Source organism: Arachis hypogaea, chromosome 11, assembly GCF_003086295.3.
Source record: "Arachis hypogaea cultivar Tifrunner chromosome 11, arahy.Tifrunner.gnm2.J5K5, whole genome shotgun sequence".
Classification (NCBI taxonomy): Eukaryota; Viridiplantae; Streptophyta; class Magnoliopsida; order Fabales; family Fabaceae; genus Arachis; species Arachis hypogaea.
This window is the reverse complement of record NC_092046.1, coordinates 60337057-60409145: the sequence shown is the minus strand read 5'-3', so window position 1 is coordinate 60409145 and position 72089 is coordinate 60337057. Positions and strand designations below refer to the sequence as shown.

At 38.4% G+C, this 72089-nt stretch overlaps 2 protein-coding genes and 2 non-coding genes across 4 annotated transcripts; 2 read left to right on the top strand and 2 right to left on the bottom strand.

Moving 5' to 3' along the window:
• Positions 1–20865: 20865 nt before the first annotated feature.
• LOC140176127 (uncharacterized) lies at positions 20866–21279 on the top strand. The gene has a single exon (XM_072206011.1). The coding sequence runs from the start codon at positions 20866–20868 to the stop codon at positions 21277–21279; it is 414 nt and encodes a 137-aa protein (XP_072062112.1).
• A 371-nt stretch (positions 21280–21650) lies between these two features.
• LOC140176126 (uncharacterized) lies at positions 21651–33055 on the top strand. Its single transcript, XM_072206010.1, has 2 exons — positions 21651–22704; positions 32301–33055. The coding sequence occupies exons 1-2, from the start codon at positions 21651–21653 to the stop codon at positions 33053–33055; spliced, it is 1809 nt and encodes a 602-aa protein (XP_072062111.1).
• An 11531-nt stretch (positions 33056–44586) lies between these two features.
• Positions 44587–44694, bottom strand: LOC112724380 (small nucleolar RNA R71). The gene has a single exon (XR_003163545.1). It is a non-coding gene; the product is annotated as a small nucleolar RNA R71 (small nucleolar RNA).
• Positions 44695–66881: 22187 nt separating this feature from the next.
• Positions 66882–66989, bottom strand: LOC112724915 (small nucleolar RNA R71). The gene has a single exon (XR_003164054.1). It is a non-coding gene; the product is annotated as a small nucleolar RNA R71 (small nucleolar RNA).
• Positions 66990–72089: the final 5100 nt, after the last annotated feature.

The following is a 72089-nucleotide window of genomic DNA, read 5'->3' as shown; positions in this document are numbered from 1 at the left end:
TGCTTAAAATTCAAAACTACTTGAAGTTTAAAATTATATTAATTAACTTAGAACTTTTTCTTTATAAATAAAATTAGTTTCAATAAGATACGGAAGCTTTTATTCATTCACACACTCACCAACTTTAAAAATTTTTAGTCATACTAATGTATAAAAATATGAATTATGAGTCCATGAAAATATTGAAAAACTCCATTTTTTCTTTCAGTCATTTTATTTCTATCTTTTTTTTTTAATTTAAATTTTTGTCAATTTTTGCACATTTTAATATAACTTTGATAATTCTTTAATTTTTACACTTGTTCTTTTTTACTTCTTCCTTTCTAACTAGCGCCAAAGTGAGTACTCGCAGATACGGTCAGATTGGATTGTCATTCCTATTAAAAATGTTTTATTCTCCAATAATAAATAGAAGAATAAATATTTAAATTGATTTTTAACAAAATTGTAGAAGTATTCAAAAATTATTTCTTTCAATTAAATTAATTTTAATATATATTAAACAAATAAATTTTAATAAATTTTGTTATAAAACAGTCTTCTAAAAATTATAAAACAAATTAATCGCTCTTACCAAAAATCAATCCATTTTAAAAATATATGAAACAATAAAAATTTATTAAAAACAAAATATTTAATATAAAAATTTTTTAGGAATCCAATTTAAGTATTATTTGTAGAACTTTTTCCGTTAAATTTTTAGTTAAAATAAAATAATGAGATATCACCTGGCCTAGTGGGTCGTTTTCTTGTAGAATTTTTTGGGTTAAATTTTCCTGTCTGCCAATATTGCAATATCCGGAAGACCAATATAGTTGGCAGTTGTTATCTTGGTCTTGACTTGTGCCTCACGAAAAAATGAAGAAAAGTATATGCTTTCATTTCTATATAACAGCAACGCGCACTGTGACGTTTGCATTGGAATACATTTTCTAAGAATTTAATGAAGCGATATGATGCATTACCTATGGACACCTTGGATCAGTCACTTACTCACTTGTCTTATCACTTTCTTGGTAAACTACAACAAAAAAATACCCAAATAATTTTATCCACGATAAAAACGCATCTTAATTTTATTATCGATAAAAATATTATTAAAGAATTTAAAAATATGATAAAAATATCAAAAAAAAATTTAAACAATAAACAGTTTTTGTATTTAACAAATCGTTTATACATTTAGTCTAAAATTATATAGAAATATTTAGATAATTATTTAAAAAATACACACAAAAAATAATAAAAATTTTTATCTTTATATTTTTTATTTTTTAAAAATATTATTGATTATTGACAAAAAATTATAAAAATATACTTAACAAAAAATTATTAAATTTTAAAGATAAAAATATTTTATTTTTTAATTATACTTATAAAAAATTATATCAAAATTTAATTATAAAATATTTTTAAGAATATATATTTAATATTTGATATTTTTATGATATTTTTAAATTATTTAAAAGATATTTTTGTTAATAATAAAATTTGTTTGTATTTTTATCGAAGATAAAATTATTCTAGTATAATTTTTTGTAGTTTATTAAAAAAAAAAAAAAAAGGCATGTATGTTGTTTGCGTTAGCGTGTGTAACTGTATATGTGAGTAGACAATTTTGCATACAATACATTAATTTCTTACTAATAATAATGGCGCGCTGACTCTAAAGTTGAATTTTTTTTGTTTTTTTTTGTTTTTTTTTTATATTAGATTAGAAGTGGTGTATATCAGTAAAATTAGTCAATAATAGTGTTTAACAGCGTTGTGGTAGTAGTTACTAGTACAACGAAAACATCATTACCGTTTAATAGAAAACATCATTGACGTTTTGCGGGAAAACGTCCCCATCAGAAAAATAATTTAAAAATGTTCCTTTAAATAAAATATCACTGTCATTTTGTTTGTCAATTAAAAAAAATAAAATATACAAAACGTACTATCGTTTTATATAAAAAAATTAAAAATATATTTTTTAATACAAAATGTTGATGCTATTTTGTTATTATTTGATTAAAAATTGTTATTCATCAACAAAATGTCATCTACATTTTGTTCTTTTCAAAAAAAAAAAAAAAACCAAACCCATAACAAAGTAAAACACAGTGTTACAAAAATATCAACGTATATCATACGTTTATTTATAATATAGAAAAAAATGAGTCCTCTAAAGTTAGTGGATTTTAATTATATATTTATCCGAATTTTCAGGCTATTTTTTCGGACATATTTTTGGAGATTGATGGCATTAGACCTTAATGTAATATAGCAGCTTTTTTTAAAACATAGAAAAAAAATTGGACCGTTCAATTTTTTATTAAAAAAAATAGGTATACAAATCGGACTGTCCAATTTGTGTGGAAGAAAAAATTTGAATTTTAGTCTATATAATCAGATCGTCCAATTTAAATATAGTTTTTATTTTTTTTAATTTCAGAGCACAGCAAATTGGACTGTCCGATTTGATTATTATATATATTTTTTGAATATGTCAAATCAATATATAAAATAAATCGGTTGGTCCGATTTGATTATTATATATATTTTTTGAATATGTCAATACAAATCGGACCAACCGATTTATTTTATATATTGATATGGTCGTCAACGATACAAATAATAACTCGGTATTATAACCATCATTAATACGAGCTATAACTCAGTTCTACCCGTTATAGCCCGATCTTTACAAGCTATAACTCAGTTTCGCCCGTTATAGCTCGGCCTTTATGAGATATAACTCGGTCCTTTCCGTTTTCTTATCATAACCGTTTCCCAAACGGCACAATGATGAGAATACGTTATCAATCTCCTCCAAGCCGATGTAAATGCTCGAATCATAACTGACGAAAAGCTCATCATATAAATACAAGGTAAAAGTATCTTCTTTAGCACGAGAATTACACAACAATATACTGACTTAAGTTTCGGAGTGCCTTTGCAGGTACACTCCCCCCCTCTCCCCCCCCCTTTTGCCGACGATCATATTCTCACGTCACAACAGAAGGAAAAAGCTCGGATCTAGGGTTGGACGATCCTCCGAGACCGACCTATTCTACAGGCAAGAACAATTGGCGCCCACCGTGGGGCCGAAGAAACAAATCTTTTCTATTGGTCCCATTGTTTCGTGTCGTATCCATGGCTGACGTGCCACCCCCTTCCCCATCCGAGCTCTTGCGGATGGTAACCGAGCTACAACAAGCCAATCAGCGTATGGCTGAGGAAAACCAAAGATTGGCTGCTCAAGTCGCCGAGCTTAATAATGCACGGATCGGAAACAACGACGATAACCAACATCACCAAGACGATGAAGAGCATCACTCTGATCCCACTCACATCTCGGAAACCATCCGAGTTGAGGGAGCCCAGCCTGAAGACGAAAGCGAAGAGATGAAGAAGCGAAGAAAAAATAAAAAAGAGAGAAATGTCATGCATACCTCTTTTACTCATTCTGATTTTCCAAATAGCATAAACCAAGGGTCAGTCAAAAACAAGCTTGGTAGCCACACAATTAACTTAACCACAAACCCCAAGTAACTGCTACACTATCAAATCAAGATGTAAATTCGCTTTGGAAACATAACAAGCCTTAAATGCACCAATAAAACTTTCTCTCTCCCACTAAAAGCAGACACGACCTCCCACATTCAATATAAAACAAAATCTTTTTTCCTTTCTTTTAATGAAGTAAGTTGAACTGGGGGCTGACCAAAGTTACTCATTTAAACCGAGTTATACCTCATTAAGAAGCTCAACCTGCTTCATTAAAAAATTCTCCTCAGGCTAAGCTTAGGGGCTATGATATGGTCGTCAACGATACAAATAATAACTCGGTATTATAACCATCATTAATACGAGCTATAACTCAGTTCTACCCGTTATAGCCCGATCTTTACAAGCTATAACTCAGTTTCGCCCGTTATAGCTCGGCCTTTATGAGCTATAACTCGGTCCTTTCTGTTTTCTTATCATAACCGTTTCCCAAACGACACAATGATGAGAATACGTTATCAATCTCCTCCAAGCCGATGTAAATGCTCGAATCATAACTGACGAAAAAGCTCATCATATAAATACAAGGTAAAAGTATCTTCTTCAGCACGAGAATTACACAACAATATACTGACTTAAGTTTCGGAGTGCCTTTGCAGGTACACTCCCCCCCCCCTTTTGCCGACGATCATATTCTCACGTCACAACAGAAGGAAAAAGCTCGGATCTAGGGTTGGACGATCCTCGGAGACCGACCTATTCTACAGGCAAGAACATATATATATATGTCTGTGTGCAACTCGTACCCGAGTTGGTAGATCTCTTCTTCTTCTTCTTCTTTCCTCAGCTCTTTCAGATCTTTTGTTTTGTTTGTGCTTGAAAAAAATTACAGTGAAATTCATGTTCATGTGAGAAAAAAATAGATGATAGAGTCATATTAAAAGTATATTATTTTGGTCAGATTTTGTTACAAACATCTGAAGGAGTGAAATTTGTTTGTGAAAATATGTTAGATATTGTTATTTCATTCACAATCTCATTTGAATAACTAAAATGTGTGATTTGTAAGAAGATATATTTTGAAATGTCAAAAAAAATCTCATGTATTTTATATAGGTATCCTATACCGGTATTTGGTGGATTCGTTCAATTTCAAACCAAATATGTAACTGATGAAGCGAGCATGTAAGAGATATTTTCAATGTATATTGAAAGTCACTCTCAGATGTCGTTCAATGAGTTGTATATTGAGTTCGAACAATCTGAAGCCGACCAACATATTGAACGGAAAAATTACAATAGTGACAGTGAGGAAGAGTTTGAAAACAATTATGAGGTCGTTGGTCCAGATGGAGATGAAGATCAAGGTGATGACACTATGGAGGTAAATGTGACAGACGTGGCAAATGCACTGGCAAACCAATATCCGTTTGAGGAGCTTTCTTTCATGCGAGCTTTGAATTTGAAGGCCATACATGCTTCAGAATTTCTTGAATATATGAATGCAGGTACGTAATTGACTATATTTATACGAAGCTTTAGAATTTTGTTATAATTTATAGTGATTGATGTATTAATTAGTTACGTGACATGTGAAAATATAATTAATTAGCATTTGTTTATGTCTTTATTTAATTAAATTTAAGATAATAATCATTTTTAGTTACTTATTGATTTAGTTAAATATTAATTAGTATTTATTTATATGTTTATGTTTTTATTTGGTTAAAATTTAGATAATTACTTTATGTGAATTTTATTTATATTAATATTGATGCAGTGAGTATTGATTTTTTATATGAATATTCATTTATATTTGTATTAATTTTTTGATATGATTGATTTATAAGTTATAGATAGATTTTACTTTTAATTTTACTTATTAAATATTTGTTTATTAAATATTTATGGTATGATTGTCGTCATAGTAGAAATTTCTATTGTGGCAGATGGTGAATTTGCCGTGGGAATAGAATTCAATTCCAGAAAAATTGTTATTATAGTGATGAAAGATTATACCATTCGCAGAGGTGTTGACTACCGAGTGTATTTGTTGGAACCGTTGACATTTTATGTCAAGTGTATACAGTATGGATCAGGTTGTGATTGGCTGATCAGGGTTAGCATGATCCGTAGAAAGTACTGTTGGGTTATAAGGAGGTATAATTGTAATCACACTTGTACCAGAGCCACCATTTATCAGGATCATTCGAAAATGGATTCGAACACAATTGCAGAAGTAATAAAGTTATTAGTAGAGGTTGACCCCTCTATAAAGGTGAAATCAGTTATTGCGAAAGTGCGGTCGAAATTCAACTACACCATCAGCTATCGCAAAGCATGGTTGGCTAAGCAAAAGTCAATGGAAAAATATTCGGAGGTTGGGAAGTATTGTACAAAACTTTTCCCATATGGTTTGACGCCATGTATCATAAGGAGCCATCAGCAGTCGTCCATTTTAAAACTAAGCCTGCATATCAAGGCAATGACTTGGTAACTGATATCCGAGTATTACATCGAGTCTTTTGGAGTTATTACCCTTGCATTAGAGCATTTAGACATTGTAAACTAGTTATTACTCAAAATGAATGAGTCGCCGTTGTGGACTAGTCAAAATTCTTAAGACCAGTAAGGACTTTTTCGTATGCCTTGTCTAGACTCCGTTCCTGATGAGAAACTCCCTAGACGAAACCAAATTGTCGCCTAAACCTATCGGTTGCATGCCACTCAATGCATTTAAATAATATCAATAGCATCGTAGCGCTCCACACAACTGAGTGCATGTAGATGTCTGCAAGAATTACATTTGGCTCAATGCGATCAACACCATAGGTCTCCCACACAAACTGCATACAATAAAAGAAACAGATGATTACAAGCCAAATAATAATAAGACTAAACCCGAAACAAATACTTCTTTAATGAAAATATACATGGCCTTCCTGAAGATCATCCAATGACTTTCTAAAGAGAGCAATACTAAGAAATCTATAGCGTCGGTCTGCACGCTCCCAATTACGCCACCTAATATGATTTATTTCGTTAACACAATTTCATCCTAAATATGAAAATATGATGTTACTCGATAATTTTACCTGTTTGCAACCGGAAAATTGCAGGGTTCCCTTGAAATCGGCACAAGAAATGGTAGATGGATCCAAACCCAAGCTTGCAGAAGTATTAGTGGACCATCAATTTTTTTTACAGTCAAAACCAGATACCCTACATAACGCTCTGTACAGATGTGCTAGGCATGTCGATTCCCAACTATACTTTCCGATACTGCCAAAATCACAAAGCAAAGGCAGAAACTTTCAGTGTACAACTGCTCCAAACTTGTCTCCAAACAAGATTTTATACCAAATAATAACATAATGTGGCAATTCACATACCTCTAAATGCTGTTTTCGTCAATCAACTGTAAACAATCTTTTAAATTTCGAAGCCACATCAATTTTATGAAACTTCCTCTATAGTTTGACTTTTTCGGTGCAACCAGTGACGGATCCAGAAAATTTTGGTAGTGGGGGCAAAATTTATATAATATGATAATAATTTTTATAATAAAAATAATATGTGTATATAAAAAAATAAATATTAAATTATTTATTAACCACTATATATCTATATATAATACATGTATTGTTTAACTTATTTTCAATGTGTATTTTATATTTTAATATGTATTTTATACAGATAATTATTTTTTATGTACATATAGCATTATTATTGTTATGATTATATTTGTTATTGTAAAATATCATTAGCCTTCAAAATATCTAATATACAAATTAAAACATTAAAATAGTAATTTAATAATAATATATAATTTAAAATTCTACTCTTTTAGGTTTTATATTTTTAAAAAATTAAGTAATTTTTCTCTTAATACTACCATCAAAATTTTTCTCTTTCCATATATATTACTAAACAATTATTTAAAAATTCACTTCCCAACACAATTAGAAGCCGACTCTTATTGATATTCATAGTTAAAAAAGTACTTTCAATTAATATAGTTGCTACGCAAAAATTAAAGCTAATTTGAAAAGAAGATAAATAATATTCTTTTGAGTTGATTTAAAAAAAAAACACTAATTTCGTTTAAATATGAGAATTGATCATTCTAACGAATATCTAATATAAAATTTTTAAATTGACAATTAAGTACCAAAAGTTGAATAAAAAATTATTATGGAGTCAAATTTAATAATCTAATGGGGGAAAATAAATATTATTATCATATACTACTCAAAAGAATTTCAAATTGTAGTGGGGCCGCTTGCCCCCACACCACTGCACTTGGATCCGTCCGTGGGTGCAACCTTAAATCGGTGCAAACAATCAGCCTCTAAGACTTCGTGACTACTCATAGTCACTCCTGTCACTGAAAGACCGTTTATCAGAAGATCAAGAATAATAGCCACATCTTCAAGTGTTACAGCAACTCACCAACTGAAAAGTGAAATGCGTGTGTATCTGGGTGCCATCTCTCGATTAGTGCATTTATTGCTGATTGACATTGAACTATTCCAATATGAAAAACGTGATAAAAATCAGTAAACCGTAAATGCTCCTCCACATTCAAATTGTACAGATCCAAAAGTAGTAGGTAGTTACATGTCACCATCCGTAAATTCTACAAAAAATAGCAAAATACTAGTTAAATAATTAATAATTACTAATTTACTACTAACAATTAATAATTTTCTAATAATAGTAACTAATTTATTAAACTAATACTAAATTTACTATTAATTAGATAATTTAGTAACTAACATGTATGCATAAATACAACTAACTTATCAATTATTTAACTATTATTATTAAAAAATTTGAAAATTTAACTACACAAAATATATTAATTAAATATCTAAAAATAATCATTAATTATTAAAAGTACAAAAAATAAATTAATTTTACTAAATCTATTTTACTAAACTCCACAGTAATAATAATTTAACTTCTAAATTTAATTAATAAAACTAAAAATTATTTCGAATAGTTTTTAATTTTCAAAAATTATGATATTATTATTCATATTAAATATTTTAGTAAACCGTTTCCTAAATTTTCTCCTTACATAATTATTTATTTATTTATAAATAATTTACTGAGTAATAATTTCTATTTCACTAATAATATATAAATACTAACTTATTAATAATAATAATTAATTAATTAACCCTTAACCGTATGACAAACCTAATTTAACTAACAATGTTAAAAACTTTAATACTTCAACTACAATATATTTATGTTAATTAGATATCTAACAATAAATAATTATTACGGGAGCAAAAATATCATATTGTATAAAATCTACTTTATAAAAGTTATACAATAATAACGTAACTCTAATAATAATTAATTATAATTTTTATAATTATTACAAAAAATTCTAAACATATATTTTTTATTAATCTACTATATTAATCTAGTCTAAATATTATTATTAATTAAAATATTTACTAACTAAATTTAAATACAAACAACAACAACAACAAAGCTTTGTCCCACTAAGTGGGGTCGACTACATGAATCAAATGACGATATTGTGCTCTGTCATGTATCATGTCTACAGAGAGACCATTTACATGTAGATCTCGTTTGACCACCTCATGGATGGTCTTCATAGGTCTTCCTCTGCCTTTTGCCCCTTGTCCATCTTCCATCTCATCCACCCTTCTGACTGGATGTTCTATCGGTTTTCTTCTCACATGTCCAAACCATCTGAGACGCGATTCAACCATCTTTTCCACAATGGGTGCTACTCCAACTCTCTCCCTTATATCTTCGTTCCTTATTTTATCCAATCGTGTATGACCACTCATCTATCTCAACATCTTTATCTCTGCCACACTCAGCTTATGTTCGTGCTCCTCTTTAGCCGCCTAACACTCTGTACCATAAAGCATAGCCGGTCTTATAGCGGTGTGATAGAATTTACCTTTAAGTTTTAAAGGCACTTTTTGTCGCATATAAAACCAGATGCACTCCGCCATTTTGACCAACCTGCTTGGATCCTATGATTTACATCCTGTTCAATCTCTCCATTATCTTGTATGATGCACCCAAGATACTTAAAACTTTTAACTTTTCGTAGGTTGTTTTCTCCAATCTTCACCTCTATATTAGGGTTTTTCCTTCTCAGACTGAACTTACATTCCATATATTCCGTCTTGCTACGGCTTATGCGTAGACCATACACTTCTAGAGCTTCTCTCCATAACTCCAAATTCTTATTTAGGTCTTCCCTTGACTCTCCCATAAGGACGATATCATCGGCAAAAAGTATGTACCATGGCACAGGCTCTTGGATGTGCTCTGTGAGTACTTTCAAGACTAATGTGAAAAGGTATGGACTTAAGGAGGATCCCTGGTGTAATCCTATACCAATAGGAAATTCCTTTGTCACACCACCTTGAGTCTTCACACTAGTTGTGGCCCCATCATATATGTCTTTAATTGCACGAATATATGCGATCCTTACTCTCCTTTTTTCAAAAACCTTCCATAAGACCTCTCTTGGTACTCTATCATACGCTTTTTCCAAATCAATAAACATCATATGTAGATCCCTTTTATTACTATGATAGCTCTCAATCATCCTTCTTAAAAGATATATCGCTTCAGTGGTAGATCTGCCTGGTATAAATCCAAATTGGTTCTCTGTTACTTGTGTCTTTTTTCTCAACCTCTGTTCTATCACCCTTTCCCATAACTTCATGCTATGACTCATAAGCTTGATCCCTCTATAGTTTTTGCAACTTTGTATATCCCCCTTATTCTTGTAGATAGGTACCAAGGTGCTCTTTCTCCACTCATCAGGCATCTTCTTTGACCTTAAAATATCATTAAAAAGCTTGGTTAACCAGTTGACGCCTTTTTTCCAAGACCCTTCCAAACCTCAATCGGGATATTATCAGGTCCTACTGCCCTGCCATTTTTCATCTGCTTTAGAGCCTCTTTTACCTCGAAGTCTCGAATCCTCCGATAGTAGTCAAAGTTTTGATCTTCTTCCCTTGTGCATAACCAACCAAGGCTCGGAAGAGTCTTCTGTCCCTCATTAAATAAATCATAGAAGTAGCTCTTCTACCTTTCATTAATCCTCTCCTCTTGAGCCAACACCTCTCCATCCTTATCCTTGATACACTTAACCTGATCCAAATCTCTCGTTCTTCTTTCACGGCTCTTTGCGATTCTATATATACCTTTTTCTCCTTCTTTCGTGCCCAAAGACAGGTAGTGACCCTCATATGCTCTTGTTCTTGCTTCACTTACAGCCACTTTTGTCTCTTTCTTAGCCGCCTTATATTTTTCCCAGTTATTTGCATTGCGGCATAGAGACCACTCTTTAAAGTACTCCCTTTTTATCTTTATCTTATCTTGTACACTCGCATTCCACCACCAGGACTCCTTGTCTCTTGGTTCTATTCCTTTAGATTCACCAAAGCTTTATTTTGCTGTTCTTCTAATAACTTCTGCCATCTCCCTCCACATCTCTCTTCCGCGCTTCCATTCCCATCCCACTTTGCCTCTTCTCTTACCCGTCTTAGGAAGCTTTTTTATTCCTCACCTTTCATCTGCCACCACCTCGTCCTTGGGTTCTTCGTATGATGTCTTTTCCTCAACTTTTGCTCAACGCGGAAATCCATGACGAGCACCCTATGTTTTGTTGTCAAACTCTCTCCCGGGATAATTTTACAATTAATGCAAAATTTTCGGTCGACTCTCCTCAACAAGAAAATTCAATTTGAGAGCTTGTCATGCCACTCTTATAGGTTATAAGATGTTCGTCTCTCTTTTTAAAACATGTATTTGCGATGAGAAGATCAAAGGTTGAGGAAAAGTCCAAAATAGTTTTACCCTCGGCATTGATCACCCCGAAACCATGGCCTCCGTGAATATTCCCATATCCAGTCACTTCTCTCCCAACATGGCCATCTAAATCTCCTCCTAAGAAAATCTTATCTCCCAAAGGTATGTCTTGAACCAAACTCTCTAGATCCTCCCAAAACCTTATCTTGTGTTGTTCGTCCGAACCTACTTGTGGTGCATAGGCGCTAATCACATGGAAAGCACCTCCCTTCACCACAAGTTTGATAGAGATGATCCGATCTCCCACCCTTTTAACATCCAGTACGTCCTTCTTCCACTGCTTATCCACAATTATTCCAACCCTATTCCTATTCTTCACATTTCCTGTATACCAAAGTTTGAAACCAGAAGTATCCAACTCCCTAGCCTTGGCATCAACCCATTTTGTTTCTTGTAGGTACATAATGTTAATATTCCTCCTTGTCATGGTGTCCACCACCTTTATGGACTTTCCTGTTAGAGTGCCTATGTTCCATGTCCCAAATTTCAACCTTCTGTCGCTCCGATCTTTACCTTTTACTTTTTGAACTTGCTTATTTACTCTCGTCCGTTCACGAAAACGCGAGAACCCTTGCTCATTTAACACTACATGCGGGCACCGATGCAGCGGCTCTTGCTCATTTGACACCGTACTCGAGCCATACAGCGCGTTGCTTCCGGGCAACGACCTAGTTTTAGCGCAATAATGTCTTTGATTCATGTCATGGGGTTCGACTATATTTTTATGTTGATTGTCGAAGACCTAACACAACCCTCCTCCTTTATCCGGACTTGGGACCGGCTATGTACCGCAAGTGTAACATAGGCGGAATTCACTACCTAAATTTAAATATATATATTTAACTATTACATTTACTATCATTAATAATCTTAATTTTTAACATTATTTATAATATTTCTGTTAAATAAAAAAATTTAAAATACAATCTTATATAATCATAATAGAAGAGATAATTGATAATATAAAGTTCAGGACGATTAACATTTTTACATTTTTTATTCCTTAGCATTGTAATTATTTTTTATTAAAGATTTGAAGAAGGATTATGCTGGTGAAGAAAAGAGGAAATGGTGATTGGGGTTAAAGAAAGGGATTTCAGAGGGAGAGAGTGAGGCTTTAGGAAAGGGGTGCTTTGTATGAGGGGATCACCGTGCCAGGAATCAACGCATGCGTGACATATGACCAGAAAAACACAAATCGAACGGTTCGATTTGTGTACTTTAAATCGAATCGTCCAATTACTTCACCTAAATTTTGACCATCTAATTACTTTGATCCTGACACCAAAATTGCGTAAAGCATTTTGAACCTCTATAACTACGTCTTACATCATTTTCACTTCTATATTTAAATTAAAAAGTGGATTTTTCAAGCTCTAAATCATGTGAATGCCGTGAAATAGCCCATGGTTTCGTTTGCAAATTGCTAGCACATGACATGAATTACTTGAAATTTTACACTTCCTTTTTATAGAGACATTTGACATGTACGAAACTTTTTTCTTCTAAATCGTGAAAGCTTAATAGCCACTTGGGTAGCCTTATAACTTCACTTTGTCTCTTGTCATTGTCTCTCCACTTATCAACCAATATAATTCAAAAAAATAATATAAAGTTATTTTATTTAGTTTTATATATATATATATATATATATATATATATATATATTCTAATAATAATTTATAAATACAAAATAAAATAATTATAAACTAATTTGAGTTGATTTTTATTATTTTTTAAATATTTTTATTTCACGTATAAATGTTTGTATAATTAAGTTTGAATGATTGGATCAATTTGTCTTAATTACATAATATTTAGTTTTCACTTTTTTAACAACTAATACTAAATTTGATAAGAATTACTAATTAATTAATCTATTTTAAATATTTTTAGGATCGATTCAGATTGGCTTTTTTTTTTTGGTGACTGAAATAAATTAAACAAAGAAAAACAAAACAAATAAAACAAGGAACTACCTAAATAGAGGGATAGTCCCGTTTAAGACTACTCTTAAACTCCTCCCAAGATGAAAGAAGCTCCACATGCGAAAGTTGTAACTTCATCGCCATCTTTGCCATAGTATCTGCCACCGTGTTTGCATCTCTCATAATCAAACGAAAGTCAACCCACCAATTCCAATGCATGATATCTCTTATTTTGAGCACCAGTGGATCAATAAACCCAAAACCATCTTGAGTAACAAGATTAAATGCTTCCACACAATCCGTCTCACAAATAACATCTCGTTGACCCACATCCCAAGCTAAGATATATCCTCTCCAAATAGCAAACAATTCTCCTTGAAGAATACTATTACTCTCAATCATTCCCAAACACCCCCTTTGCCAGCTCCCATTACAATCTCTAATAACACAAGCAAAACCAACACTATCACCCGAACCAAAATAACTAGCATCACAATTAATCTTAAAAGTACCAATGGATGGGGGATTCCAAAAACCATTTAGAGTAGAGGGAAAGGACATACGTTGTAATTCAAAGATATTCCTAAGCTCCTTTTCTGAAGTTAATGCCAGACAAATCACTTTTTCCGGAGGCCAAGATTCATCAGGATTAAAGATGTCATTATTCCTTGCTCGCCATATCCACCAAAGTCCCGAAAAGAACTTGAACGGATGCTCTCTGCTATGATACAAGAACCAGTTCTTCAAATCCAAAGGATGACAAGAAATATCCAACCTATGCCAGACAAGCTGAGCTTTGGGACAATCCCGAATACAATGTAAAACCGATTCCTGGCTAGAAAGACATCTTGGACACTTATCCGATGACGACATCCCTCTTCTAAAGCGAAAACTTGCAGTAGGAAGAGCTTCCTTAAGACACAACCAAGCCAAAAATTTATGCTTTTCCGGAACAAGCTGGCGCCAAAGCCAAAGCCAATTCTCCCGCTCCTCCCAACCAAATAGCTGCTTACACAACCACAAGTAACCATTGTGAGAGTTATAGACTTTGGCAGCAGACCCACTCCAATACCAACCCACTTCCGGACCTGCTTGTTCATCTGGATTGTAAGAAAGAATATTATCTTTCAGATTTTGAGATAAAGGAGAATAAAGAGTATCCAAATGCCACCTACCAACCGACCAAATATCCTGTATCCGGAGATTCGAATCAGAAATGTGAACATAATCGATCTCATTAGATAACCGTCCTTCTTTCCTCCAGTTAGAAAACCAAAAATTCTGGTTCAAATCTCCAATACACCAAGCAAACCCATCCTTCAACACTTCCCAAGCCTTGCAAAGACACCTCCAAATGGGAGAGTCCTTGTTCTTAGGATAACTAAAACAGTCATATAGAGATGATCGATATTTGGCATCCAACAATTGGACCCATAGCTTGTTTGGCTGCTGGAAGAAAGTCCAAACTAGCTTCCCAAGAAGAGCAATATTTACACAATAAGGATCTCTAATCCCTAAACCTCCATATTTTTTTGGAGTAACCAGTACCTTCCAACTAACAAGATTCAATCCTCTTCCATCAACTTGTCCTTTCCAAAGAAAATTCCTCATCATAGACTCCAATTTACTAATGATTCCTTTGGGAAAAATAGAGACCTGCATCTGGTACGTGGGAATAGCAGCGACAATAGAATTAACCAAGCAAAGTCTACCAGCCCGATTGAGTAAACTTCCTTTCCAGCTTGCTAGCCTACTCCGAATCTTATCCAGGACACCATTGAAAGCTGAACGAGTCACCCTAGAATGGCTAAGGGTAACTCCAAGATACTTGCCCAAGTCCTGGACAAATCTGATAGAGGATACCCCAGTGAAAACCTCTTTCCTTGTTGCAGAGACATTCTTGGAGCAAAGCGCTTTAGACTTCTCCACATTAATCTTCATCCCAGATGCTTTGCAAAAAGTCTCTAAAACCAACATCACATTTTGCACTTGTCTCTTTGTAGCTTTACAGAATAGAAGCAAGTCATCCGCAAATATTAAGTGGGATATTCTTGGTCCTCCTCTAGAAATAGCAACCGGTTCCCACAATCCCAAATCAACCTGATGACTAATAAAGCATGCCAATCGCTCCATACACAACACAAAAAGATAGGGTGACATAGGGTCTCCTTGTCTAAGACCTCGGCTAGGAGTAAAGTCATTCAGGCGACTCCCATTCCAAAGAATAGATAAGGAAGAAGCAGTGACACAATTCATAATCAAATTAAGTGTAGGAATAGGAAAACCAAAACTTTTAAGGGTATGAGCTAAAAACCTCCAGTCAACTCTGTCATAAGCTTTCTCCAGATCAATCTTAAATGCCAGTGTGCCTTTCTTTGATTTAGTCTTCTTCATAAAGTGGAGGACTTCTTGGGCAATAATGATGTTGTCAGGAGTTCCTCGTCCCGGAATAAATCCTCCTTGAAGCGGGCCAACAATCTCCGCAAGATGAGGACGAAGCCTATTAACAAGGACCTTCGTGATGATCTTGTAAACTACATTGCAGAGACTAATCGGCCTGAAATATTTCATAGATACCAGTGATTCAACCTTTGGAATGAGAACTAGTAAAGTCTCCAACATTCTTGGATCAAGAGGAACACTGGAGAATGCCTACTTAACCATCTTCCAAACATCAAGACCAATGATCTCCCAATATTCTTTGAAGAAGAAAGCTTGAAACCCATCAGGACCCGGAGCTTTAAAAGAGTTCATGTGAAAAACCGCTGCTTTGACTTCCTCCATAGTAACTGGTGCCGTAAGGTTATTGCAAGCTTCCTCATTTAGAGAAGGAAGAGGCACATCACCAAGGCAACCCAAATCAACATCATCCAAATGACAGAATAAGCTTTTATAGAAAGACTCTGCTTCTTGACTCAGAACCTCTGGATCAGTTTCCCACACTCCATCCTTGAGATAAAGGCCATGAATCTTATTATGCTTCCTTCGCGCAAGAGTTTGAATATGAAAGAATCTTGTATTCCTATCCCCGAACCTTACCCACTGCTCTCTGGACTTTTGGAACCATAGGAGCTCTTCTTGCACTAGAGTATTATTATAATCATCAAGCAACTGTTGCTCTTTCTGACGCAAATAAATACTATCCACCACTTCCAAACGCTTTTGTAAATAATTAATCTGCTGCTCTAATTCACATTTCTTAACAAAAATGTTACCAAATACCTTCGAGTTAAACTCTAGTGAATTCTTCTGTACTTCTGAAAGCTTGCCATGAATTCCTCTATTACCAGACCACCATGACTGGTTCACAATATCCCTATACACAGGATGAGTAGCCCAAGCAACAACAAATCGGAAAGGTCGATTCCCTTTAGGCTGAGGACGACCTTTACAACGCACCAGAATAGGGCAATGATCAGACTGAAGCCTATTTAAAACTTCTGCATAAGCCTCTGGAAAGATAGATAACCAACTATTATTTATACAGACTCGATCAAGCTTTTTTGCCACGTCAACATAATTTTTCACCCTCCTGTACCAAGAAAACTGCCTCCCAATAGTCTTCAGATCAAACAAACCACTATCCCCTAATGAAGTAGCAAACATGTCTGCTCTTTGATGAGAAAACTGACAGCCCTTAGATTCATGAGAAAATTTGACTTCATTAAAATCACCAAGAACAATCCAAGGTCCTTGAAAAACCATGGATTGTGCAACAAGATAATCCCAAAGGAGAACCCTTTTATTAAATTGAGGACTGCCATAAATACCACTACACCTCCAAATTAAATTATCAAAGTGAACCTCAACAGTAACACCCTGATCAAAAGCATCAATGAACTTACAACAAACACCCTTCATAGAGGATAGAAACCAAATACCTCCCTTATGCCCCTCTGCTTCTACTATACCAACAGAGTGATACCCCAATCTTTCCCAGAATAATTTTAAATGCTGAAAAGGGGAGTGAGTTTCAACCACAATAAAGAAAACAGGTCTAAATTTCCTAACAAGTTCCTTGCAATGCACACTGACTAACTTATTAGAAGCACCCCTAATATTCCAAACAATCATATTTAAACTATCCATAAATAATAGGGACAGAATAAATAAGAACATAAAACTCTAAACAGAATCACCAACCTCAATAGGTGGTTTGTCCTGCGGTACTGGCACACTCTGATCCTCAATAATTGCCACCTTCGGACCTCCTAACACTGCACCTGCCATGCTTCCATCTACTAAGGTTTCCTCCATTGTGCCACCATTTTTATCAACTGGCGAGTTCTGCAAGGAGGAAGGCCGAGGACGCTTCCGTAGAGAAATTCCACGACGTGCAGGAGTTCTGCGTGATGGAGATGGCGCAATTTCATGTTTTTCTCGCTTCCCCATCCTAATGCCAATTGATTTACCTCCATCACCATGCAAATTGGGTCTTGGAACCCTTCTCGAACCAAACTTGTGCTGCTTTCCATCTTGGTCCTTCAAACCTGATGACTGGCCCATTGTGAATTTTCCCTTACGGAGCACTTGTTGCCAGCCCTCTCCATCATCCATGCATGCCTCATTAACATGACCATCAGGCACGTGAGGAGCCAATGATTTCGTAACCATATCCTTCCCTTTAACAACTCCTAATTTCTCACCCAAATTACGAGGATTCTCACCCAAAACACGAGCTTCTGATTCAGCCTCTTGTTGAATCTCATGATTGTTGTGTGGCACTAGTGTCGGGACTTCATTATTTTTTTCATCACCAAAGGAATTCCCGTTTCCTTCCAAGGACTCCTTCTCCATGCACAACGATTTATCATGCCCATATCGTGCACAAGTAGCACAAATCAACGGTAAACTCTCGTACTCCACTTCATAAGTCACACCCTCCACTATAATATGTTTGATTACAGGCAACTCAAGATTAATTTGAACACAAGCTCGAGCATATTTTCCTCTTTCTGCAAGCTTAGTAGCCAAATCTACTTTCACCGGAATCCCTATTGCAGAAGCAATTCGCAGCATTGCTTGTTCCTGGTAGCACCAAATTGGAAGTCCCGAGACTCGAATCCATACCAGCGTTGATCCAAAGGATTTTTCGCATGGCCTAAAATCCACATCCCATGGCTTTACTGCAACATAGTGACCGTCTATCAACCACGGGCCACCAAGAATGACTTTCTCACGATCCGCAGCAATATCAAATTTAACCAAAAAATACCCAAACCCCACATCCAACAAATCAAACCCTCCTTTGATGCGCCATACTATCCGAAGCTTATGCATGAGAGCCGTGTAGCCATAATGCTTATCCAACACCTTGATCACGATGGCTTCCTTATAAGGTTCAGCTAGACAACTCTTTGCCTCCTTGGTAAAATTGACACTTGGTGGACGAGAATCACCCTGCTTACCTGTCACCGTCGCGATACCATCCCCAGATAAAGACCCTACTAATGCAAAGGCCTTAGACTTTTCTGCACCAATGACTTTATCTCTAAAAGAGACCTTGGATGGCTTTTCTAACCCCTCTCGAGAAGAACCCTCCTTAACACCGGATACACACCCACCCACGCTCTCCCCCTTATCTCTTCCGATGGCATGGCCATCTTCCTCACTGTGTTTCACCCTCAACCGTTCGCCCCCGCTCTCTCCTTCTCTCATTCTCCTTGAGTACGGAGTACGTGATATTCTGATTGGCTTTTAAAAAAACTACTTACTTTTTTATTTTTTTTAAAAAAAAATATAATAGACAAAAGCCATTTATATTTGAAAAGACTTTTTAAAAAAAATTTTAAATATTAAAATATTTTTTGTTTATGCTTTTCTTAAAAATAAAGTATTATTAGCTTTTAAAAAAAATAATTTATTTTTTTAATAAAAATATTTTTTTAAAAAAATATATCCAAACATGTTTAAAACATAATAAAAATACTTTTTTACTCAAATAAATCAACCTAAACAAATACTTATTCCATTCCATCATTTCAGCATTCCACTTTTTCATAGGATTGTCAAAATGGACTAAACACCTCAGACCAGTCCATTTACGCATTTAAACATGCAGATTTTGTTTCTAAAATTAACTTAATTTAAATTACGGGTTAAACACGAGTTAATCAGCCTAGTCCGCGGATTAAATGGACGGTCAATTTATTTTTTAAAAAAAAGTAGCACTTTTTTAGTCAATATTTTTTTGATCCAACCTAAAAATCTGACCCATCAACTAAAAAATATACTATTTGTTTAAGATTTTTGACCTAAAAATAATATAAAAAGATAAACAAACTAACTCATTTAACAACCTACTTTTTTTTTATCGTTCTTTAAACTTTTTCCTGTGTTCGGTCATTTTTTTTCTTTTTTTCATCACCATTCACTCATCCTTCTTTATTTTAAAAATTTTCATTTGTAAAATTTTATTTTTTGAAAATCTTTCACCGTTTCTTAATTTTTTGCTTTCTTGTTGGTCCTCACTTTCTGTTACGGCCCAGCCCAACTGGTGGAGCGGTCGACCCAGCCCACGGGCGACCCGATCCTCGTGATTGGATCAACGCGCGCAACCCGTTTAGCCTCACAACCCGGACACTCACCCTCATTGCCAGCTGCATGACAGTTGTAGGGAAAGAAGCTTCCTGGAAGGAGGTCTTCCCCTGTGGGGCCCGCCCTACTGACAAGATATATAAGGGGAGGGTCCTACCCCTCCCCCAAGGTACATCACGTATTCTTTATCCTCATACCACCTGCACCCCTTCTGACTTGAGCGTTGGAGTGTTATTACAGGTGGCACCCCCCTCAACTCACAAGGAGCTCGGGAAGTCGGTGACCCTCACCCCTCGCGTTCTAGGCCCGAATCGAGACCAGGCCCTACCTTTCACCGGACAAGCATCCCTGAACCGTCCGGTAACCGACCTACCATACATTGGAGTCGTCTGTGGGAACATGGACTTTATTCTGGCCACAGGCACTCCCACTCGTGAGCGCACCAGATACCCCCCGCGGCAACCCGAGAGAAGACCCTTTGGAGGAACAGGTAGTGATAGCGCAAGAATAATACAAGAACTGCGCCACAGAGTGCAAAACCTAGAACGGGAACTAGCCAGCAGAGAATGCTATCAGCCAACTCCCAGTCAAGAGCATTCCCGATCTCCTCAAAGGAGAGAGGGAAGTCTCCGAAAAAGTCACTCCAGGCGCACTCCAAGCCCCCGAACAGAGTCTGAGAGCCAGGAAAGAAGGGAGGTGCCGAGAAGACCACGTGATCCTGTGATTTACTCTCGATCACCGACGAGAGAAGCAGCAGAAGATGACCGAGAAGACAGCAGAGAAAGACCAAGGAGAAGACGACCACAGCAAGAAGACAACAGACAAAGGTCAAGAAGAAGCCGATTACACAGGGAAGACAGTAGAGAAAGAACGAGAAAAAGGCAACAAGCCTGTGGTCATGGGAGCAACCCCCTTCCACCACTCGATCTTGGAAGTCCGGCTACCGAAGCACTTCGACAAGCCAACAGACATGAAGTACGATGGGACCCAAGACCCCCAGGAGCACCTAACGGCCTTTGAGGCTAGAATGAACCTGGAAGGGGTGGGCGATGAAGTGAGGTGTCGCGCTTTCCCTGTAACCTTAGCTGGGCCGATGATTCGTTGGTTCAATGCCCTCTCTCAGGGCTCCATAACCGCCTTTGCCGACATCAGTCGCGTTTTCTTGGCTCAGTTCACCACGCACATCACTAAAGCGAAACACCCGATCAATCTACTAGGAATAACACAAAAAACCGGTGAGCCAAATCAGAAGTACCTGGACAGATTCAACGACGAGTGTTTAGAAATTGACGGCCTAACTGATTCGGTGGCCAGCTTGTGTTTGACCAACGGGTTATTGAACGCGAATTTCAGGAAATATCTTACCACCAAGCTCGTTTGGACAATGCAGGAGATTCAGAACGTAGCCAGAGAGTACATCAATAATGAAGAAGTAAGCTAAGTCATGGCGGCCAATAAACGGCAGCCCGCCTACTCCAATCCTCGACCATCAGGCGGCGGGAAAAGGTCGAAGGAGCACTCCAAGGACGGAGGATCAGCTAAAAACTTCAAGCCGTTTCTCCAGGTAGGGAAGTTCACCAACTATACCCCCATATCAGCTCCAATTGTTGAAGTCTACCAGTAGATTACCGACAAGGACATCTTGTCGAAGCCTCGACAACTCAAGGACAGAACGGGAGGAAACAAAAACCTCTATTGCGATTACCACAAGGGTTATGGCCATAAGACCCAAGACTGCTTCGACCTCAAAGACGCCCTAGAGCAAGCCATCCGGGAAGGAAAGTTGGCTGATTTTTCCCACCTTATAAGGGAATGAGAAGGCGGGAACATGATCGATCAAACGAGGACAAAATTCGTGCCGTAAGACAAAGACGGGAGCACAAAGAGGATAATGAGCGTGGCCTCACTGTAGTGAATGTGGTGATCGGAAGGGATGTCCCACCAAGATCAAAATCGGCTAGCAAGAAAGATGCCAAGGTCTTAGCTATGTCCTCTGGATCCACGCCGCCCTCCCGAAGGGTACCCTCGATATCATTCGGGCCCGAAGATCAATGGTTTGATGAGGTCCCGGAGAACCCTCCGATGGTGATCACGGCCAGGGTGGGCACCGGCCTAGTAAAACGAATCCTGGTGGACACGGGAGCTGATTCCAACATCATGTTCCGCAATGTATTTGATGCTCTGGGCTTACGGGACACCGACTTGAGGGGCCACCAACACGGCGTGGTAGGCTTAGGCGATAACTTCATCAAGCCCGATGGAGTGGTTTCCCTTCCAGTCTCCATTGGCGGAGGTCGGGGGAAGAGGTCGCTGATGGCGGAGTTCATTGTCTTAAGGGACTCCATGGCCTATAACCTCATATTGGGAAGGAAGACCATCAACGAGTTTGGGGCGGTGATTTGCACCAAACTACTATTAATGAATTTTGTGGCTGATGATGGGTCAGTGGGGACCATCAGGGGAGATCTGAAGACGGCGGTCGCATGCGACAACGCCAGCCTCTCCCTGAGGAAGAAGTCTAAAGAAGCATCTGGCGTCTTTCTTGCCGACCTGGACGTCAGGGTTGAGGACAAACCCAGGCTGGAACCAGAAGGGGACCTTGAAAAGTTCAGGGTCGGTGACTCAGATGAGAAGTTTACCTCTGTAAACAGAAATCTACCCCTTGATTTGAAAGAACCCCTGATGGAGATGATCAGAGCTAATGGTGACTTGTTTGCCTGGACTCCGGCTGACATGCCGGGTATAGACCCCCAATTCATGTCGCACCAATTAGCCATAAGACTGGAGGCAAAACCAGTGGTCCAAAGGAGGAGAAAAATGTCCCAGGAAAGGGTGAAAGAGGTGGCTGAAGAACTGAAGATTGATGGTTTAGAAGTTATAGTAAACTCTCGTTGCAAGTATAGTTACTAAACCAAGCAATCAACCTTTCTTACAAACGTTTTGGTTGTCACAAGTAACAAACCCCTTAAAAATTGATAACCGAAGTATTTAAACATCGGGTCATCTTCTCAAGGAACTGCAGGGAAGTATGTTCTTATTATTGGTTATGGAGATGGTAAATCGGGGTTTTGAAGATGAGGAACAAGTAATTTAAATTGCAATTAAAATAAGTAAAAGACTGTAAAATAAATAAATAACTGTAAAATAAACTTTTGGCAAGGTATGAGAAATTAGAAGTCCTATCCTAGTTATCTTTATCAATGATGATGAAGGTTGAATCTTAATACCACTCAGTTAGTCTTTACTTAAAGTAAAGAAAGGTCAAGTGACTAATTAGTTTGATCTTCAAATCCTAGTTAATCCATAAGGAAAGATTGGGATTATTGAAGTTCAATTCAATTAGCAAAGATAACAATTATCAATCATGTTGAGTTTGATAACTCCTGAGTTACTGATTTCTTAACCAAGACCAAAAGGGGAAAAAGTAAATCTGCTGGAATAAAAATGTCTTTAGATTGGAAATAACAATAATGTAATTAAAAGAAAGCAATCATAAACTGAAATACCTCAAATAACATTAATCAAAGGAATTGTCTGTAACATAGAAGAATTCATAAATTAAATTGAGAAAATAAATAAAAGGAAAATTGAACCTGATAAAAAGAAACAATCCTAAAAGCAAGAGAAATCCTAATCCTAAATCCTAAGAGAGAGGAGAGAACCTCTCTCTCTAAAAACTACATATAATCCTAAAATTGTGAATATGAAAAGCTTAATTATGAATGGATGCATTCCCCCACTTTATAGCCTCTAATCTGTGTTTTCTGGGCCACAAACTGTGTCGAAAACAGCCTAGAATTCGCTGGTTGCGAATTTAAACACGCTGATTTTTCGTCACTGCGATGCGTCTGCGTGAAGCACGCATTCGCGTCGCCTAGCATCAGGGAAAGTATGGCATATTATATTTCAAATCGAAGCCCCGGACGTTAGCTTTCCAACGCAACTAGAACCGCGTCATTTAGACCTCTGTAGCTAAAGTTATAGCCATTTGAGTGCGAAGAGGTCAGGCTGGACAGCTTAGCAATTTCTCCAACTTCTTGTATTCCTTCCACTTTTGCATGCTTCCTTTCCATCCTCTGAGCCATTCCTGCCCTGTAATCTCTGAAATCACTTAACACATATATCAAAGCATCTAATGGTAATAAGAGAGGATTTAAACATAGGGAACTTAAGGCCAAAGAAGCATGTTTTCAATCAAAGCACATAATTAGGAAGGCAAATGTAAAACCATGCAAATAGTATGAATAAGTGGGTAAAGAGTTGATAAAAACCACTCAATTGAGCACAAGATAAACTATGAAATAGTGGTTTATCAACCTTCCCATACTTAAACATTAGCATGTCCTCATGTTAAGCTCAAGAGAAGCTATAAAGATGAAGAGGAATGGTAGATTAATATGAAATGCAACCTATCTATATGAATGCAACTACATGCAAAATGTTTCTACCTACTTGGTTAAAAGTAAACAAATCTTTTAAGAACAAATATGAACTGGATTTTACTAATTCAAATTACAAAATAGAGTACAAATAGACTTGCAAGAAGAAAATAGCTCATGAAAGCCGGGAACAAAGAATCGAGCATCGAACCCTCACTGGAAGTGTATACACTCTAATCACTCATGTGTTTAAGGTTCGATTCTCTCAATTCTCTATTATCCTTGCTTTCTAAGGCTTGCTCTTCATCTAACAATCAACAAAAATTTAATGCACAGATACACATATCAAGAGGTCTTTTAAGGGTTGTAATGGGGTCAGGGTCAAGGTAGGATTTGTATTTGGCCAAGTGGACTAAAATCTGAATCCTTAATTAACTTAAACTTTCCACCTAACTTAGACAATCCATGTAATCATAATAAAAAACCTAACTGTCCATTAACTATATTTTCCACATATTCATGCATTCTAATTTCAAGTACAGTACATATTGATGAGATATTTTGGTGAGAAACGAATCTCTCCCAAAACACCCAAATCTAACCGGCAAGTGCACCGGGTCGCATCAAGTAATAAAAACTCACGGGAGTGAGGTCGATCCCACAGGGATTGAAGGATTGAGCAATTTTAGTTTAGTGGTTTGATTTAGTCAAGCGAATCAAGATTTGGTTGATGGTTTTGTAACTTGCAGAATTAAATTGCATTGAAGTAAAGAGAACAAGAAATAAATTGCTGAAACTTAAAGAACAAGAAATTAAATGACAGAAACTTAAAGTGCAAGAAATGTAAATTGCGGAATCTTAAAGTGCAAGGAATGTAAATTGCTTGAAATGTAAAGGGGATTGGGATGTGGATTTGTAGAAATTAAACAAGGAAAAACTAAATTGCATTGAACAGAAGAGAAAAAGGGAATTGGGATTGAACCGGAAATGAAGCAGAAAAGTAAATGAACATAAGGAAGCAAGAAACCGAATGTAAATTGGAGATTTGGATCTCAGGACCCAGAGACTAGAAAACCAAGTCTAGATCTCAATGCCTTCCTAGATCCAACAAGAACAATTGCAAGGAAATTGTAAATTGCAAAGAGAATAGATGAAGAGTAATGAACCGGAAATGAAATTAAATCAACAGTAAAGAAACAGAGAGATCCAAGATTGAGATTGAAACAGAATTTCTTCAATTCTCCAATCCAAGATCCAAGACAAAATTAAAATGAAATTGAAAGCAAAGAAATTAAAGTTCACTCAAAAGCTCTCCCAAAAACTATTATGAAAATTCCAAAAGGAAAGCTCTCTGAATAACTTGAATTCTATCCTATTTATACACTTTCAAAAATGATCTTCAAGCCTTGAGTTGGGCCCTTGCTCTTGGTGGAATTGGGTTGAAAGAGGCCTTGGTTGATTGCTCTTGAAGTTTGAAGAAGAACCAAAGTGAACCAATTGAACCGGTTTTGAGGTTAGCCAAAGTTGGACCTAAAGTTTGAGCCAAAGTTAGAGGTCTAACTTTGGCTCCAACTTTTCATAGCAGCAAGCAAAATTTACTGGTATGCACGTTGGTGCCAACGTTAGGGGTCTAACTTTGACCCTAACATTGGCCTTGCTTATATGCTAGTGGCGCCAACGTTAGCCTCCAAGTTAGGGGGCTAACGTTGGCGCAAACGTTGGCCCCTCTCCCTTATGCTTTCATGTGCCAACGTTAGCCTCCAAGTTAGGGGGCTAACGTTGGCGCAAACGTTGGATGGTCAGGGAGTAATCCTCATGCCTAACGTTAGCCCTCACGTTAGGGGTCTAACTTTGAGGCTAACTTTAGGTCCAACTTTTTGCTTCATGGTTCATTTTCATTTATTCCATTGTCTTCTCTTTACTCCTAGCTATTCCTTCTTGCTTCAACCTTTCTCCAAGATTTCTTCACCTATCATTGATCAACCAAACACATCAAAGCTATGCTCAAAATCATGAGATATTCATTCTTTCATAATATGTGACAATTATAGCATAAAACCTCATGAAATAGCATGAATTCATACATGGTTGATTAAATCAAAGGAAGCATGAAAATCTACCCAATTGGCTTGCTTATGGATCAAGAAAGTGCATAAAACCTATTGAAACCAAAGGAAAAAGGCATAGAAAAACATGACATGATGACATGTCATCACATATGCATTGCTTTCACCATTTACTTTGGGGTATTTTGTCCCCTTTTTATTATTTGCTATTTTTCTCTTCTTTTTCTCTTTTTCTTCTTCTTTTTTTTTATATTTTTTTCTTTTTTCTTTTTTTCAATGCATATGATTAAATTTTTGAATGCATGACATGTCCAAAACATTTCTTTCACATTTTCAGAAAATTCTAACATACTCAATTCTCAAACCAAATGTTTTCAATCCCAATTTCTCCACACTTAATTCATGAGCACTCTCACTAGTCTAAGCTAACCAAGGATTCGAATTAAGGACATTATTGTTTTTCGCTTAGAGTTAACGATGTGCTAAAGTAAGAATAAAAGGGATAAAATAGGCTCAACATTGGTTTGCAAAGGATAATGAAAGGGTAAGGCCATATGGGTATGTAAGCTCAGTGAAACAAAGGCCTCAATCATATAAGTGCATGCATACATCAAACCATGGAAATATAGAATTAAGCAAGACAAACATCAGAATTTTAGAGAGAAAAAATACATACTAAAACAAAATTTTTGGTTGATAAAATGCAACCAATTCAAATAGGCTCAAAATCTCACAGGTTTTGTGTTTTCGAGCTCTAAACAATGTTCCAGTATAATATTTCTTCAAACAAGTGTAACATTAAATTTTATTCAAATTAGTGAAATGCTATAAAAGGTTTCTTAAAAAAGAAAATATTACTTTAACCAAGTGGTAAAATATGCACAAAAATCAAACAAACATGCAAATGCAGCAACTAATAAGGAAAATAAATCATTTGTGTTGAGATAGGAAGGTACTAACCTACGGAGATCGGTATCGACCTCCCCACACTTAAATATTTTACCGTCCTCGGTGCATGCTGAGATGTGCAGGTGGACGGGTTATTTCAACTGACGCTTTTCTCATCAAGGAATGTGCGTAGGAACTTGTTTGTCTCTCCCATGTAAACGTCTTCCGGTTCTCTTCCTGGTGGCCATCCTGAAAGAAAAAGGGAAGGAAAGTAATCCAAAGCAAAGATAGAAAACAAATAAAACTTGGGTTGGTTAATGCTAAAAATGAAGGTCTCAATTACATGGTAGCTACAACATGCAAGTGAGAAAACAATAGAAGCACATGGCATACTAGTGGTGCAAAATTTTGTGACAATGAAGGAGAGAGTGTGGGTAAGGAGAGATAATATAAATTCATGTCAACGTAAAAGTAATACAGGTATAAAAGATTGGCATTGATATAAATAATATTACCTATTCAGAATAAAACAAGTCACTAAGCACCCAAAATAATTCAAGAGAAGATGCAACAGCTAAATAAGAAAATTTGAACACCAAAGGAAAAATAATGAATTTAGAAAAGAAAATAAAAATATGCACAAAATTAAAATGTAATGAATGAAATATGCAAAGAAATTAAGTAAAATAAAATGAAAGATAAGAAGAATGAGAAGGGAAAGGAGGGAAGAAGAAGTAAGTAAGAAAGGAGGGAGGAAAAATTAGGATTGGGGAAGAAAAGATAAGATATTTGGCAAATTAGGATAAGCTGTGCGGCGCAAGCGACGCGGACGCGTGGGGCACGCGGTCGCGTGACTTGCACTTATACGGATTGACGCGGTCGCGTGGGTCATGCGGTCGCGTGACACAGTTTATGCTACTAGCGCGAGGGCAGCCTCGCGCTCGCACAACTCTCTGTTCGAAACTTAGTATTGCCAAAATCCAGGGTGACGCGGTCGCGTGATCGATGCGATCGCGTGAGTGGCCATCATGGGGGTATGACGCGGACGCGTGAGCCATGCGTCCGCGTGGTAAGGCTGTGCGTTCAACACCAATCCAGAACCACTCCAGCATAACTTTCAGCTATGCACCCTTTTGACGTCAATTTTCATGTCACGCGTCCGCGTGAGTGACGCGGTCACGTGGGGTGATTTGTGACAAAGACACGTCTCCAGCCACGCTCTCGCGTGACTTTCTGCTCGATTTCTTTTGTTCCCAATGCACTGGTGACGCGGACGCATCAGCGACGCTACCGCGTCGCGTGCGTGTGTTTTTTTTTTTTATAATGCAGTTTGCAGAATGCAATCCTAATATGAATGTTATGCAGAACTCCAGGTTCAATATAATAAAATAAAATAAAACTCAAAAACAAATAAAACTAAATAAAAAATGAAAAAGGAACGATCATATCATGGTGGGTTGTCTCCCACCTAGCACTTTTAGTTAAAGTCCTTATGTTGGACATTTGGTGAGCTTCCTTTTATGGTCGCTTGTGCTTGAACTCATCCAGGAATCTTCACCAATGTTTGTAATTCCAATGGCCTCCGGGATCCCAAACTAGGCACGTAAAGCCTTTCAGCAGCTTCAAACAGATTCTTAGGCTCCCGGGGTGTTGGATGTTAGAACAGATTCCAGGATCCCAAATCTTGCTTTTGCACCCGTCTTCTTGTTGATCATTATGATTCCATCCGGGTAGCAAGCAATCTGAATTCTCACTAAAGCGGCCAAACAACTTCCTAGACCTAATCAGTTGAGCTTTACACCAACCCTTGCATTTAAACTTCGAGCTTCTAACCATAATGAACCTTGCAGGACAATTCTTACCACTGACCATCTTCCTCTTACTCTTTATGCCACAAAGAGCTCTAAGCTGACCATCCGTCTCCAGTAGCCCATATTCAAGTGGAATTAGAAAGCTAAGGGATATGAATTTTACCCACTTGAATGTTGTGAAGGATGATGGCAACTTAGGGGGAGGGGTCTCCAATAACTTTGGCAAGGTGATTCCAAGCTCCACTCCCTTGTGCTCTTTGACAACTTCCACCTCTTTGCAAACTTCTTTGATTTTAACCTCTTCTTCATTACTTACCAAGGGCATGGGAGGTTGTGCTTCTTCTTCTTGAATCTCCATCTCTTGATCGACCTCTTCCAGGTCTTCAACTATGATATGCCTTGGAGGTTGTACACCCTCCTCAGCATCAATTTTAATCGCCTTGGAAGGAGGTTCTATAACCTCACTTTCCCATGGAGGTTCAGCATCTCCTAAGTCTGCAACCACTTCTTCCTCCTCAATGGCAGGCGTAGCTTCTTCCAATTGTTTCAATATAAAATCGTACTACTCACTGTCCACCGGAGTTTCTAATATCTCCTTCATGCTACGTTCTTCATTAGATTGCCCACATGAGGTCATGTGGATTCCTTGAGTGTCCGAACGTCGGGAAGGTAATCGATTTATCGCTTGATCCAGTTGGCGAAGGGTTGCTTGAAGTTTTGCACATGTTTCCATGAGACGATCCCTTGATTCTTGTTGCGCTCGGCTATCATAAGTAGGATCATAGTGCTCTTGGATTGATGGATATGGAGATGACAAATATTGAGGTGGTGGTTCTTGGGAGTAATTGGGTTGGAATTGGGGTGGTTCTATATATGGTTCATATGGCTCATAAGGTGGTTGGTATGGTGGATGAGGGTTAGAATCATGTGATGATGTCTGGTAGTAGGGGGCTTGTGAGTATGGTGATCCAGAGTTGTGTTGAGGAGGCGGTTCATAATCATAGGTGGGCCTTGTTGGTAACTACAAGGGGGTCCACTATAGTCATCATTTTGGTATGCATCACAGAATGGTTGTTGGTTATAGTGCATTGGAGGGGGTTTTTGCCAAGAGGGTTGATTAAATCCTTGTGGCTCCTCCCATTTTTGATTGTTTTGACCTTGATGCATGTTTCTGTGATAATTTCCATTCCTTGCAACAATATTGGAACTAAACTTAAAGCGAGAGGGGTGAGAACTCATAATAGTAAATAAAAATTAAAAACGAAAATAAAAACAAATTTTAATTAAAAGGTTATTGAAATTAAAATTTTTGAATTTGAAAAATTAAAATTTGAAATTTGAATTTTTAAATTTTGAATTTTGGAAATTAAATATTGAAATTTGAAATTTGATTTTTGAAATAAGATAAGATAAGATTTTGAAAAAGATATTATTTTTGAAAAATATTTGAATTTTGAAATTTAAAACTAAGATAAGATAAGATAAAAATTTTAAAATCAAAATCTGAAATTTTTTCTTTGTGGAAAATTCGAAAACTCAATAAAAATAAAGAGAAAAAGATATTTTTGAATTAAATGAGGAAAGAGAAAAACAATAAAATGATACCAAACTTAAAATTTTTAGATCAAAACGAAGAAAACAACTAAGAACAACTTGAAGGTCAAGATGAACACGAAGAACAAATTTTTGAAAAATTTTTAATAACTAAATAAAAACCAATAACCTCTTAATTTATGAAAAAGCAAAAATAAAAACAAAAATAAAACAAATAAACAAGCAAAAAAAAAAATATTTACAATAACCAATAATAAGGTATACGTTTGCAATTCCCCGGCAACGGCGCCATTTTGAAGAACTGAAGATTGATGGTTTAGAAGTTATAGTAAACTCTCATTGCAAGTATAGTTACTAAACCAAGCAATCAACCTTTCTTACAAATGTTTTGGTTGTCACAAGTAACAAACCCCTTAAAAATTGATAACCAAAGTATTTAAACCTCGGGTCGTCTTCTCAAGGAACTGCAGGGAAGTATGTTCTTATTATTGGTTATGGAGATTGTAAATTGGAGTTTTGAAGATGAGGAACAAGTAATTTAAATTGTAATTAAAATAAGTAAAAGACTGTAAAAAAAATAAATAACTGTAAAATAAACTTTTGGCAAGGTATGAGAAATTAGAAGTTCTATCCTAGTTATCCTTATCAATGATGATGAAGGTTGAATCTTAATTCCACTCAGTTAGTCTTTACTTAAAGTAAAGAAAGGTCAAGTGACTAATTAGTTTGATCTTCAAATCCTAGTTAATCCCTAAGGAAAGATTGTGATTATTGAAGTTCAATTCAATTAGCAAAGATAACAATTATCAATCATGTTGAGTTTGATAACTCCTGAGTTACTGATTTCTTAACCAAGACCAAAAGGAAAAAAAGTAAATCTGCTGGAATAAAAATGTCTTTAGATTGGAAATAACAATAATGTAATTAAAAGAAAGCAATCATAAACTGAAATACCTCAAATAACATTAATCAAAGGAATTGTCTGTAACATAGAAGAATTCATAAATTAAATTGAGAAAATAAATAAAAGGAAAATTGAACCTGATAAAAAGAAACAATCCTGAAAGCAAGAGAAATCCTAATCCTAAATCCTAAGAGAGAGGAGAGAACCTCTCTCTCTAAAAACTGCATCTAATCCTAAAATTGTGAATATGAAAAACTTGTTTATGAACGGATGCATTCCCCCACTTTATAGCCTCTAATCTGTGTTTTCTGGGCCGCAAACTGGGTCAGAAACAGCCCATAATTCGCTGGTTGCGAATTCAAACACGCTGATTTTTCGTCACTGCGACGCGTCCGCGTGAAGCACGCGTTCGCATCGTCTAGCGTCTGAGCAACTATGGCATATTATATATTAAATCGAAGCCCCGGACGTTAGCTTTCCAACTCAACTAGAACCGCATCATTTGAACCTCTGTAGCTAAAGTTATAGCAGTTTGAGTGCGAAGAGGTCAGGCTGGACAGCTTAGCAATTTCTCCAACTTCTTGTATTCCTTCCACTTTTGCATGCTTCCTTTCCATCCTCTGAGCCATTCCTGCCCTGTAATCTCTGAAATCACTTAACACACATATCAAGGCATCTAATGGTAATAAGAGAGGATTTAAACATAGGGAACTTAAGGCCAAAGAAGCATGTTTTCAATCAAAGCACATAATTAGGAAGGCAAATGTAAAACCATGCAAATAGTATGAATAAGTGGGTAAAGAGTTGATAAAAACCACTCAATTGAGCACAAGATAAACTATGAAATAGTGATTTATCAGTGGCCAAGCAAACGGCCAACCTACTAGAAGCGGGCTTCATTTGGGAACTCGACTACTCGACTTGGCTGTCGAACATTGTCTTGGTTAAAAAGCCCAGTGGGAAATGGAGAATGTGTGTGGATTACTCTGATCTTAACAAAGCATGTCCCAAGGACTCCTTCCCCCTTCCCAACATCGATGCTCTTGTTGACGCGACGGCAGGTTACCGGTATCTGAGTTTCATGGATGCCTATTCTGGGTACAATCAGATATCGATGCACCGGCCAGATGAAGAGAAAACGACGTTCATAACGCCAAGAGGGACATACTGTTACAAGGTGATGCCGTTCGGGCTAAAGAATGCAGGGGCTACGCACCGAAGGCTGATGAACAAGGTCTTTAAAGACCTTATCGGCAAGACGGTAGAGGTATACGTAGACGACATCTTGGTCAAAACTACCGAAGCTAAAGACCTCGTCGGCGACCTGGAAAACGTCTTCACCTCTCTGGGACGGCACAGTATGAGGCTCAATCCACTCAAGTGTGCCTTCGCAGTCGAAGCTGGGAAATTCTTGGGGTTCATGATAACCCAAAGAGGCGTGGAGGCCAACCCAGAAAAGTGTGAAGCAATCCTACAAATGAAAAGCCCGGGAAGTGTGAAAGACGTCCAGAGATTGGCGGGCAGACTCACCGCGCTATCCCGCTTCCTCGGTGCATCGGCGGCCAAAGCGCTGCCCTTCTTTAACCTGATGAAGAAGGGAATCGCGTTCGAGTGAACCCTGGCTTGCGAGGAGGCTTTCAAACACTTCAAAGAGATGTCTCGGCACCACCTATCCTCACGAGACCTATGGATGGAGAAGCGTTGTACTTGTACTTGGCGGTAATTGATGAGGCATTGGCAGCGGTCTTGGTGCGAGAAGACGGGAAAACCCAGCAACCAATATATTTTGTGAGTAAAGCACTACAAGGAGCATAGCTAAGGTATAGCAAGCTGGAGAAGGTGGCATATGCACTTCTGACCTCCTCGTGCAGGTTGCGGCAGTACTTTCAAGGACACCATGTAATCGTCAGGACTGATCAGGCAATCCGACAAGTGCTCCAAAAACCTGATCTGGCGGGTAGAATGATGACTTGGGCTGTCGAACTCTCCCAATACGACTTGCAGTATGAACCCAGGCACGCGATCAAAGCTCAAGCCATGGCTGACTTCCTGATAGAAGTCACAGGGGACCATGCTGAGACTCCGAACACACGGTGGAGGCTCCACGTGGACGGAGCATCCAACCAAACGTTCGAAGGAGCAGGAATCATTTTAGAAAATCCAACTGGAGTTGTATACGAGCTGTCAGTCAAGTTCAAATTTTCGGTGTCAAACAATCAAGCAGAATACGAGGCCCTGCTGGGCGGCCTAGCTCTGGCAAAGGAGGTCGGAGCTACGAGGCTAGAAATATATAGTGACTCACAGGTTGTGACGTCGCAAATCATTGGTACCTACCAAGCCAGAGATTTGTTATTACAGAAGTATTTGGAGAAAGTCAAAGAGTTAAGTAAGCAGTTTGAGGAGGTCACGGTCTAACATGTCCCGAGAGAGAAGAACACACGGGCAGACCTTCTATAAAAATTGGTAAGCACAAAACCCGAAACGGGGAACCGATCTCTCATCCAAGGTTTGATAAAGGAACTGGTAGTGGCATTGCATCTAACCCAAGTAGATCCTTGCTGGATGAGCCCAATCATCAATCTCTTAGAAAAGGCTAAACTCCCCAGCAACGAGAAGGCAGCAAAGACAATAAGGCGAGAAGCGGCCAAATATGCAATCATACAAGGCCAGTTGTTCAGGAAGGGGATCAGCCAACCCCTGTTGAAGTGCCTGCATCCCGACTAAACGGACTACGTGCTCAGAGAAGTCTATGAAGGATGCTGCGGTCACCACATCGGGAGGAAGGCCCTAGCCAGAAAGCTCGTTAGAGCCGGTTACTACTGGCCCTTTATGATGGCGGATTCTAAGGAATTTGTGAAGAAATGCAAAAGCTGCCAGGAGAACGCCAACTTTCATAAGGCACCAGCAGCCGATCTGAGTTTGCTGACGCCTTCACGGCCATTCTCGCAATGGGGAATCGACCTGCTACGACCTTTCCCAGTGAGACCAGGGCAAGTCAAATACCTAGTCATAGCCATTGACTATTACACAAAATGGGTGGAGGCGGAGCCGTTGGCCAGCATCTCCTCGGCCAACTGTCGGAAGTTCGTGTGGAGACAAGTGATAGCCAGGTTTGGAATACTAGAGGTTGTCATCTTCGACAATGGGACACAGTTTGCCGACAAAAAATTTGGAGAATTTCTGGCCGGCCTAGGCAAAAAGCAAAAGTTATCGTCTGTGGAACATCCCCAAACTAATGGCCAAGTGGAAGTGGCAAATAAGATCATCCTGCAAGGCCTAAAAAAGCGACTTGATGAAAAGAAGGGAGCATGGGCTGACGAGTTGGCCTCAGTCCTCTGGTCTTACCGCATAACTCAGCAGTCGTCTACTGGGAAAACGCCCTTCCGGCTCACCTACGGGGTAGATGCAATAATACCCGTAGAAATCAGTGAGCCGAGTCCACGACTACTCCTAGGAGGAGTCGAAGAGGGCATAGAAAAAGACTTGGTGGATAAAGCCAGAGAGATGGCCTACTTGTCGGAGACAGCACTAAAACAAAGAATGGCCTTCCGCTATAATGCGAAGGTACTCAAAAGAGAATTTGAACGGGATGACCTGGTTTTGCGGCGCAACGACATAGGACTACCGACTCCGGGTGAAGGAAAGTTAGCGGCAAACTGGGAAGGCCCATACAGGGTGAAGGAGGTCCTCGGCAATGGCGCCTACAAGCTAGAGCGGCTGGATGGCAAGGAAGTTCCGAGGACCTGGAATGCGGGCAACTTAAGGAGATTCTATTCCTAGTAAGCAGGAAGCACCAACCGGGTAGATGACCTGCCGCTATAAATGGTTTAGTAAGACCCGCGTTATTTTGTGTTGAGTTATTTGCTCTTGTCATATATTTACTATTACCTTGCCTTTGAACCATTTACTCATATTATTCGTCTACTATTTGTCTTTTTTCTTTGCGCCATTTACCCATATTATTCGTCTACTATTTGTCATTTTTTCTTTGCATTAAGCATTACAATTGAACGGTTACGCTGGTTAAACGATAAAACGGTATGCCGGGACTGATCACCCTGGAAACCACCAAAGTAAAGAACGTCACTATGTGCGGTTACTAAAACAATAAAAAACATGGTCTGGCTTCACCAATTACCAGCAAAACGGTAAGCAAATATAAACAAATAACCGACTACCAACAGAACGGTAAGAGGATATAAAGTAAAAGGATTACCAGCAAAGCAAGAAGAGAAGTAGTTGGTTACATGCCGACCAAACGGCAAACATATTTGTTGAAACTACGAAAGTTCAAAGTCTACAAAAGTTTACAATCTACAAAGCTAAAAGATACAAGTTACTTCTTCGGCATATCAACAATCTTGCCATCCCTAATGGTTTTGAAAACGCCAATAGCCGAGGTATCAAAGTCGGGAGCCAGTAGCTTCACCTGAGCCTTGAGGGCCTCTTCGGTCATCAAGATGGCACCTTTGCCCTGCTTCACGGTGTCTTTATACTTCTTCTTAAATTCAGCAGCTTCACCCTGGGCCGCATTGGCCGACGAGAGGGCCTCATCACGCTCTTTTTCTAGCACGACCACCCGACCTTGAGCAGTGTTAAGCTGACTCTCCAGGGTGAGCTCTCGCTCAGTAAGACACGCTACGGAGGCGTCAGCGGTCTTGACCTTCTCCTTAGCAGTCTGGGCTTCCTCCTCAGCGACCTTGACTTTCTCCTCTGCTGTCTTGGCCCTTTCCTCGTCAACAGCAAGTTGTTCCTGAAGCAACTTCACTTCATCTCTGTACTTAGCATTGGCCTTGACTGAAGACTCAAGTTTCGTTTCCAAAGACCGGGTCCCCGCCAAGGCGGATTCCGCCTTCCTTGCTATAGCTGCTCCTCGAAGCAAAGTGCGGTACATCCACCTCGCCTGCGAAGCAAGGTCCCCACTATAAAAGAAGTCCTCCATGCCGGGAAACAGCTGGGAATCGATGAAGTTTCCGGCATCAAAGTTCCTCTCCATAACAGTGAGAGCCCCCTCCCGACTGGAAGACGGCCTCTTTCTCTTTGGATTCTCAACCAGCACTTCAATTTCAGGGGTAGAAGGCGACTTTCTTTTCATTGGATTGTCACCCTCCTCCTCAGCCCCCAGGTCCCCCTCTGGTCGGGGTCCCGAACCAGCCCCTACCTCCTGCTGAGGACCCGAAGAGGCGTTGGTTCCGGGTCGCTCCCCCTGGGCAGCTTGGGACTGGACCTCGGGCTTAATGACGTCCTCGGCCGGGACCTCTTGGGCAGGGGTGGTGGATTCATCATCACTGCCATCAGCTAAGAAAGTGTTGAATAAAGTATCAAGTCCTGTTACCTTGGCAGACATTGACACTACAACAAGATACGGAAACCTGTTAGTTGTCAAATCGATAGAAAAGTTAAGGCAAGAATAAACACAGAAAATCACTAGACGGCTACTCACATATATAATTCCTAGCCATATACCGATCACACATAAGGAGATGGGGGTTAACAAGATTCTTCCCAAAAATGGCCAACAATACGTCGACAACCTTCTTATTCTCCGGAGATAATCCCTTATACGTTATTTTCGTAAAGGTATTAGCTCCCGCCTCGAAACTCCAGTAAGTCGGTATACGGTGTTCCCCTTCTAATGTTAGCCAGAAGGGGTGCCGACCTTCCATAGGACGGACCTTGAAGTACTTGTCCTTGAAACTGTGATAGGAAACTTCGAATACGCCGAAGATCCGCCGGCCTTGGGCCACCCGGAAGGACATGTAGCCCTTTTTAGGCCTCCTCTTTTGGAAGGATTTGTTAAAGTAAAAAGAAAAAGAAATACTTTGACAGAGACCGGCAACTACAGGTGCTCACACACCATCTCGAAATAGCGAATGGAAGTCCAGCTGTTCGGATGCAATTGGGATGGCGCTACGTCACATCGATTAAGCAGCACCATTTGGAAAGGGGAGAAAGGAAGGCGAACTCCCAAGCGAGTGAACTTGGTCTTATACAACCACATCCAATCGGCGACCTTGGGAGAGCGCAGATTTAATTCATATATTCATTCGTTGTCGGCAGGAACGAAAGCCGCGTAATTAGCCTCCTTGTTGGCTGCTCCACAAAGATAGTCGGCCTGTCGGAACTCCGTAAGTTCCTCTAGGGACATCTGATTAGGGGCATCCTTCACATTCGAAGTCACCCAAGCATATCGGTCATAGGGTGCCGGTCTCACGACCCTTACAACAGGACGTTGGGCCATACCTACAGTGAGGGCACCACCAATATCAGTCTAAGGCTGAGAAGCCGGTACTAACACCAGAAACTATAACTCACCTATTCGACAACTACAAAACAAGGTATAAATCTACAGCCAAGAGCAGCGCCAGAAAAAACAAAATCCTAGAATGGTAACTGGTGCACGAAATTGTGATCTCAGGCAACGGCGCCAGAAACTCTGTACGCACGTCTTAATAAATTTTTTTCATTAACAACTTCGATACAACTAACCAGCAAGTGCACTGAGTCGTCCAAGTAATAAACCTTACATGAGTAAGGGTCGATCCCATGGAGATTGTTGGTATGAAGCAAGCTATGGTCACCTTGTAAATCTCAGTCAGGCGGATATCAAAAGGTTATGGAGTTTTCGAAATTAAATAATAAGTAAACATAAAATAAGGATAGAAACACTTATGTAATTCATTAGTGAGAATTTTAGATAAGCGAATAGAGATGCTTTCGTTCCTCTGAATCTCTGCTTTCCCGCTGTCTTCATCCAATCAGTCTTACTCCTTTCCATGGCTGGCTTTATGTAAGGACATCACCGTTGTCAATGGCTAGTTTTAATCCTCTCTGGAAAATGGTCCGATGCGCTGTCACTGCATGGCTAATTGTCTGGAGGCATCACCCTTGCCAATGGCTGCATCCTATCCTCTTGTGAAAATGGTCCAAATGCTCGGTCACAGCATGGCTAATCATCTGAGGTTCTCGATCATACTGGAATAGGATTCACCCTCCTTTTGCGTCTGTCACTACACCCAGCACTCACGAGTTTAAAGTTCGTCACAGTCATTCAATCCCAGAGTCCTACTCGGAATACCACAGACAAGGTTTAGCCTTTCCGGACTCTCATGAATGCCGCCATCAATCTAGCTTATACCACGAAGATTCTGATTAAGAGATCCAAGAGATACTCATTCAATCTAAGGTAGAACCGAAGTGGTTGTCAGGCACGCGTTCATAGGGAATGATGATGATTGTCACGTTCATCACATTCAGGTTGAAGTGCGAATGAATATCTTAGAAGCGGAATAAGTTGAATTGAATAGAAAAACAGTAGTACTTTGCATTAATCTTTGAGGAACAGCAGAGCTCCACACCTTAATCTATGGAGTGCAGAAACTCTACCGTTGAAAAATACATAAGTGAACATAGGGTAAGCATGGCCGAGTGGCCAGCCTTCCATGGAGGTCTAGAGATCTAAAAATGATCAAAAGATCTCTAATACAATAGTAAAAAGTCCTATTTATAATAAACTAGTTACTAGGGTTTACAGAAGTAAGTAATTGATGCATAAATCCACTTCCGGGGCCTACTTGGTGTGTGCTTGGGCTGAGCTTGAATGTTACACGTGTAGAGGTCAATCTTGGAGTTGAACGCCAGTTTGTAACGTATTTCTGGCGTTCAACTCTGGCTTGTGACGTGTTTCTGGCGTTTAACTCCAGACAGCAGCGTAGAACTGGCGTTCAATGCCCTTTTGCGTCGTCTAAACTCGGCCAAGTATGGACTATTATATATTGCTGGAAAGCCCTAGATGTCTACCTTCCAACACAATTGAAAGCGCGCCATTTTGAGTTCTGTAGCTCCAGAAAATCCACTTTGAGTGCAGGGAGGTCAGGATCCAACAGCATCAGCAGTCCTTCTTCAACCTCTGAATCTGATTTTTGCTCAAGTCCCTCAATTTCAGTCAGAAAATACCTGAAATCACAGAAAAATACATAAACTCATAGTAAAGTCCAGAAATATGAATTTAACATAAAAAATAATGAAAACATCCCTAAAAGTAACCAGATTCTACTAAAAACATACTAAAAACAATGCCAAAAAGTGTATAAATTATTCGCTCATCAGTAACCCCCCTACAGTATCTACCTAATGTTAAAACACCAACAAGAATGCAGTTCATATCAAGACTACAATACACATGCAAAGGTCAGAATTACAAACAACAAAGATAAACAACGCCATATCAAAACCAGGGAAAGGAACAGGAAGCTAACCAGAATGGTGATGATGATCGAAGAAAATCCAAGGATTGAGAAAGGTCTGGGCAAAGCAGAGATGTGTAGTAAAGATTGTGGGAAGAGAATGGAGAGAGCAAAGGAACCGCAGCGACAACACATTGAAACTGAAAAGAAACCAACTCCAAAGAGCGCGAAGGGCAGGGGGAAATAGTCTTTTCTCGTGGGATTTTGAATTGCCCATTAAGAGTATTAAATGCTTGGTGCGGGGAACGAGGCAACGAAAGACATTGTCCTGGCGCCACCAATGGCGCTCACAGCCATAGCTGGCGCGTGGGGGCACTGTTATGGCCCAGCCCAGCTGGTGGGGCGGTCGACCCGGCCCACGGGTGACCCGATCCACGTGATTGGATCAACGCACGCAACCCGGACACTCACCCTCATTGCCAGCTGCATGACAGTTGTAGGAAAAGAACCTTCCTAGAAGGAGGCCTTCCCCTGTGGAGCCCGCCCTACTGACAGGATATATAAGGGGAGGGTCCTACCCCTCCCCCAAGGTACGTTACATATCCTTTATCCTCATACCACCTGCACCCCTTCTGACTTGAGCGTTGGAGTGTTATTGCAGGTGGCATCCCCCCCAACTCACAAGGAGCTCGGGAAGTCGGTGACTGATGAGCGGATAATTTATACGCTTTTTGGCATTGTTTTTAGTATGTTTTTAGTAGGATCTAGTTACTTTTAGGGATGTTTTCATTAGTTTTTATGTTAAATTCACATTTCTGGACTGTACTATGAGTTTGTGTATTTTTCTGTGATTTCAGGTATTTTCTGGCTGAAATTGAGGGACTTGAGCAAAAATCAGATTCAGAGGTTGAAGAAGGACTGCTGATGCTGGTGGATTTTGACCTCCCTGCACTCAAAGTAGATTTTCTGGAGCTAAAGAACTCAAAATGGCGCGCTTCTAATTGCGTTGAAAAGTAGACATCCAGGGCTTTCCAGCAATGTATAATAGTCTATACTTTGCCCAAGTTTAGACGACGCAAACTGGCGTTCAACGCCAGCTCTCTGCCCAATTCTGGCGTCCAGCGCCAGAAACAAGTTGAGAAGTGGAGTTCAACGCCCAAAATGGCACAAAAGGTGGCGTTCAACTCCAAGGAGGACCTCTACACGTGCAACACTCAAGCTCAGCCCAAGCACACACCAAGTGAGCCCCGGAAGTGGATTTATGCATCAATTACTTACTTATGTAAACCCTAGTAGCTAGTTTATTATAAATAGGACCTTTTACTATTGTATTAGACATCTTTGGAATCATCTTTGAATCCGGAATTGTATCTTTGGACGCCTGGTTCTTAGATCAGAGGGGCTGGCCTCTCGGCCATGCCTAAACCTTTCACTTATGTACTTTTAACGGTAGAGTTTCTACACTCCATAGATTAAGGTGTGGAGCTCTGCTGTTCCTCAAAGATTAATACAAAGTACTACTGTTTTCTATTCAATTCATCTTATTTCGCTTCTAAGATATTCATTCGCACTTCAACATGAATGTGATGAACGTGACAATCATCATCATTCCCTACGAAGGCGTGCCTGACAACCACTTCCGTTCTGCATTAGATTGAATGAGTATCTCTTAGATCTCTTAATCAGAATCTTCGTGGTATAAGCTAGATTGATGGCGGCATTCATGAGAGTCCGGAAAGTCTAAACCTTGTCTGTGGTATTCCGAGTAAGACTCTGGGATTGAATGACTGTGACAAACTCAAAACTCGCGAGTGCTGGGCGTAGTGACAGACGCAAAAGGATAGTAAATCCTATTCCAGTATGATCGAGAACCTCCAAGATGATTAGCCATGCAGTGACAGTGCATTGGACCATTTTCACAGAGAGGAATAGGATGCAACCAATGACAAGGGTGATGCCTCCAGACGATTAGCCGTGCTGTGACAGAGCATTTGGACCATTTTCCCGAGAGAGATTGAAAGTAGCCATTGGCACCGGTGACATCCTTACAAACAGCCAGCCATAGAAAGGAGTAAGATTGATTGGATGAAGACAGCAGGAAAGCAGAGGTTCAGAGGAACGAATGCATCTCCATACGCTTATCTGAAATTCTCACCAATGATTTACATAAGTATTTCTATCCTTAGTTTATTGTTTATTTTCGAAAACTCCATAACTATTTTATATCCGCCTGACTGAGATTTACATGGTGACCATAGCTTGCTTCATACCAACAATCTCCGTGGGATTCAACCCTTACTCACGTAAGGTATTACTTGGACGACCCAGTGCACTTGCTGGTTAGTTGTGCGAAGTTGTGAACCATGGTATTGGCATCATGTTTTTGGCGCCATTGCCAGGGAAAGAAAGAGCAATGAATTTTAAATAATCAAAGTGTAATCACAATTTCGTGCACCAAGTTTTTGGCGCCGTTGTCGGGGATTGTTCGAGTTTTCGGCAAGCTTTTGGTCCGGTAACATCAATGCCAAATTTTGATCCGGCAACAACACCAAGTTTTTGGCGCCGTTGCCGGGGATTGTTCGAGTTTGGACAACTGACGGTTCATCTTGTTGCTCAGATTGGGTAACTTTCTTTTCATTTTCTTTTCAAAAAGTTTTCAAAAATTTTTCAAAAATCCTTCAAAAATTTTTCTTTTGTTTTCGAAAAAAAAAAATAATGTTTTCAAAAATAAATTATTCTATGGCTTCAAAACTTTCAAGAATGAATTCTAGAGTTTCATGGTAACATGTTGAATCCTATCTGGCTGAAAAGCCACACCCAAACTCCTTTGGGATTGGTCTTCAACTAATCACCTCAATGGATGTAAATCCATTCTAAAGCTTGACTGGCTATTAAGCCATGTCTAACCCTCAGATTGGAGCTTTAGACTAAAGAGTACAAGATTCCTGGAATTCATATGAAAAATTTTGAATCCTTATTTGTTCTTTTTCAAAATGATTTTTGAAAATTTTAAAATAAAAATACAAAAAAATCATAAAATCATAAAAATAAAAAATATTTTGTGTTTCTTGTTTGAGTCTTGAGTCATGTTATAAGTTTGGTGTCAATTGCATGTGCATCTTGCATTTTTCGAAAATTCTCATGCATTCATAGTGTTCTTCATGATCTTCAAGTTGTTCTTGGTAAGTCTTCTTGTTTGATCTTTGCATTTGCATTTTTGTGTCTTTTCTTGTTTTCATATGCATTCCTGAATTCTTTATGTCTAACCATTAAAGAATTCTAAGTTTGGTGTCTTGCATGTTTTCTTTGCATTAAAAATTTTTCAAAAATGTGTTCTTGATGTTCATCACGATCTTCATAGTGTTCTTGGTGTTCATCTTGACATTCATAGCATTCTTGCATGCATTAATTGTTTTGATCCATAACTTTCATGCATTGCATCATTTTTCTTGTTTTTCTCTCTCATCATAAAAATTCAAAAACCAAAAAAATATCTTTCCCTTTTTCTCTCTTAAAATTTCGAAAATTAGATTTGTCTTTTTCAAAAATTTTTAAAATCTAGTTGTTTTCATGAGTCAAATCAAATTTTCAATTTAAAAATCTCATCTTTTTCAAAATCTTTTTCAAAAATCAAATCTTTTTCATTTTTCTTAGTTATTTTCGAAAATTTTAAAAATGTTTTTCAAAAATCTTTTTCTTAATTTTATCACATAATTTTCGAAAGTAACATCACCAATTAATGTTTTGATTCAAAAATTTCAAGTTTGTTACTTACTTGTTAAGAAAGATTCAAACTTTAAGTTCTAGAATCATATCTTGTGATTTCTTGTGAATCAAGTCATTAATTGTGATTTTAAAAATCAAATCTTTTTCAAAACCAATTTCAATCATAGCTTTTCAAAAATATCTTCCGTATCTTATCTTCTTCAAAATATGATTCTAAAATATCTTTTCTAACTTCCTATCTTCTTATCTTTTCAAAATTGATTTTCAAATTTGTTTCAACTAACTAACTAACTTTTTGTTTGTTTCTTATCTTTTTCAAAACTACCTAACTAACTCTCTCTCTCTCATTTTTCGAAAATATCATCTCTCTTTTTCAAAAATTTCTTTTTAATTAACTAATTATTTTATTTTCTATTTGAATTTTCGCTAACCTTTTTCAAAAACCATTTTCGAAAATCACTAACTCTTTTTCAAAAATTATTTTTGAAAATTCTCTCCTCATCTCATCCCCTTCTATTTATTTATTCATCTACTAACACTTCTCTTCATCTCACATCACTGCTCCTATCCTTACCCTTGTGTTTGGATTCTTCTTTCTTCTTCACCCCTATTCCTTTTCTTCTTCTACTAACAATAAGGAACCTCTTTACTGTGACATAGAGGATTCCTCTTCTTTTCTTTTTCTCTTCTCTTTCTTATGAGCAGGGACAAAGAAAAAGGCATTCTTGTTGAAGCTAATCCAGAACCAGAAAGGACTCTGAAGAGGAAACTAAGAGAAGCTAAATTACAACAATCCAGAGACAACCTTATTGAAAATTTCGAACAAGTAAAGGAGATGGCAGACGAACCCAACAACAATAATGCAAGGAGAATGCTTGGTGACTTTACTGCACCTAATTCCAATTTACATGGAAGAAGCATCTCCATTCCTACCATTGGAGCAAACAATTTTGAGCTGAAACCTCAATTAGTTTCTCTAATGCAGCAGAACTGCAAGTTTCATGGACTTCCATCTTAAGATCCTTTTTGGTTCTTAACTGAATTCTTGCAGATATGTGATACTGTTAAGACTAATGGAGTAAATCCTGAAGTCTACAGGCTCATGCTTTTCCCTTTTGCTGTAAGAGACAGAGCTAGAGTGTGGTTGGACTCTCAACCCAAAGACAGCCTGAACTCTTGGGATAAGCTGGTCACGGCTTTCTAAGCCAAGTTCTTTCCTCCTCAAAAGCTGAGCAAGCTTAGAGCTGATGTTCAAACTTTCAGACAGAAAGAAGGTGAATCCCTCTATGAAGCTTGGGAAAGATACAAGCAGCTGACCAAAAAGTGTCCTTCTGACATGCTTTCAGAATGGACCATCCTGGATATATTCTATGATGGTTTATCTGAGCTATCAAAGATGTCATTGGATACTTCTGCAGGTGGATCCATTCACCTAAAGAAAATGCCTGTAGAAGCTCAAGAACTCATTGATATGGTTGCTAATAACCAGTTCATGTACACTTCTGAGAGGAACCCTGTGAGTAATGGGATGCCTATGAAGAAGGGAGTTCTTGAAATTGATACTCTGAATGCCATACTGGCTCAGAACAAAATATTGACTCAGCAAGTCAATATGATTTCTCAGAGTCTGAATGGAATGCAAGCTGCATCCAACAGTACTCAAGAGGCATCTTCTGAAGAAGAAGCTTATGATCCTGAGAACCCTGCAATAACAGAGTTAAAATACATGAGTGAACCATATGGAAACACCTACAATCCATCATGGAGAAATCACCCAAATCTCTCATGGAAGGATCAAAAGCCTCAACAAGGCTTTAATAATGGTGGAAGAAACAGGTTTAGCAATAGCAAGCCTTTTCCATCATCCACTCAGCAACAGACAGAGAATTCTGAGCAGAATCCATCTAGCTTAGCAAATTTAGTCTCTGATCTATCTAAGGCCACTGTGAGTTTCATGAATGAAACAAGGTCTTCCATTAGAAATTTGGAAGCACAAGTGGGCCAGCTGAGTAAAAGGATCACTGAAATCCCTCCTAGTACTCTCCCAAGCAATACAGAAGAGAATCCAAAAGGAGAGTGCAAGGCCATTGAATTAATTACCATGGCCGAACCCACAAGAGAGGAGAAGGACATGAATCCCAAGGAGGAAGACCTCCTGGGACATCCAGTGATCAATAAGGAGCTTCCCTCTGAGGAACCTAAGGAATCTGAGACTCATCTAGAGACCATAGAGATTCCATTGAACCTCCTTATGCCATTCATGAGCTCTGATGAGTATTCCTCTTCTGAAGAGAATGAGGATGTTACTGAAGAGCAAGCTGCCAAGTTCCTTGGTGCAATCATGAAGCTAAATGCCAAATTATTTGGCATTGAAACTTGGGAAGATGAACCTCCCTTGTTCACCAATGAACTAAGTGATCTGGATCAACTGACATTGCCTCAGAAGAGACAGGATCCTGGAAAGTTCATAATACCTTGTACTATAGGCACCATGATCTTTAAGGCTCTGTGTGACCTTGGTTCAGGAATAAACCTCATGCCCCTCTCTGTAATAGAGAAACTGGGAATCTATGGGGTGCAAGCTGCTAAAATCTCATTAGAGATGGCAGACAATTCAAGAAAACATGCTTATGGACAAGTAAAGGACGTGTTAGTAAAGGTTGAAGGCCTTTACATCCCTGCTGATTTCATAGTCCTGGATACTGGAAAGGAAGAGGATGAATCCATCATCCTAGGAAGACCTTTCCTAGCCACAACAAGGGCTGTGATTGATGTGGACAAAGGAGAATTGATCCTTCAATTAAATAAGGACAACCTTGTGTTTACAACTCAAGGATCTCTCTCTGCATCCATGGAGAGGAAGCAGAAAAAGCTTCTCTCAAAGAAGAGTCAACCAAAGCCCCCACAGTCAAACTCTAAGTTTGGTGTTGGGAGGCCACAACCAAACTCTAAGTTTGGTGTTGAACTCCCATATCCAAACTCTAAGTTTGGTGTTGGAGAGTCTCAATAAAGCTCTGCACATCTGTGAGGCTCCATGAGAGCCCACTGTCAAGCTATTGACATTAAAGAAGCGCTTGTTGGGAGGCAACCCAATTTTTATCTAATTTCTGTTTTTATTGTTTTTCATGTTTTATTAGGTTCATGATCATGTGGAGTCACAAAATAAATATAAAAATTGAAAACGGAATCAAAAACAGCAGAAGAAAAATCACACCCTGGAGGAAGGCCTTACTGGCGTTTAAACGCCAGTAAGAAGCATGTTTTGGGTGTTCAACGCCAGAACAGAGCATGGTTCTGGTGCTGAACGCCAGAAATGGGTAGCATCTGGGCGTTTGAACGCCAGAAATGCACCCTGGAGAAGAGCTGGCGCTGAACGCCCAGAACAAGCATGGCGCCAGAAATGGGCTACAAATGGGCGTTCAACGCCCAGAACAAGCACCAATCTGGCGCTGAACGCCCAGAGTTGTGTGCAAGGGCATTTTGCATGCCCAATTTGGTGCAAGGTTGTAAATCCTTGAACACCTCAGGATTTGTGGACCCCACAGGATCACCTCAGGACCTGTGGACCCCATAGGATCCCCACCTACCTCCACTCACTTCTTCTCACCCCTCTTTCACACATTCCCATAAACACTCTTCCCCAAAACCATTCACCAATCACTTCAATCTCTCTTCCCCATCACCTCTTCACCATTCACATCCATCCACTCTTCCCCATAAACCTACCTCATAAACTCCACCTACCTTCAAAATTCAAAATCAATTTCCCACCCAAACCCACCCTAAATGGCCAAACCTTCACCCCTCTCCCATCCCTATATATAACCCTCCATTCTTCCTCATTTTCACACAACACAACCCTCTCTTCTCTTCTTGGCCGAAACACAACCCCTTCTCCCTCTCTTCCACTTCTTCTTCTTCTTCATCTATTCTTTCTTCTCTTGCTCGAGGGCGAGAAAAATTCTAAGTTTGGTGTGGTAAAAGCATAAGCTTTTTATTTTTCCATTACCATTGATGGCACCTAAGACCGGAGAATCCTCTAGAAAAGGGAAAGGGAAGACAAAAGCTTCCACCTCCGAGTCATGGGAGATGGAAAGGTTCATCTCCAAAGCCCATCAAGACCACTTCTATGATGTTGTGGCCAAGAAGAAGGTGATCCCCGAGGTCCCTTTCAAACTCAAAAGAAATGAGTATCCGGAGATCCGACATGAAATTCAAAGAAGAGGTTGGGAAGTTCTAACAAAGAATTATATCACCATGGTTCGGGGAAAATACTTAGATTTTAGTCCGGAAAATGTGAGGTTGGCGTTCAACTTGCCAAACATGGAAGAGAACGCACGCCCCTACACAAGGAGAGTCAACTTTGATCAAAGGTTGGACCAAGTTCTCATGGACATATGTGTAGAAGGAGCTCAATGGAAAATTGACTCAAAAGGCAAACCGGTTCAACTAAGAAGACTGAACCTTAAGCCTGTAGCTAGAGGATGGTTAGAGTTCATTCAATGCTCAATCATTCCCACTAGCAACCGGTCTGAAGTTACTATAGACCGGGCCATCATGATCCATAGCATCATGATTGGAGAAGAGGTGGAAGTTCATGAGATTATACCTCAAGAACTCTACAAGGTGGCTGACAAGTCCTCCACTATGACAAGGTTAGCCTTTCCTCACCTCATTTGCCACCTATGCAATTCGGCTGGGATTGACATAGAGGGAGATATCCTCATTAAAGAGGACAAGCCCATCACTAAGAAAAAGATGGAGCAAGCAAGAGAGCCCATTCATGGAGCTCAAGAGGCGCATGAAGCTCATCACCATGAGATCCCGGAGATGCCTCAAATGCATTTTCCTCCACAAAACTATTGGGAGCAAATCAATACCTCCCTAGGAGAATTAAGTTCCAACATGGGACAATTAAGGGTGGAACATCAAGAACACTCCATCATCCTTCAAGAAATAAGAGAAGATCAAAAAGCAATGAGGGAGGAGCAACAAAGACAAGGAAGAGACATAGAAGAGCTCAAGGACATCAATGGTTCCTCAAGAAGGAAACGCCACCATCACTGAGGTGGATTCATTCCTTGTTCTTATTTCTTCTGTTTTTTGTTTTCTATGTTATGTGCTTATCTATGTTTGTGTCTTCATTACATGATCATTAGTAGTTAGTAACTATGTCTTAAAGTTATGAATGTCCTATGAATCCATCACCTCTCTTAAATGAAAAATGTTTTAATTCAAAAGAACAAGAAGTACATGAGTTTCGAATTTATCATTGAACTTAGTTTAATTATATTGATGTGGTGACAATGCTTCTTGTTTTCTGAATGAATGCTTGAACAGTGCATATGTCTTTTGAAGTTGTTGTTTAAGAATGTTAAATATGTTGGCTCTTGAAAGAATGATGACAAGGTGACATGTTATTTGATAATCTGAAAAATCATAAAAATGATTCTTGAAGCAAGAAAAAGAAGCAAAGAACAAAGCTTGCAGAAAAAAAAAAGAGAAAAATAGGCGAAAAAAAAAATATAGAAAGAAAAAGAAAAAGCAAGCAGAAAAAGCCAAAGCTCTTAAAACCATGAGGCAAGAGCAAAAAGCCAATAACCCTTAAAACCAAAAGGCAAGGGCAAATAAAAAGGATCCCAAGGCTTTGAGCATCAGTGGATAGGAGGGCCTAAAGGAATAAAATCCTGGTCTAAGCGGCTAAACCAAGATGTCCCTAACCATGTGCTTGTGGCGCGTAGGTGTCAAGAGAAAACTTGAGACTGAGCGGTTAAAGTCAAGGTCCAAAGCAAAAAAAGAGTGTGCTTAAGAACCCTGGACACCTCTAGTTGGGGACTTTAGCAAAGCTGAGTCACAATCTGAAAAGGTTCACCCAATTATGTGTCTGTGGCATTTATGTATCCGGTGGTAATACTGGAAAACAAAGTGCTTAGGGCCACGGCCAAGACTCATAAAATAGCTGTGTTCAAGAATCATCATACTGAACTAGGAGAATTAATAACACTATCTGAACTCTGAGTTCCTATAGATGCCAATCATTCTGAACCTCAATGGATAAAGTGAGATGCCAAAACTATTCAAGAGGCAAAAAGCTACAAGTCCAGCTCATCTGATTGAAGCTATGTTTCATTGATAGTTTGGAATTTATAGTATATTCTCTTCTTTTTATCCAATTTGATTTTCAGTTGCTTGGGGACAAGCAACAATTTAAGTTTGGTGTTGTGATGAGCGGATATTTTATACGCTTTTTGGCATTGTTTTTAGTATGTTTTTAGTAGGATCTAGTTACTTTTAGGGATGTTTTCATTAGTTTTTATGTTAAATTCACATTTCTGGACTTTACTATGAGTTTGTGTGTTTTTCTGTGATTTCAGGTATTTTCTGGCTGAAATTGAGGGACTTGAGCAAAAATCAGATTCAGAGGTTGAAGAATGACTGCTGATGTTGTTGGATTCTGACCTCCCTGCACTCAAAGTGAATTTTCTGGAGATACAGAACTCAAAATGGCGCGCTTTCAATTGCGTTGGAAAGTAGACATCCAGGGCTTTCCAGAAATGTATAATAGTTTATACTTTGCCCAAGTTTAGACGACGCAAACTGGCGTTCAACACCAGCTCTCTGCCCAATTCTGGCGTCCAGCGCCAGAAACAAGTTGAGAAGTGGAGTTCAACGCCCAAAATGGCACAAAAGGTGGCGTTCAACTCGAAGAAGGACCTCTACATGTGCAGCACTCATGCTCAGCCCAAGCACACACCAAGTGGGCACCGGAAGTGGATTTATGCATCAATTACTTACTTATGTAAACCCTAGTAGCTAGTTTATTATAAATAGGACCTTTTACTATTGTATTAGACATCTTTGGAATCATCTTTGAATCCGGAATTGTATCTTTGGAAGCATGGTTCTTAGATCAGAGGGGCTGGCCTCTCGGCCATGCCTAAACCTTTCGCTTATGTACTTTTAACGGTAGAGTTTCTACACTCCATAGATTAAGGTGTGGAGCTCTGCTGTTCCTCAAAGATTAATGTAAAGTACTACTGTTTTCTATTCAATTCATCTTATTTCGCTTCTAAGATATTCATTCGCACTTCAACCTGAATGTGATGAACGTGACAATCATCATCATTCCCTACGAACGCGTGCCTGACAACCACTTCCGTTCTGCATTAGATTGAATGAGTATCTCTTAGATCTCTTAATCAGAATCTTCGTCGTATAAGCTAGATTGATGGCGGCATTCATGAGAGTCCGGAAAGTCTAAACCTTGTCCGTGGTATTCCGAGTAGGACTCTGGGATTGAATGACTGTGACGAACTCAAAACTCGCGAGTGCTGGGCGTAGTGATAGACGCAAAAGGATAGTAAATCCTATTCCAGTATGATCGAGAACCTCCAAGATGATTAGCCATGCAGTGACAGCGCATTGGACCATTTTCACAGAGAGGAATAGGATGCAACCAACGACAATGGTGATGTCTCCAGACGATTAGCCGTGCTGTGACATAGCATTTGGACCATTTTCCCGAGAGAGATCGAAAGTAGCCATTGGCACCGGTGACATCCTTACAAACAGCCAGCCATAGAAAGGAGTAAGATTGATTGGATGAAGACAGCAGGAAAGCAGAGGTTCAGAGGAACGAATGCATCTCCATACGCTTATCTGAAATTCTCACCAATGATTTACATAAGTATTTCTATTCTTAGTTTATTGTTTATTTTCGAAAACTCCATAACTATTTTATATCCGCCTGACTGAGATTTACAAGGTGACCATAGCTTGCTTCATACGAACAATCTCCGTGGGATTCGACCCTTACTCACGTAAGGTATTACTTGGACGACCCAGTGCACTTGCTGGTTAGTTGTGCGAAGTTGTGAACCATGGTATTGGCATCATGTTTTTGGCGCCATTGCCAGGGAAAGAAAGAGCAATGAATTTTACATAATCAAAGTGTAATCACAATTTCGTGCACCAGTGACCCTCACCCCTCGCGTTCTAGGCCCGAATCGAGACCAGGCCCTACCTTTGCACCCGACAAGCATCCCTTAACCGTCCAGTAACCGACCTACTGTACACTTTTTTTCAAACCATTACATTATTGTTTTTCTTTCTTCATCATCCTTTCTATTATCATTCATGAAATGATAATAAGGTTCGAGTGTGTTTACTTAGGACATCGAAAAATTTCTATACTCACGCACAAAACAGCATAAATTAAGTACATCTGAAAGTCTTACCAAATCTAAAAATATCAAAATTTACATATAAAATTATAACGTTAAAAGAACCCCAATAAAAGCACATCAACATGCAATCAACTGAACCAAATAAAAATATATACAATAAAATGAGGAATATTGTGATTTTGTGATGTCCGGATATTTTTTATTCTTAAATTTGATTTGCTATGTAGTATCAAAATTTTTGGGTTTTGAATAAAAAAAATGTTGTTCCAAAAATTTGCCACAAATGATCCAAATGGTACACATCTCAAACATCACAATTGAAAAGATCTTAATAGTTGAAGCCAGAAAAAGCTTACCAATTGAAAAAAAAAATAACTCGATAATCAAATCATGGGTAGAGAAAATAGGAATGTTTAGGCTATTCTTTTGTATAAATGGTAAAAAATTCTCGACCCTGACATAGTGTTTGCTTTAAAGGAAATTGAGTAAAAAGAAAAGGTAGAGATGGAAAATGGATGGAAAATTAAATTTTTTATTGTTTGGATCAGGATAGAAAATTGAGAGAAAAACAAAAAAGAGGGATGGGGCCATCCAAAATTTTTCTTTTCAGACACGAGATAAAAATTGATGGAAAAGGTGTAAAAAATAGTAAAAATACAAATGTTCCTTTTGTTACTTTCTTTCCAATCTCAAAACATGTCTCTTGTCTTTTTTCAGTTTCACCATCGTTATCAACAGCACCGCAGCTTCACTATAGTCGTTCGCAATGCCACCGCAGCATCATCATCGTCGTGATAGCACCATTGTAACTTCATCTCTTCTTCTTCAAGACGAAGGTGAGTCATTTTTCAGTCGTTTTCATAGTTTCTCCCAAAACAAAATGGAAAAATCATCATTGCACATATTTTTCCATTTTCTTTCATTTTTCAACTGAGAAGTTGTGTGATTTTATATCCATGGATGATTCTTATCTTTGTAGTGAAAAATAACTGATTCTTCCTTCTCTGCTTTTAAATGAGTCCTTCATCGTAATCCGAAAATCCAACCATCTTTGAACTTATGTTTCACTGGATGAATTCATGTTTGGTCCAAAAAAAAATTTTTAATTAGATAGATCTTTAAATTAAGTGTTAGAAGCACTTGTTGGATACGCGAAGGAAAGTGGTGGGAGGAAGATTTGGGATGAACAATTCGGTGCTGGGACTGTAAGACACAAAATAGGGTGCGTTCAAAAATAAGGTTGACCCACAAGCAATTTTATGTACTCAGATAAAGATTAAATGTTTAGGAATTAAAGCTTTTTAGTAGATGAATTAAATTTGTAGTAGATATGTCATAGTTGAATTGGCATAAAGTGATAACGGATTGGATATGTAGTTTTTGAGAATGCACTTTAGTGTATTATTGGCTCTGATTCAATAGAACTATTTTTAGATATAATTGATTTTCGGTAGAAACTTAAACATTAATTTTGAACTCAAATGAGCATCAATAGACTAGATGTTATAATTGAGCTTAAATCGATGTTCTTTCTGCAAACTTAAGGTGTCATGTTTTAATTATTTTCACATCACTTCATTTCATCTTTACAGCTATCATGGTTTCATAAAATAATTTGGACAATATGCCTATTTTTTGGAGTTGATAACCAATGCATTAATTAATTTCAAGCTTTCTACCATAAGCATCCATAACAAGTAAAATTCTGAGGCTATTTACAATTCAAAGGTAAAAGTCCGTTAAAGCAAATCAAGAATAGACAATTAAAAGGGGGCATCACCTGCACGTGAAGATCAAGGAGATGAAGATTGGTAACTGGTGCACGAATTTTCACACCTTCGTACAGCTGTATCAGCAAGTGCACTGGGTCGTCCAATTAATACCTGAGCGAGTCAGGGTCGATCCCACGAGGATTGTGGCTTGAAGGAAGCTATGGTTATCTTGCAGGTCTTAGTTAGGCGAATCAAAAGGTTGTTGGATTGAGGCTTAATTACATTAAAGGAATATTGTATAAATTACTTTTTATATTAAATGGAATCAGTAATAGGAATATGGTTAAGGATTAGAGCTGCTTTGTCTTTCTGAATTAACTCTGGTATTACTGTCTTCTTTGCTTATGAATGATTTCTTCTATGGTAGGCTGTATGTGATCAACGCTATTAGTCGTGGTCATCAATCTCCTCTGCTTCAGATCAAACGCCATTGGCTGTGGTCATCCAATCTGAACGAGGGTGAAGCTCTAGCAGTTCATTCTCCTGGCGATCCTACTCAAAATGCCACAGACAAGGTTGAATCTTCTGGATCAGAGAATGCTGCTTCTTTGGTTTCTAGCCTCTACCACAGAGACTTTAATTTCCCTAAAAATCGGTTGAACTGGTGTCTCAAGAAGACCCCAACAAAGTCGTGGATTAGTCGTCTGAGAGATGTATAGTCAAGCTGGCGGTTTGCACTTTCTACTCACGTATTCACACGAACCCAAGTAGACACAGGTGGTTGTCAGGCACGTGGTCCTAGTATGATGAACAGAGTTGATTGTCACTGATCATCCTATTTACCATGTTGAAGAACGAGTATACATCTTAGAATTAAATCAAATAGGGAACGAAGAGAAACAGTAATACTTTTATCAATTCATAGGACTCAACAGGGCTCCTCCCCTCAACCTAGGAGGTTTAGAAACTCATGTTAATAGGAAATACAATGATAAAAATGAAATATGGTGTATGATATGCGAAACGTTCTCAACAAAGAGTGATCTTCTACTTTAAATACTAAACTAAGGACTAGTAAGGGTAAAATAGTCTTTTTAGTGCTAAAATCTACTTCTCGGGCCCACTTGGTGAGTGTTTGCACTGAGCTTTGATGAGATCCACGTTCTATGAGGCCTCTAGGGTGTTGAACGCTAGCTAGGGGGTCCTCTCTAGGCGTTTGGATGCTGGTCTCTTCTCCTTGGGCGCTGGACGCCTGGAAGGGGGCAGCAGGCTAGCATTGGACGCCAGTTTTTGGCCTTCTAATCTGAAGCAAAGTATGGGCTATTATACATTTCTGGAAAGCTCTAGAAGTCAGCTTTTCATATCCGTTAAGAACGCCCCATTTGGAATTTTGTAACTCCAGAAAAGCTCTTCCGAGTGCAAGGAGCTCAGATCCGGACAACATCTGCAGTTCTTTCTCTGTCTCAGAATCAGACTTTTGCTCTAGCTCCTCAATTTCAGCCAGAAAATACCTGAAATTATACAAAAACACAAAAACTCATAGTAGAATCCAAAAATTTGAATTTAACACTAAAACCTACAAAAACTTAATAAAAACTAAACAAAACATACTAAAAACTATATGAAAATGATGCCAAAAAGAGTATAAAATATCCGCTCATCACAACACCAAACTTAAACTGTTACTTGTCCCCAAGAAACTTAAAACACAGTTGGATAAAAAGAAGATCAAGATACAATAAATTTCTAAGTTTCCAATGAAGCTCAGTTACAATCAGATGAGCGGGACTTAGTTGCTTTTTGCTTCTGAATAGTTTTAGCATCTCACTATCCGTTGAAATTTAGAATGGTTGGCATCTTTAGGAATTTAGAATCCAAATGATATTATTGACTCTCCTAGTTCAGTTCTTTTTGATTCTTGAACACAGCTTTCAGAGTCTTGGTCGTGACCCTAAGCACTTTGTTTTCCAGTATTACCACCGGATACATAAATGCCACAGACACTTTAACTGGGTGAAGCCTTTCGGATTATGATTCAGCTTTGCTAGAATCCCCAGATAGAGGTGTCCAGCGTTCTTAAGCACACTCTTTTTGCTTTGGATAACGAATTTAACCGCTCAGTCTCAAGCTTTTCACTTGACACCTTCACGCCACAAGCACATGGTTAGGGACAGCTTGGTTGAGCCGCTTAGGTTCACTCTCCTAGTACAAGATAGTTGACACCTTCGTATCCATTGATGCTCAAAGCCATGGATCCTTTTACCCTTGCCTTTTGGTTTAAAGGGTTATTGGCTTTTTGCTCTTGCCTTTTGGTTTAAAGAGCTATTGGCTTTTTCTGCTTGCTTTTTCTCTTCTTTTTTTTTTCTTATTATTTTTTATTTTATTTTTTTCGCATGCAAGCTTTTTATTTTTTTGCTGCTTTTTCTTGCTTCAAGAATCAATTTTTTTGGATTTTTTAGATTACCAATAATATTGTTTCTTTTTCATCATTCTTTCAAGAGCCAACGTTCTAAAATTCCAACTTCAAATATGCACTATTTAATCATACATTCAAAAAATAAAAACAAGGCCATCACATCAAAATAATTGAACTATTCTTATTTTAAACTTGAAATTTATGTATCTCTCAATTCTTTTCAAATAAAATTTTTTTTAAGCAAGGTGAGAGATATATGGAACATTTTACATCTTTAAGGCATAAATGCAAACGATCATGCAACAAGAGCAAGAGAACAGGTAAAACATAACAAAAAACAGAAAAAAATAATAGAAGGGAAAGGATTTAAAAGAGAACGAATGCACCTTTAATGGTGGCAGCTAGTGCTCCTCCTTTAGGATCCAATGTGAAGCTTGATCTCTTCAATGTCTCTCCTTTACCTCTGTTGTTTGTCCTTCATAGCCCTTTGTTCTTCCCTTATGGCTCTTTGATCTTCTCTTATTTCATTGAGGGTGGTGGAATGCTCATGATGCTCCACCCTCAATTGCTCCATGTTAGTGCTCAGTTCTCCAAGAGAAGTCTGCCATTGATCCCAATAGCTTTGAGGAGGAAAATACATCCCTTGAGGCATCTCAGGGATCTCATGTTGAGGCGGTTGTACAGGTTCTTGTGCATGCTCTCTTGTTTGCTCTATCCTCTTCTTAGTGATGGGCTTGTCCTCCATAATGGAGATATCTCCTTCTATGATAATCCCAGTTGAATTGCATAGATGACAGATGAGGTGTGGGAATGCCAACCTTACATTGGTGGAAGGCTTCTCAACTATCTTGTACAGTTCTTGAGGAATCACCTCATGCACTTCCACCTCACTTCCAATCATGATGCAATGGATCATGATGGCTCTGTCAACAGTCACTTTTGACCGGTTGCTAGTGGGGATGATGGAACGTTAGATAAATTCCAACCATCCTCTAGCTATGGGCTTGAGGTCAAGCCTTTTTAGTTGAATAGGCTTGCCTTGGGAATTCCTTTTCCAATGTGCTCCTTCTATTCAGATATTTGAGAGAACTTGATCCAGTCTCTGTTCAAAATTAACTCTCCTAGTGTAAGGATGTGGATCTCCTTGCATTAGAGGCAAGTTAAACGCTAACCTTACACTTTCCGAGCTGAAATCTAAGATTCTCCCTCGGACCATGGTGCTCCAATTCTTTGGATTTGGGTTCACACTAGTGCCATGGTTTTTAGTAACCCATGCATTAGCATAGAACTCTTGCACTATTAAAATCCCAACATCTTGAATGGGATTGGTTAGGATTTCCCAACCTCTTCTCCGGATCTCTCTTCGGATTTCCGGATACTCATTCTTCTTGAGTTTGAAAGGGACCTCAAGGATAAATTTCTTCTCTGCCACTAATTCATAGAAGTGGTCTAGGTGAACTTTGGTGATGAATCTCTCTATTTCCCAAGATTCAGAGGTGGCGGCTACTGCCTTTCCTTTCCTCTTTCTAGAGGGTTCTCCAATCTTGGGTGCCATGAATGGGAATGGAAAGAAAAAAAGCTAGGCTTTTTCAATACCAAACTTAAAACTTTGCTCGTCCTCGAGCAAAAATAAAGAAAAGAGAAGAATGGAGTAGAAGAAGAAGAAAATAAAAGAAGATAGAGGGAGATGGAGGGCTCGGCCGTGGGGCTTATGAGTGCATATGAGAGGTGTGTGTATGAAGGGTTATGAAGAAGGGTATTTATAGGATGGTGGTAGGTTAGGATTCGGCCATGGGTGGGGTTTTGGGTGGGAAATTTGATTTTAAAGTGGGTGGGGGTTGGTGGGAGTTATGATAGTTTTGGGGTAGTGATATGGATGTAATTGGGCTAGGGTTTATAAGAAAGTGTGTATGAGGAAGTGTGAAAGTAAGTGGGATAGGTAAAGATGCTGTGGGAACCACTGGTCCTGAGAGGCTAGCAAATTTAGATTTCCTGCCCTCTGCACTGGCGTTTGAACACCCAGTGTCTGCTCCCTGGCTGGCGTTCAACGCCAACAATGCTGCCCATTTGGGGCGTTGGACACCCAGCCAGAGCTCCCTGGCTGGCGTTCAACTTTTAATAACACTCCATCCAGAGTGTTTTATTTTCACTGCTGAACAATTCTGTCTCTGTTCTAACTGCTGCATATGATCATGACCCTAAAAATAACTAAAAAAAATAAAATAAAAGAAAATAAAAATAAATAATTAATTAAGGTTGAGTTGCCTCCTAACAAGCGCTTCTTTAAAGTCATTAGATTGACGGTTAGCTCCTTACGGAGGTGAGTATGGGCTCAGATTTTCGCCCCTTACAGTGAACTTTCTTCCTATCCTCTCATGAATGAGCTCTACATGCTCTAGAGATAGGATACGACTCACTGTATGTGGTATGACTGGTTTCTTAGTGAAGACAACTCTCATGTATGGTGAGAGGCCTTCAGTTGGGACTTTCTTATCCCTCCAGCCTTTAGGTACTTTCTTCCTAGTACCTTTGTGCTTAGAGCTTATTGATGGCTGCCCAACACCAACTTAGAATTGATGTTTGGGGTCTCTGAAAAGCTCTGTACAGAAAGAGAGGGTTGGAATACTAGGTATTGCACAGTTATCTCTCTTTTAGAGGGAGAATTGGGATGAGGCATCTTGAACAAGATGTGATCCTCCCCTAGTTATAGAGTCAGTTCTCCCTTAGTCACATTAATGATAGCATTGGCAGTGGCTAGGTGATGACATGTCATCATGTCATATTTTTCTATACTTTTTCATACAAGAAATTGATGATTAGTGCTTAAATATTGAATGATTTTGTGCTTAAATGGTATATTTCTTTGATCTTTTGATTTTATAAATCTTGTAGGAAATAAGTGGAAAAAGAAGAAAAAAAGCACAAATTAAGCTCAAAAAGAGAAAAGAAGAATTTTGGGACACACTTTGAAATTCGAGCACGCTTTGGAATCTTAGGCCACATTTTTAAAAGCGTGGCCCATGACCATGAAGTCGTGGCATGATATATATGCATTAATGTCTTATGCATGCATTATCATGAATTAAAGCATGCATGCATTTAATTATTAATGCCAGTTAAGAACGCATGAAATGTATGAACGCAACATAATTGGCATTATTAATTAATGAAGCCAATAAAAATATGCATGAAACATTTATTACCAATTGGCAAATCATGCATTACTAAGTCATATAATAAAGTAAATGAAAGCATGCATGCATGAAACATTTAATTATTAATGCCAATGAATGAACCAAGGCGTTAAATGAATGAATGGCATTATTAATTAATAAAACCAATGAAGCATGCATGAAACCTTTATTGTAATGCCCAATTGGCATCAGCGTTCATAAGCTCTTGGCACAAACGTTCATTAAAGAGAACGTTATGTTGAAGCATGGGAACGTTAAGGGAAGCTCGGCATAAAAATAAAACAAGAGAGCGCCATGAACTATGAAGGGAAGCGAGCATTCATTAAAGTGAGCGCTACGCTCACTAAATTGAGCATTTTTGGGCTTTATAATCCTTGAGCCATCCTACGCACTAAGAGCGCAACAAAGCAACGGAGGGCCCAACACAGGGAGCATTGTTCAATAAGTAAACTCAGCGTTCACTAAATGAACGCTAGGAAGGAAAATATGCCCTCCAAGGTAGCACACAAGGAGCATGCTTGGCAAAGTGAACGGGGCGTTCACTAAGAAAACTGAGCGCTCCACTGGAGCATCACCAAGCCACCCCTGACCCACTTATTCAAGGCCAATTCCAATTCAACCCATTTCATTGAAGCCCCAAAGCAAGCAAAGCCCATTGACATCACTCAAAGGCACAAAAAACAGTTAGATTAGGAATTTGATTTAATTGTAATTTATTTTTAATTTCAATTTTATTTTTATTTTGTAAACCCTATATAAAGGCATCAATTTTATTTCATTAAAAGGGAGGATGGCTCTGCTAGAGAGCAATAGGAGTAGGAGTAGGATAGAATAGAAAGCTCTTCTTGAAACACTTTTATTTTTCTGCACTTTTATTTTTCAGTATTGGATTTATGAAATTTCAGTTTCTGCAACCTTTTGATATGATTTCCTCCTCTGCAATTTTACTTCTCTGTTTACATTGTTCCCAATTTAGCTTTATGCAATTTCCATTTCTCTGCAAGTTCCATTTCTCTGCTACAATTTCCTTTTCTGCTACAATTTCCTTTTCTGCAATTCTACTTTCTGCACTTTACATTTGAATTTGCTATGAGCTTGATTTACATTTCTTGCAAATTTACATCTTTTGCATTTGTTCTGAACTGATCTATTGCTTCATTTAATTTTTCAGCACCCAAGCCCCCTTTACATTTGATGCAATTTACTTTTCTTGCTCTTTAAGTTTTCTGCCCATTTACATTCTGCAACTTTAAATTCACTGCAATTTACATTCTGCTGTTCAATTTCACCCAATTCAACACTGTTAGCTTGACTAGACTAATCACCTCACTAAAGTTGCTTGATCCATCAATCCCTGTGGGATCGACCTCACTCTTGTGAGTTATTACTACTTGATGCGACCCGGTACACTTGCCGGTGAGTTTTATGTGGAACTAATTTTCACCCATCAAGTTTTTGGCGCCGTTGCCGAGGATTGATTTAGATCAACAATGATTAAGTTGGTGAGAAGTCTAGATTAAGCATTTTCTTTGTTTTTGTTCTCTGTTTTAAGTTGATAGCAAGGTGTTTGAGTTATTGCCTCACTAAGAAATTCTTCTCTGAGACATGAATTTCAATTTTCATTGGTGTTGTGTTTTACAAAATTTAAATGGAGTTCAACTCATCTTTTGATCAAACAAGTTTCATGGGATATTACCCACCATCACCAATTGACTATTCTAATGGTGGATGGGAATATCACCAAGAAATCACAGATTCTGAGCACTCCAATCAATGAAGATATGCTTCAGAGACACAAGATGAGCAAGAGAATCATATGTGATATTGCCCACCACCACAAATTGATTCAAGTCATTATTCTAATGGTGGCTGGGAATATCACCAAGAATCAACAGATTATGAGCAATCCAACCAATAGGGACATGCTAATCATGACAATTCCATGGAATACTACCCAACACCACAAAATAATTCATGTTATTATGCTAATGGTGGATGGGAGTATCAACAAGGAATAAACGAGTATGAACACCTCCCAGAGCCACAAGATGATTCATACTGCCATAATAACCACTCATATTATGACTGGGAGGGGCAAAATCAAAGGGATCTAGATGATCTATACTTTGTTCATCAAGAAACATCTTCACTGGAGTGTACTTTCAATAAATTCATGCAAGATTACTCCCAAATGTCACAAAGTGATCCACACTGTGATGAGTTCAACAATTATTCAAGTTGTGGGTGGGAGGATCAAAACCAGAGATCATTTGATAGTGCATACTCCACTTATCAAGAGCCAACATCACTTGAGCAAACCTTTAATTTATTTATGCAAAATTGTCCACCCTCACCTCCCAGTTTCTTATTTGAAAATTCTTCATCATTTGACTATGTCTCGGCACAAAGTTTCCTCCAAGATCCATACAACTCATTTCACCAACCACAAAATACAATTCACAATTCACAAAATTCACTCCACACCCCTTAAAACAACTCCACCACAACACATCCATGTTCACAAAATTACTCTAAACTCTCATCTCTTGAGCTAACAGAGGATCTCCTTCAAAAGTCCAGAGAATTTTTGGAAAGACAAGAACAATCCTAGAAAAGGCAAGAAATCCACCTCAAGAAGATGGATGGGCACTTAGAGCAAATAAGGAGAAACTCAGAATTATCAAACAATGAGGATGAAGACCAATTTATGGGAGAGAAAGTGGAAAAACAAGAACAAAAGGTCCTTGTATCAAATGAAATTGCAATGAAGGATGAAGTGGTGGAGGTATATGAGCCAACGATTCCATATCCACAGAGGCTAATTGAAGTGACAATGGAACATGAAGATTCCCTCCCAAAAGACTTAATGGAAAATCATGAAGAAGAAATGGAGGAAGATGATGAGTGGATAATTTATATGCTTTTTGGCATAGTTTTTAGGTAGTTTTTAGTATGTTTTAGTTACTTTTTATTATATTTTTATTAGTTTTTATGCAAAAATCATATTTCTAGACTTTACTATGAGTTTGTGTATTTTTCTACAATTTTAGGTATTTTCTGGCTGAAATTGAGGGATCTGAGCAAAAATCTGATTCAGAGGCTGAGAAAGGACTGCAGATGCTGCTGGATTCTGACCTCCCTGCACTCAAACACGTTTTTCTAGAGCTACCGAAGTCCAATTGGCGCGTTCTCAATTGGGCTGGAAAGCTAACATCTTGGGCTTTCCAACAATGTATAATAGTTCATACTTTGCCTGAGATTTGATGGCCCAAACTGGTATTCAACGCTAGCTAGAGACCTTTTTGGCGTAAAACACCGGAACTGGCACCAGAACTGGAGTTAAACGTCCAAACTGGCATCCAAGCTGGCGTTTAACTCTAGAAAAGGCCTATACACGTGTAAATCTCAATGCTCAGTCCAAGCACACACCAAGTGGGCCCCGGAAGTGGATTTCTGCACTATCTGCACTTAGTTACTTATTTTCTGTAATCCTTAGTAACCAGTTTAGTATAAATAGCACTTTTTACTATTGTATTCGTATATATGCCATTTTTTACATTTGGAGGCTGGCCACACGGCCATGCCAAGACATTTTTCTCTTATGTATTTTCTATGGTGGAGTTTCTACACCTCATAGATTAAGGTGCGGAGCTCTGCTGTTTTTCATGAATTAATGAAAGTACTATTGTTTCTCTTTCAATTCACGCATGTCTCTTCTCCAAGATATACTCTCATTCTTAATTCATTTAAGTCAGAATGAAGGGGTGACCCGTGACAATCACCCACTATCTTTATTACTCGCTTAGCCAAGATCCGCGTGCCTGACAACCACAAGCGATCTACATGATGTTCAACGTAGTCATTGGACGACAGCTGGAGTTTAATCTCTTAGGCCTTTGGTTCGTGACTTTGACTTGTATCTCCTGAAAACAGAGTAGTCGAACTCACATAGATCAGAACCTTTGATGAGCATATAATTTATACGCTTTTTTGCATTGTTTTTACATAGTTTTCAGTATGATTTGATTAGTTTTTAGTATATTTTTATTAGTTTTTAAATAAAAATCACATTTCTGGATTTTATTATGAGTTTGTGTGTTTTTCTATGATTTCAGGTATTTTCTGGCTGAAATTGAGGGACTTGAGCAAAAATCAGATTCAGAGGTTGAAGAAGGACTGCAGATGCTGTTGGATTCTGACCTCCCTGCACTCAAAGTGGATTTTCTAGATCTACAGAACTCCAAATGGCGCGCTCTCAATTGCGTTGGAACATAGACATCCAGGGCTTTCCAGAAATATATAATAGTCCATACTTTGCCTGAGTTTAAATGATGCAAACTGGCGTTCAACGCTAGTCCCATGTTGCATTCTGGAGTTAAATGCCAGAAGCAGGTTGCAAAGTGGAGTTAAACGCCAGAAACAGGTTATAAACTGGCATTCAACTCCAAGAAATACCTCTCCATGTGTAAATCTCAATGCTTAGCCCAAGCACACACCAAGTGGGCCCCGGAAGTGGATTTCTGCATCATTTACTCATTTCTGTAAAGCCTAGTAACTAGTTTAGTATAAATAGGACTTTTTATTATTGTATTCGAGGGCTTGGTTACTCCGGTTCCCCTATGGGGCCAAGACCAATGAACCTTTATCACTTATGTATTTTCAACGGTAGAGTTTCTGCACACCATAGATTAAGGTGTGGAGCTCTGCTGTTCCTCATGAATTAATGCAAAGTACTACTATTTTTCTATTCAATTCAAGCTTATTCCTATTCTAACATGTTCATTCGCACCCAAGAACATGATGAATGTAATGATTATGTGACGCTCATCATCATTCTCACTTACGAACGCGTGCTTGACAAACACTTCCGTTCTACATGCAAGCAAGCTAGAATAAATATCTCTTAGATATCTAATACAGGGGACCGAGTCCGAGATATTAGAGTCTTCGTGGTATAAGTTAGAACCCATGGATGGCCATTCTTGAGATCCGGAAAGTCTAAACCTTGTCTGTGGTATTCCGAGTAGGATCCGGGAAGGGATGGTTGTGACGAGCTTCAAACTCGCGAATGCTGGGCGTAGTGACAGACGCAAAAGGATAGTAAATCCTATTCCAGTATGATCGAGAACCGACAGATGATTAACCATGCAGTGACAGCGCATTGGACCATTTTCACAGAGAGGACGGGATGTATCCATTGACAACGGTGATGCCCAACATACAGCTTGCCATGGAAAGGATTAGGAATGATTGGATGAAGACAGCAGGAAGGCAGAGGTTCAGGAGAAACGAAAGCATCTCTATACGCTTATCTGAAATTCTCACCAATGAATTACATAAGTATCTCTATCCTATATTCTATTTATATATTAATTATCAATTCACCATAACCATTTGAATCCGCCTGACTGAGATTTACAAGGTGACCATAGCTTGCTTCAAGCCGACAATCTCCGTGGGATCGACCCTTACTCACGTAAGGTTTATTACTTGGACGACCCAGTGCACTTGCTGGTTAGTTGTGCGAAGTTGTGACAAAGTGTGATTCACGTTTGAGAGCACCAAGTCTTTGGCACCATTGTTGATGATCGCAATTTCGTGCACCAAGTTTCTGGCGCCGTTGCCGGGGATTGTTCGAGTTTGGACAACTGACGGTTCATCTTGTTGCTCAGATTAGATAATTTTATTTTAATTTTAAGTTTTTTTTAATTATTTCTATTTTCAAAAAAAAAATTTCAAAAAAAAAAACTTCAAAAAAATAAATTATTCTATGTTCTTCAGAATTTTTAAGAATGAATTCTAGTGTTTCATGAAGCATGTTGAATCCTGGCTGGCTGTAAAGCCATGTCTAATTTCTTTTGGACTAAGGCTTCTTCTTCACATGCTTGAACTATGTATGCTGAAGCTTGGCTAGCCATTGGCCATGTCTAGTGTTTTGGACCGGAGCTTTCACTGAAAGCTTGGCTGGCTAGTAACCCATGTCTAATTCCTGGACTGGAGCTTTAGACTAACATTGCAAGATTTCTGGAATTCTCATTAAAAATTTTGAAATCTTTTTTTTTTCTTTTTCCAATTAATTTTCGAAAAATATACAAAAAAAATAATAAAATCATGAAAACCCAAAAATAATTTGATGTTTCTTGTTTAAGTCTAGTGTCAAATTTTAAGTTTGGTGTCAATTGCATGTTTATCTCTTGCATTTTTCAAAAATCCATGCATTGCATTCTTCATGATCTTCAAGTTGTTCTTGGTAAGTCTTCTTGTTTGATCTTTAAAATTTCTTGTTTTGTGTCTTTTCTTGTTTTTCATATGCATTTTCAATTTGTTAGTGTCCATACATGAAAAATTTTTAAGTTTGGTGTCTTGCATGTTCTTCTTTTCTTAAAAATTTTCAAAAATAAGTTCTTGGTGTTCATCTTGACATTCAAAAGGTTCTTAGTGTTCATCATGACATTCATAGTGTTCTTGCATGCATCATTCATTTTGATCCAAAAATTATCATGCATTGAGTCTTTTTGATGTTTTTCTCTCTCATCATTAAAATTCAAAAATAAAAAAATATATCTTTTCCTTTTTTACTCATAAATTTTCGAAAATTTGAGTTGACTTTTTCAAAAATTTTTAAAATCTAGTTATCTCTTATGAGTCAAATCAAATTTTCAATTTAAAAATTCTATCTTTTTCAAATCTTTTTCATTTTTCTTTTATGATTTCCAAAAATTTCAAATTGATTTTCAAAAATCTTTTTCTTATTTTATTTCATAATTTCAAAACCTTTACTAACAATTAATGTGATTGATTCAACAATTTCAAGTTGTTACTTGCCTATTAAGAAAGATTCAATCTTTAAATTTTAAAATCATATTTTTTTGTTTCTTGTTAGTCAAGTAATCAACTTTAATTTTCAAAATCAAATCTTTCTAAATTTCTTCTTCAAATCTTTTTCAAAATAAGTTTCAATCACATCTTTTTCAAAATTAATTTCAAAATCTTTTCTAACTTATTTTCTAGCTTCTTATCTTTTCAAAATTGATTTTTAAATCTTTTTCAATTAATCTTATCTTTTTGTTTGATTCATATCTTTTTCAAAACTACCTAACTATCTCTCTCTTTCTAATTTTCGAAAATTACCTTCCCTCTTTTTCAAAATTTCTTTTTAATTAACTATTTGTTTTAAATTTTAATTCGATTTAATTTTCTTTTTCTTTTTAAATTTTCGAATTTTTATTTTAAATTCAATTTAAAAACAAAAATATTTTTATTTTAATTTATTTAATTTTCGAATTCTCTCATCCTTCATCCCTTTCTGTTTATTTATTCATCTACTAACACCCCTCTTTCACCCAAGAATTCGAACTCATTCCTCTCCTTTGTGTTTGGATTCTTATCTTTTCCTTCCTCCATTATTCTCTTCTTATACTTACATAAGGAATCTCTATACTGTGACATAGAGGATTCCATATTTTCTTTTCTGTTTTCTTCTTTTTCATATAAGCAGGAACAAGGATAAGAACATTCTTGTTGAGGCTGATCCTGAACCTGAAAGGACTCTGAAGAGGAAGCTAAGGGAAGCTAAAGCACAACTCTCTGGAGAAAATCTGACAGAAATTTTCGAAAAAGAAGGAGACATGGCCAAAAATAATAACAATGCAAGGAAGATGCTTGGTGACTTCACTGCACCAAATTCTAATTTACATTGAAGAAGCATCTCAATCCCTGCCATTGGAGCAAACAATTTTGAGCTGAAATTTCAATTAGTTTCTCTGATGCAATAGAACTGCAAGTTTCATGGACTTCCATCAGAAGATTCTTTTCAGTTCTTAACTGAATTCTTGCAAATCTGTGATACTGTTAAGACCAATGGGGTTGATCCCGAGGTCTACAGGCTTATGCTTTTCCCATTTGCTGTAAGAGACAAAGCTAGAATATGGTTGGATTCTCAACCTAAAGATAGCATGAGCTCTTGGGATAAGCTGGTCACGACTTTCTTAGCCAAGTTCTTTCCTCCTCAAAAGCTTAGCAAGCTTAGAGTAGATGTTCAAACCTTCAAACAGAAGGAAGGTGAATCCCTCTATGAAGCTTGAGAGAGATACAAGGAACTGACCAAAAAGTGTCCTTTTGACATGCTTTCAGAATGGACCATCCTGGATATATTCTATGATGGTCTGTCTGAACTATCAAAGATGTCATTGGACCATTTTGCAGGTAGATCCATTCACCTAAAGAAAACGCCTGCAGAAGCTCAAGAACTCATTGACATGGTTGCAAATAACCAGTTCATGTACACTTCTGAAAGAAATTCTGTGAGTAATGGGACGCTTCAGAGGAAGGGAGTTCTTGAAATTGATACTCTGAATGCCATATTGGCTCAGAATAAAATATTGACTCAGCAAGTCAATATGATCTCTCAGAGTCTGAATGGATTGAAGGAATCATCCAACAGTACTAAAGAGGCATCTTCTGAAGAAGAAGCTTATGATCCTGAGAACCCTGCAATAGCAGAGGTGAATTACATGGGTGAACCCTATGGAAACACCTATAATCCCTCATGGAGAAATCATCCAAATTTCTCATGGAAGGATCAACAAAAGCCTCAACAAGGCTTTAATAATGGTGGACGAAACAGGTTTAGCAATAGCAAACCTTTTCCATCATCCACTGAGCAACAGACAGAGAATTCTGAGCAGAATCCATCTAGCTTAGCAAATATAGTCTCTGATCTATCTAAGGCCACTCTAAGTTTCATGAATGAAACAAGGTCCTCCATTAGAAATTTGGAGGCACAAGTGGGCCAGCTGAGTAAAAGAGTCACTGAAACTCCTCCTAGTACTCTCCCAAGCAATACAGAAGAAAATCCCAAGAGAGAGTGCAAGGCCATTGATTTGACCATCATGGCCGAACCTATAAGGGAGGGGGAAAACGTGAATCCTAATGAGGAAGACCTCTTGGGACGCTCAGTGACCAATAAGGAGTTTCCCTTTGAGGAACCAAAGGAATCTGAGGCTCATCTAGAGACCATAGAGATTCCATTGAACCTCCTTCTGCCCTTCATAAGCTCTGATGAGTATTCTTCTTCTGAAGAGAATGAAGACGTTACTGAAGAGCAAGTTGCTAAGTACCTTGGTGCAATCATGAAGCTGAATGCCAAATTATTTGGCAATGAGACTTGGGAAGATGAACCTCCCTTGCTCACCAATGAACTGAATGCATTGGATAGGCAGAAATTACCTCAAAAGAAACAGGATCCTGGCAAATTCTTAATACCCTGTACCATAGGCACCATGACCTTTGAGAAGGCTCTGTGTAATCTGGGGTCAGGAATAAACTTAATGCCATTCTCTGTAATGGAGAAACTTGGGATCTTTGAGGTGCAAGCTGCCAGAATCTCATTAGAGATGGCAGAGAACTCAAGAAAATAGGCTTATGGACAAGTAGAGGACGTGTTAGTAAAGGTTGAAGGCCTTTACATCCCTTCTGATTTCATAATCCTAGACACTGGGAAGGATGAGGATGAATCCATCATCCTTGGAAGACCCTTCCTAGCCACAGCAAGAGCTGTGATTGATGTGGACAGAGGAGAGTTGCTCCTTCAATTGAATGAGGACAACCTTGTGTTTAAGACTCAAGGATCTCCTTCTGTAACCATAGAGAGGAAGCATGAAAAGCTTCTCTCACTGTAGAGTCAACCAAAGTCCCCACAGTCAAACTCTAACTTTGGTGTTGGGAAGCCACAACCAAACTCTAAGTTTGGTGTTAAACCCCCATATTCAAACTCTAAGTTTGGTGTTGGGAGGTCCCAACAATGCTCTGCACATCTGTGAGGCTCCATGAGAGCTCACTGTCAAGCTATTGACATTAAAGAAGCGCTTGTTGGGAGGCAACCCAATGTTATCTAATTATATTTATTTATTTTCTATTGTTATTTTATGTTGATGATCATGTGAAGTCACAAAAACTACTAAAAAGTCAAAAATAGAATGAAAAATAGAATGAAAAATAGCACACCCTGGAGGAAGAGCAGTCTAGCGTTAAACGCTAGAAACAAGCATCTGTCTGGCGTTTAACGCCAGAAACAAGCACCAAGCTGGCGTTTAACGCCAGAAACAAGCATCTGCCTGGCGTTAAACGCCAGAAACAGGCTACATTTGGGCGTTTAACGCCAGAAATAAGCAGCAATCTGGCGTTAAACGCCAGGATTGCACAGCAAGGGTGTTTTACACGCCTAATTGGAGTAGGGATGTTAAGTCCTTGACCCCACAGGATCTGTGGACCCCACAGGATCCCTACCTTTTCTTCTCTCCTCTTGACACCTTTTCATAACCCTCTTCCCCAAATACCCTTCATCAATCACCTCAATCACTCTTTCCCATCACCCCCTCACCACTCACATCCATCTTCTCTTCCCCATAAACCCCACCTACCTCTAAAATTCAAATTCTTTTCCCTCCCAAACCCAACCCTAATGGCCGAACCCTAACCCTCCCCGCACTCCTATATAAACCCTTCATTCCTTCTTCATTTTCACACAACACAACCCTCTCTTCTTCCCCTTGGCCGAATACACCCCTCTCTCCCTCTCCTCCATTTCTCTTCTTCTTCTCCTTCTTTCTTTCTTCTTTTGCTCGGGGATGAGCAAACATTTTAAGTTTGGTGTGGTAAAAGCATAGCTTTTTGTTTTTCCATAACCATTAATGGCACCTAAGGCCAGAGAAATCTCAAGAAAGAGGAAAGGGAAGGCAATTGCTTCCACCTCTGAGCCATGAGAGATGGAGAGATTCATCTCAAAGGTCCATCAAGACCACTTCTATGAAGTTATGGCCAAGAAGAAAGTGATCCCTGAGGTTCCTTTCAAGCTCAAAAAGAATGAGTATCCGGAGATCCAACTTGAGATCCAAAGAAGAGGTTGGGAAGTTCTCACCAACCCCATTCAACAAGTCGGGATCTTAATGGTTCAAGAGTTCTATGCAAACGTATGGATCACTAGGAACCATGATCAAAGTGTGAACCCGAATCCAAAGCATTGACTTACCATGGTTCGGGGGAAATACTTAGATTTCAGTCCAGAAAATGTGAGGCTGGCGTTCAACTTGCCAATGATGGAAGAAAACGCACGCCCCTACACTAGAGGGGTCAACTTTGATCAAAGGTTGGACCAAGTCCTCATGGACATATGTGTAGAAGGAGCTCAATGGAAGGTTGACTCAAGAGGCAAGCCGGTTCAATTAAGAAGATTGGACCTTAAGCCTGTAGCTAGAGGATGGTTGGAGTTTATTCAACGCTCAATCATTCCTACTAGCAATCGGTCTGAAGTTACTGTAGACCGGGCCATCATGATCCATAGTATCATGATTGGGGAGGAAGTGGAAGTTCATGAGATTATACCTCAAGAACTCTACAAGGTGGCTGACAAGTCTTCTACTTTGGTAAGGTTAGCCTTTCCTCACCTCATTTGCCACCTCTGCAATTCGGCTGAAATTGACATAGAGGAAGACATCCTCATTGAAGAGGACAAGCCCATCACTAAGAAAATGATGGAGCAAACAAGAGAGCATGGATCTCAACAAGAGCATGAGGAAGTTCCCCACCATGAAATCCATGAGATGCCTCAAGGAATGCACTTTCCTCCACAAAACTATTGGGAGCAAATCAACACCTCCCTAGGAGAATTAAGTTCCAACATGGGACAACTAAGGGTGGAACATCAAGAGCACTCCATCATCCTCCATGAAATAAGAGAAGATCAAAGAGCTATGAGGGAGGAGCAACAAAGGCAAGGAAGAGACATAGAGGAGCTCAAAAGCACCATTGGTTCTTCAAGAAGAGGAAGACGCCACCCTCACTAAGGTGGACTCATTCCTTAATCTCCTTGTCTATTTATTTTACTGTTTTTCGATTTTTTGAGCTTTATGTTTTATTGATGTTTGTGTCTTTACTATATGATCACTAGTGTCTAAGTGTCTATGCCTTAAAGTTGTGAATGTCCTATGAACCCATCACCTTTCTTAAATGAAAAATGTTTTAAAAACAAAAGAACAAGAAGTACAGGGTTTCGAATTCATCCTTGAAACTAGTTTAATTATTTTGATGTGGTGACAATAATTTTTGTTTTCTGAATGAATGCTTGAACAGTGCATATGTCTTTTGATATTGTGGTTTATGAATGTTAAATATGTTGGCTCTTGAAGAATAAGGAAAAAGGAGAAATGTTATTTGATGATCTGAAAAATCATAAAAATGATTCTTGAAGCAAGAAAAAGCAGTGAATACAAAAGCTTGCGGAAAAAAAGAGAGAAAAGAAAAATGGCGAAAAAAAAGAGAAAAAGAAAAAGCAAGCAGAAAAAGCCAAAAGCTCTTTAAACCAAAAGGCAAGAGCAAAAAGCCAATAGCCCTTAAAACCAAAAGGCAAGGGTAAAAAGGATCCAAGACTTTGAGCATCAGTGGATAGGAGGGCCTAAAGGAATAAAATTCTGGCCTAAGCGGCTAAACCAAGCTGTCCCTAACCATGTGCTTGTGGCGTGAAGGTATCAAGTGAAAACTTGAGACTGAGCAGTTAAAGTCGAGGTCCAAAGCAAAAGAAGAGTGTGCTCAAGAACCCTGGACACCTATAATTGGGGACTTTAGCAAAGCTGAGTCACAATCTGAAAAGGTTCACCCAGTTATGTGTCTGTGGCATTTATGTATCCGGTGGTAATACTGGAAAATAAAGTGCTTAGGGCCACGGCCAAGACTCATAAAGTAGCTGTGTTCAAGAATCAACATAATGACTAGGAGAATCAATAACACTATCTGAATTCTAAGTTCCTATAGATGCCAATCATTCTGAACTTCAATGGATAAAGTGAGATGCCAAAACTATTCAAGAGGCAAAAAGCTACAAGTCCCGCTCATCTGATTGGAGCTAATTTTCATTGATATTTTGGAATTTATAGTATATTCTCTTCTTTTTATCCTATTTTATTTTCAGTTGCTTGGGAACAAGCAACAATTTAAGTTTGGTGTTGTGATGAGCGGATAATTTATACGCTTTTTGGCATTGTTTTTACATAGTTTTCAGTATGATTTGATTAGTTTTTAGTATACTTTTATTAGTTTTTAAATAAAATCACATTTCTGGACTTTACTATGAGTTTGTGTGTTTTTTTGTGATTTCAGGTATTTTCTGGCTGAAATTGAGGGACTTGAGCAAAAATCAGATTCAGAGGTTGAAGAAGGACTACAGATGCTGCTGG

Coding starts and splice junctions, on each gene's coding strand:
- LOC140176127 (XM_072206011.1), top strand. CDS start 20,866: ATGAACCTGGAAGGGGTGGGCGATGAAGTGAGGTGTCGCGCTTTCCCT.
- LOC140176126 (XM_072206010.1), top strand. CDS start 21,651: ATGAGAAGGCGGGAACATGATCGATCAAACGAGGACAAAATTCGTGCC. Junction 22,705..32,300: donor TGAAGAACTGAAGATTGATG/GTTTAGAAGTTA, acceptor GTGATTTATCAG/TGGCCAAGCAAACGGCCAAC.